The sequence below is a fragment of the Dasypus novemcinctus genome, chromosome 5 (assembly GCF_030445035.2).
Source record: "Dasypus novemcinctus isolate mDasNov1 chromosome 5, mDasNov1.1.hap2, whole genome shotgun sequence".
Classification (NCBI taxonomy): Eukaryota; Metazoa; Chordata; class Mammalia; order Cingulata; family Dasypodidae; genus Dasypus; species Dasypus novemcinctus.
Genome location: NC_080677.1, coordinates 123,583,356 through 123,648,474, shown reverse-complemented (window position 1 = coordinate 123,648,474; position 65,119 = coordinate 123,583,356). Strand labels below are relative to the sequence as shown.

Here is a 65,119-nt window from a genome sequence, read left to right as displayed (position 1 = left end):
TTTGATTTTTTGGAAGAGTTTCAGCAGGATTGGTGTTAGTTCTTTCCGGAATGTTTTGTAGAATTCACGTGTGAAGCCGTCTGACCCTGGGTTCTTCTTCGTTGGGAGGTTTTAATGACTGATTCTATCTCTTTACTTGTGATTGGTGTGTTGAGATCATCAATTTCTTCTTTCATCAATATAGCCTGCTTATGTGTTTCTAGGAATTTGTCCATTTCTTCTGAATTGTCATTTTTGTTGGAATATAGTTTTTCAAAGTATCCTCTTATGATAGTCTTTATTTCTGTGGTGGTATCTCCTTTCTCATTTCTTATTTTGTGTATTTTCATCTTCTCTCTCTTTTTCTTTGTTAATCTAGCTAAGGGTTTGTCAATTTTATTGATCTTCTCAAAGAACTAGCTCTTAGTTTTGTTTATCTTTTCAAGTGCTTTCTTATTTTCTATTTCATTTAGTTCTGCCTTTATCTTTGTTATTTCTTTCTTTCTTCTTCCTCTGGAGTTATTTTGTTGGTTTTTTTTTACTAATTCCTCCAAATGTGCAGTTAGTTCTTCAATTTTTGCTCTTTCTTCTTTTTTGATGTATGAATTTATGGCTATAAATTTCCCTCTCAGTACTGCTTTTGCTGCATCCCATAAGTTTTGGTATGTTGTGTTATCATTTTCATTAGTTTCAAGGTAGTTATTAATTTCTTTTGAGATTTCCTCTTTGACCCACTGTTTTTCTAAGAGTGTGCTGTTTAATTTCCATATCTTGGTGTGAAATCTGGCCCTCTGGCCTTTGCAGATTTCCAGCTTCACTCCACTGTGGTCAGAGATATTATTTTGTATGATTTAGATGTTTCTGAATTCATTGAGCCTTTCTTTGTGGCCTAGCATATGGTTTATCTTGGAGAATGATCCATGTGCACTTGAGAAAAATGTATATCCTGCTGTATTCAGGTGTAATGATCTGTATATGTCTATTAGATCCAGCTCCTCTAATATACTCTTTGAAGTTTTTTTTTCTCTTTAGTGATTCTCTTTTGAGATGTTCTGTCCAAAGTTGATGGTGGTGTATTAAAATCTCCCACTACCTTTGTAGAGGCATCTATTCTTTCAGTTAGTTTTTCCAGTGTTTGCCTCACGTATTTGGAGGCGCCCTTGTTAGGAGTATAAATATTTATGATTGTTCATTCTTCTTGAGAGATTGTCCCTTTCACTAATATGTAGTATCCTTCTTTCTCTCTCACAATTGTTTTGCATTTAAAGTCTATTTTGTCTGATATTAATATAGCTATTCCTGCCTTTTTTTGGTTATTGTTTGTTTGTAAGATTGTTTTCCAACCATTCACTTTCAACTCCATGAATCCCTGGGTTTAAGATACATTTCTTGTAGACAGTATATAGATTGGTCATATTTCCTTATCCAATGTCCCAGTCTGAATCCTTTGATAGGTGAGTTTAATCCATTGACATTCGGTGTTATTGCTTTCAAGGAATTATTTATGTTAGCCATATTTTGATTGGACTTGTGTTTGTCATATTTTGTTTGGTTTTTTTCCTTCTCTTTTTGTCTTTTTGGTTGCTCTTACACTCTCCTCCAACTCTGCCTCTCCTGTTTTTTCCTTTCTTCCTGCAGAACTCCCTTTAGTAATTCTTGAAGAGGAGGTTTCTTGTTGGCATACTCTTTCAATTTCTGTTTATCTGTGAATATTTTGAACTCTCCATCATTTTTGAATGCTAGTTTAGCTGGGTAGAGTATTCTTGGTTGGAATTTTTTTTCTTTTAGTACCTTGACTATATCATACCACTGCCTTCTTGCCTCCATGGTTTCAGATGAGAAATCAGCACTTAATCTTATGGAACCTCCTTTGTATGTGATGATTTTCTTTTCTCTTGCTGCTTTTAGAATTTTCTCTTTGTCTTGAGCATTGGATAATTTGATAAGTATATGTCTCGAGGTGGGCCTGTTGGGATTTATGATGTTTGGGGTGTGTTGTGCTTCCTGGACATGTACATCCATCTCTCTCAGTAGATTTGGGAAGTTTTCAGCCATTATTTCCTCCAAAACCCCTTCTGTCCCCTTTCCCTTCTCTTCTCCTTCTGGGATGTCTATAATACATATGTTTGTGCATTTTGCATTGTCATTCAGGTCCCTAAGTCCTAGCTGGATTTTTTCAATCTTTTTATCGATCAATTCTACTATCTGTTTGATATCAGATGTACTGTCTTCCACATCACTAATTCTCTCCTCTGCCTCTTCTAATCTGCTGCTATTTGCTGAGAGTGTATTTTTGATTTCTTGAACTGTGGTGTTCATCCCCATCATATCTGTTATCTTTTTGCATATGTCTGCAATTTCCTCTCCAAGTGTTTTCTTCATATTGTTAATCTCTTCCTTTGCTTCATTAAATTGGTCTCTAATATATGTTTTGAGATCTTTAATTATTTGTCTGATGTTCTGCTCCCCTTCCTCGTTTTTAATTTGTTCACTGGATTCAGTCATGTTTTCCTGATTATTGGTTTGGTTTGTAGTTTTTTGTTGCTGTCTGGTCATCATTTTATCTTGATGGGTTTAATCAGTTCCTTAGCTTCTTTGTCTAGTCTTGGGGATTATTTAGTTGTTGTTCTTGCATAAGTGTTATGTCTTCTCTTTGTCACTTTGTTCTTCCTACTCTATTTTCTTGTTGCTGGCTAAGTTCATTTTGAAGGAAAATATTAGGGCCAGGGAAAGCAAAATGAGTAAGAAAAGAAAATGTGTAAAGTAGTATTGGTAATAAATGTTAACAGAGCAACAATGTGAGATCTGGGAGAATGGATATTAGACTCATGTAAGTTATGTAGAGTTATAGCAGTAAGTAGAGTACCTATAATAAGACAGTCAACTGAATATAGGGAGGAATATAGTAGGAATTAAAAAGCCTGTGTTTTCATGAGAGAGGGAAAGAGAAAAGAAAGACAATAATATCAAGAGTGGATAAAAGACAGAAAACAGAACAAAGGTATTAGAAATTAAAAGTCAGACAATTTATGGGCCAAAGAAAGGGAGGTGGAATGCAAGAGAGACAGTGGATGATGGTGGATAACAAGATGTGCGGGAAAAAGGATAGTACAGGTGGCCAAAGTCAATTCACACAGAAAAGAGGAAATGGAGGATGAGGAAACACAGTAAATGTGAAGCACTCCCTGCAGCACCTATTATATAAATAAAATAAAATAAAATAAGAAGTAAAAGAGAGAAAAGAAAAAAAAGCGGGTGGTCAAAGTAAAGGGAGGGAAACAAGCAAGAAAAAGAAAAGGAGAAAAAAAACTAAATAAACAAAAAAGAACCTTGGGGGATACAATGGGAGAGAGGACCAGGAGATAATGCAACATTAGCAACCAAGACAAAAGATAAAAAACACAAATGCCAAGAGCTAGTATAATCAAGGACCTCAGATGGACCTCAGTGCATGGTGGATTCAGGGATGGGAAGTCTGTGATGTTGCAGTCTCAAGGTGTGTGAGTCTCTGGAGCGTGGGCCACCAGGGTTTAGGGGACACAGACTTGGGAACCACAATCCGGTTAACAAGGGGCCTGGGAGCACTGTAGCGCAACACAGCCTTCAGGGATCCCTGCAGCTAGGTGCCAGCCCTAGGGAGAGGGGTCCCACCCACAAACTCTGACCTCCATGTCAGAAACCCAAAATTCCACCTCTCACAAGAATTTCTTCTGTCACTGTCTCACCAATCGACATCCAGACACCTCCTGCCCTGCAAGTTCCCAAAACAGCCTGCTGGGGGAGCCGCTGCACTACAAAGAGTTCAGGGACCACCGCAGATGTGCTGCCAGCCCTAGGCGGAAGGGTTCCTCCTAGAACTTCTGACCTCTGTGTCAGAAACCGAAAGTTCCACCTCTTGCAAGAATATCTTTTGTCACTGTCTCACCAAATTGACATCCAGACATCCCCTGTCCTGCAAGCCCCCAAAACAGCCCACTCAGGGTTTGGGAACACCCCACACAACCTATTAATTATATTTTATGGCCCTTCACTTCTCTTCACTTCTCTCCTATAAGTTTAGTCCATTCATGCCAGTGTTCGATGCTCAATAGCTTATATTGATTATAATGATGGTTCTAAGAAGTTTGCCTTTCCATCTTTATCAGACTTTTAAATGTCAGAGTCCTTTTTACCCAAAATAAAAATTTCAGCTTTAAAGAACAAGCTAAGAAAGTAATACCCTGACTTATTTAAGGTTTGATCCTTACTGAGGCATCTTAAAGCCATGAGACTTAAAGGAAACAGAAAGCACCAGTATCAAAGTCCTTAATACGTCCATTTGCAGCCTCCCCTGGGCTTTTAGGCTACTGCTCCTTTTTAAGACTCACATGATACTCAAGTGCCACAACTGAAGAGCTACATGAATAATGTTTACAAAAGCAGAAAATGAACCAATATATACTGATGCCTAGATACAAAGCAAGTGAATGTACTAAATTACTTGTAGGTGAAATGGCATGATGTTTTGAATTTCTTTTGAAACACTGCATAAAAAACAAAATAAGGGGGTGGGGTAAAGACAGATTGAAAAAGAATGGCAAAATAGTGGGAATTGCTGAATATAAGTAATAGATACATGAGGGTTCATTATACTACTCTATTTTTATGTATGTTTGAAAATTTATATAATAAACATCTGTTTGTGTAATAAATACTAAAATATGTGGATAACTGTTGTTATTATAGAGGAAGAGTAAAGACAAGTCCAAGTGTATTGTTCACCAGATATGTACCTCTATCAGGAATGACTCATTCCACAGTCGACAATAAAACCAACCCAAACCCTCAACTTACTCCCATAGTCACCCACCCTGCTATTTCATACATTATTATACTTACCCTCAGCCTCTGAGCAAGACCAGCCCAGGATTAACTTTCTTTTTTTTTTTAAAGATTTATTTTTTTATTTATTTCTCTCCCCTTCCCTGCACTCCCCCACCCCAGTTGTCTGCTCTCTGTGTCCATTCGCTGTGTGTTCTTCTGTGTCCACTTATATTCTTGTCAGCAGCACTGGGAATCTGTGTCTTTTTTTGTTGCATCATCTCCATGTGTGCACTCCTAGGCAAGATGCACTTTTCTGCACTGGGCGGCTCTCCTTATGGGGTGCACTCCTTGTGCGTGGGGCTCCCCTACATGGGGGACACCCCTGCATGGCACAGCACTCCTTGTGTGCATCAGCACTGCACGTGGGCCAGCTCATCACACAGATCAGGAGGCCCTGGGTTTGAATCCTGGACCTCCCATGTGGTAGGTGGACCCTCTATCCATTGAGCCAAATCAGCTTCCCTAGGATTAACTTTTATTAGCAGAAAATAAGTAAATTGAATCAAGTCTAAAACAAGCAGTACCTTCTCTTTATACATGTTTTCCTATTGCCCATCTCTTCTTCTATCCACTTACCTACCAACTTCTCACCCAGTTCACTCAATTGCTCACTTGTACACCTGCTCTCCTTCCTTGATCCAGCTATATTACTTTTTGTGAACCCTTTGACCAGCTCTCTACAAACCTTCCTAAGCAGCTTTCCAACAGCTCAAACAGTATAAGAAACATTAAGTCAAAGCAATTGGGCGCAAAGGATTACCTGTTTTAAGTCATAAAATAGAGCACTAAGGAGGGTTAGAAAGTCTATTTCATAGGGAGTAGGCAGGGCATTAGAATTCCTGTAAATGGCACGCATAGGACCAGGATAAGATGCAGGCTCAGAAAAGTGGAGATAATCCTTCACTTTACATTTGCCCTGGGCTGATCTTTATAGGAGAGCTAAACTCTGAAGGAGAGCACCAGCCAACACAGAGCCAATTTACAAAGACTGTGAAAGTTGTTTTTCTGCAGTGGTTTTTTGTTTTTGTTTTTTGTCAGCACCTGGCAATCAAGGAAATCTCTGTCATATCACTATCTGGATATAAACTTAAGGAACAGACAGCTGAAAGTCTAAACCCCAGAGGTAAAACTTTAAAATATTAAGATGTACAATGTGCAACAAATATTGACAAAACAAAGAAATAGGAAATGATGTCTGATCCAAAGGAATAAGATAAATATCTAGTGGCCATCAATGAAAAAGGTCAGATTTTGGATATACCAGACAAAGATGTTTAAAAATGATTCTCAATATGCTTTAGGATGTAAAAAAAAGCACAAAGAGAGGACTAATAGATACCAGGAAATAATAAATGACCAATATGAAAATCTCAATAATGATAGAAATAAAAAAGGTATAAAAAAATAAAAAATTTTTTAGAAAGAACTCAACAGAAATACTGGTATTGACAACCACATTAACTGAAGTGAAAATTTCACTTTTAAGACCAGACTGAAAGTGGCAGAAGAAAGAACCAGTGATCTCAAAGACAGCACAATTCAAATGATCCAGGCTGATGAGAAGAAAGAAACAAGTACAGAAAAAAATCAAGCAGGACTTAAAAGACCTTTGGGATACCAATAAGTATGCCACTATATGCACTCTGGGAGTCCAAGAAGAGGAAAGAAGGAAAGGGGCATAAGGAATATTCTCAGAAATAATGGCAGAAAATTTCCCAAATTTAATGGAAGACATATATATGCACTGGCCAAAAATGTGGGAGAAGGGATATAGGAACAGTGTATGCATATGCTGTTGAAGTTAAGTTAGCATCAGATCAAACATGGTCGTTACAGATTTAGGTTGTTAAATTGAAGCCCATGGTGACCACAGAGAAAATATATGAAAAATATATTCATAAATAAATGAGAAGAAACTCAAAATGGTACAATACAAAAGTCAACTGAATGTGAGAGTAGGATTTAACAAAAGAACTGAGGGATAAAAAAGTATAAAACTTCTGAAGATCATGTACCAAAATGGTAGAAGAAAATCCTGTATTATCAGTACTTACTTCAAACATAAATGGATTAAACTCTCTAATCAAAAGGTAGATTGGCAGAATGTATTTTTTTTAAAAGCATAACACAGCTATAGGCTGTTTACAAGAGACTTGCATTAAATTCAAAGGCACAAATAGGTTGAAAGTAAAATGATAGAAAAATACATATATACCATGCAAGTAGTAACCAAAAGAGAGCTAGGGTAGGTATACAAATATCAGATAAAAATAGTCTTTAAGTAAAAAATGTTATGAAGAACAAAGAAGGTCACTATGTCCTGATAAAGGAATTAATTCAATGGTAAGATACAACAACTATAAATATTATATCTAATGGTAGAGCCCCAAAATACAGGAAGCAAATATTGACAGATTTGAAGGGAGAAGTAGATGGTTCTATATTAACAGGAGACTTAAATACTTCACTTTCAATAATGGATAGAGCATCTAGACATAAGTTTAGTAAGGAAATAGGATACTTGAGTGATATGATAAACCAAATAGATGATATTATAAACCAAATAGATCTAATGGACATTTAGAACACTTTACCAAATTAGGTTTTCAATACAATTTAGGCACAAGTAGGCATATTTGAAGGTGAGAAAAGAGCCAGTAGAAGAAGCTAGTAGGTCACAAACCCAGGAAACTTGTTCTTGGAAGTGATAGAAAGGAATGAGAATGAAACTACATATCGAGGAGTTGGTCTTGGAAAGGGCAAGCGTACCTCTTTTCAGAGGTTGGAAGAATGAATGGAGGGCTCAAATTTTAAGGAGATCAATTTGGATAAAGATAAAGATTTTGTGTGAATGACCTCAATCTTCTGGTAAAAATTATTGAATTAAATCAGATAACAGGAAAAATACTTGACACAAGGCTTGATGCCTAATAATTGCTCAATGTAAAGCGGTCAGATGAGACACAATGGTGGTGGTAGTAATGGTAATAATAAGAGCAGCAGCAAACATTTATTGAGGACCTACTATGTTCTAGGAAATTTTCTAAGCAATTGTCATGTTAGTGATAGAAGTAGAAGAAATAGTAGGAGTAGGTTGAAAGTTTCAGTAGATGACATCTCAGAAGTAGATTGGCGAGACAATCTTGGGATTAAGCGACTCCTTGTTACTAGTTAAGCAAGAGGGGTGAAGTTGATCAAGGATGGGAAGTATGGTTAACATGTGTCATTATGTCACATTCTTCTTCTTTCTGATTTTACTTATTATTATATTTTCAGATTCACTGTTGTACATATACTCAAATCTAGTTCATTCTAACTCCTACATGGCATTCCATCATTTGCATACACCACATTTTATTCATCCATTTCTATACTAAGGGACATTCAACTTATTTCCAACCCTTTGCCAGTTCAAATGATGCTGCAATAAACTTCTGAAAAATTATCTTTTATTGATCTATGGAAGATTATCTGTGGGATATATAATCAGTAAGTGCAACTGCAAAGTCATAGAATATGAACACAATGCAATTCCACTGATAGTGTTAAATTGTTCTGTAGAATGACTGTCTTAATTTTTACCCCCACTCACAGTACAGGAGAGGTCCTATTTCTCCACAACCTCACCAATAATTTATAGTACACATTATTTTGATTTTTGTGAACTGATGGCAAATAAATTTCTCATTTGTTTTTGTTGGTTTGTTGCATGCTTGTTTCATTTAATATTTGCTTAGCATCTCTTAAGTGTCAGGAATGATGCTGTATATGTGGAGCCTCAAAGTCACTGTTGGTAAATATGCTGCTGTACAAACCAGGGTACAACAGTAGTTCAAAAGGTATCACATATATTTATTACTGAACTACAGAAAACAAGAAGAAAAAAAAACTTTAGTGGGTTACATTTTCCAAACAAACTCCAGCCATTTAATGCAAAAGGGCCTTCTGCTCTGAGTGGCATGGCAAAGAACATGAACCCAGTGCAAGATAAACATGTGAGCCAGCACATGTGCTATCTCATGCAAGGCCAGTTTGGTTATCTTCTAATGGCTTTTTTTGGAGTTGTCTCTGCTTTTAAGACTGATTTTTATTTAAATCCCTTGAGAAATGAATAATTTTGCTTTTGTTTCTTGGCAAGAGATAGCTTGATCCTGAAAGTCTTATGGGAAGATATGGTTAGTAGGAAGGCCAGGTATGCACATCACTGTGATGAAGCTGGAGAAAGGAAAAGAGAGATTACATAGTTGCTTAAATTTTGTTATCTCTGAATAATAATGATGCTGAGGATCTCTTTAATGACTTATTATTCATTCAGATCACATTCTTTGCCTATTTTTCTTTCCTTATTAATTAGTGATATTGCCTTATATAAAACTATAGATAGATTTTGTTATGCATGCTGCATGTATCAATCACTGGACTATTATTTCTACTTAATTGTTCTTTGTTAAACAAAATGTTTGTTTTTAATGTAGTTAAATCCATCAACTTTTCTCTTAGAGGATTATGTACTTCATGTATCTTTAATGTGTCTATAGCATCTAATTAACTTTTCTCCATATAATAAGCCTACTTTCCACAAACCATATTTAATTGTTTTCCACTGATTTATGAAGCCATTGCCATCAATTATCAAGTTCATTTAGAGACACAGTTTTGTTTCTTGACTATCTATTCTGTGCTATATTCCTATTTGATCATACACAAGTACCAATTTATTTTACAAATTATTGCTTGGCAGTGTCTTAACATCTAGGAGGGCTAGTCATTCTCTCTCTGCCTTAGTTCAAATTTTTAAGCATTTTATTAGCTATATGAGGACATCTATTTTTCACATCTACTTTTTTTTTTAAGATTTATTTTATTTATTTCTCTCCCCTTCCCCTCCCCCCACTCCACCCCCCCCCCCCCCCAGCTGTCTGCTCTCGGTGTCCATCCGCTGCACACTCTTCCTTTTTTGTCCGCTTCTGTTTTTGTCAGCAGCACGAGAATCTGTGTTTCTCTTTGTCACGTGATCCCGCTGTGTCAACTCTCCGTGTGTGCGGCACCATTCCTGGGCAGGCCGCATTATCTTTCGCAGTAGACGACTCCCATGAACGGGGGGGCTCCCCCACGCAGGGGGAAACCCCTGCATGGCACAGCACTCCCTGCGTGCATCAGCACCGCACATGCGCCAGCTCCGCACGGGTCAAGGAGGCCCGGGGTTTGAACTGGGGACCTCCCACCTGGTAGATGGATGCCCCAACCACTGGGCCAAGTCCGCTTCCCCACATCTACTTTTAAATCCATGTCTATTTTCCCCATAATTCATGCTGAAATTTTTATTGAAACATATTAAATTGTAGCTTACACTTGAGAAAACAGGCATTTTCACAAAGCAAATGTTCTCCAGGCATGAACACATATATCTACATTGATTTGAATATTTTCTTTTCCTCTCAGGAAACATAAAATTAAGCATTTTAAAACGCACAATTCAGTGGTATTTATGTGTTCACCATGATGGGAAACCACCAGCTCTTTCTAGTTTCAAAACTTTTTCATCATCCCATAAAAATACCCTGTATCCATTAAGTAATCACTATCTGTTTCCCTGTTCCTATATCTTCTGGTAAATTCTGATCTGCTTTCTTTTTCAATAGATTTGTCAATTGTGGATATATCATATAAAAGTAATAATACAATATGTGATCTTTCATGTCTGACTTCTTTCACTTAGTTTACCCATTAATTTTCTTGATTTTTTTCCAGGTCCATGATCAAATCATCTGCAAATAATTTTATTATCTTTTATTTTATTTTAGGAGGTATCAGAGATTGAACCCAGAACCTTGTACATGGGAAGCAGGCACTCAACCATTTGTGCTACATCTGCTCCCCTATTATCCTTTGTTTTCCTTTCCTTATCACATTGGCTGCAATTCTTAGTACTATGCTAATAAGTATCATTTACACACAAAAAACTCTTATCTTGTTCTACTTTAGAAGAAATGCCTTTGAGACTTTTTTAGTAAATGTGAAGTTTGCTATAGATTCTTTGTATACAGGTTTTATTAGGTTAAAAAGTTCCGCCTATTTCTAGCTTTCTAAAATTTTCCTTATTTTCCATGTTTATTGAGATGTCTTTTTGTTTTCCTTTAGTCCATCAATGTGATAATAAATTGATAGAATTTTTGAAGTTAACCCCTTGTGTTCCTGATGAAATTGTAATTTAGTAAAAATATGTTATTTTAAATCCTTGAATTTACTTGGATAATATTAAAATGTTTTCATCTACAAAATTAGTGTTTACTTTTCTTATTGCATTCTTAGAGCTTCATAAATTTAATCTAGGTTATGTAAACCTCATAAAAGAGTTGGACAATTTTTATTTATTTACTTTTTCAATTTCTGGAAGAACTTGAAAAATATATGAGAATTATGTATCTTTTGAAACTTTGGTGAAATCTATCTACAAAATAACTTTCCATGGGGATAAGAGGAGGGCAGGGAGTTTATTTTTTTAATAGGAACATAATGTCATTAATAATTATTATGTCCAAGTTTTCTCTTTTAGGCCAATTGGGCCTTTATTTTCAGATGTGTGTCTATTGCATGCATGAATGCCTTTTAATAATATTCCTTTATTATTTTCATCTCCACTGCATCTATTTTACTCTCCACCTTTTATCATTTTGTTCATTTGTATCTTTTCTCATTATTCCTTTTTTTTTAATCCTCCCCCGTGTGACTTTTTTTTTTTTTGCATGCTGTCTGCTCTCTCTATGTCCATTTCACTGTACGTTCTTCTGTGTCTGTATTATTTTATTTCCACCTCCTCCATTGTGGCTTGCTTGCTGTCTGCTCTCTGTGTTCATTCACTGCTGGCTCTTCTGTTCTTACTTGTCTCCCTTCTTTTTGTTGCGTCACCTTTGCTAAGTCAGCTCTCCCGGGCGTCTGCGGGCTGGGCGTTGCTCTGCAGAATGCAGGTAAGCCTGCCTTCACAAGGAGGCTCCAGACACGAACAGAGGGCCTCCCACATGGTAGAAGGGAGCTCATCTGATTGAGCCACAGCTGCTTCCCTCTCATTATTCCTTTTTAAATTCTGGAAACTTACCTAAGAATTTTCGAAGAACCAACTCAAGGTTTTGGTAATCATTTTTGTTTGTTTGTTTGTCTCTTTTCTATGCCACTAAATTTCTTATGTATCAGTATAATTTCATTTTTGATATGTCAGGTTTCCTATATTCCTCTTTTTTTTATCTTCTACATTTTCACAACTTTTAAAACTTATGCAAAGCCCCCCAAAAAAGTAAACTTTCCCTCCCTAGGTGCATAGGTATGCATCAAAGTCAATAACTTGACCCACTTTTTCTCAGCTGGAGTTAGAGAAGAGCAGTATCTTTTCTCCCTGAAATCAGGTATCCCACCAGTCAATCTGCAATCTGGTGACAAATAGCTGAGAAATGTGGGTATGATGCAAGTATTCAAGTCTCTATTCAAACACACATCTCACATTACTCCAAGTCTGAGAAACTCACAGCAACCCTCTCAGAAGACTCAGGGGTATCACCAGTCTGAGGAATCTGTAGGCCCAAACAGGGAAATTTCATTGTTGACACAGCTCTTCAAATCAAGCCAGCATCCAGCTAAGGAAAACATGTATAAAACTCAAGCTCCTGCTTATATATCCTGAAAATTATGTCCAAGATGCACTTGGCACTGTTTCCATAACTCTGAATCATAAATACTTAACTGCTTGTGAGTGATATCATCATACCCGTGATTCCTAATCACTAGGTAGACCTGTACAGACTGAGTCCCATCCCAACTGCTTCTCATCTCTCTGAAACCAATGGGAAAACTATGTGCAGAAAAAAAAATAAGAATGAGAGAACGTTCTAAGTTTGGAAAGCTCAGGGCCAGGGAAAGGTGGGATAGAGTTTTATAATAGGCAATATTTTGATCATGGTTCTTCAATATAATAATTATAAGTGATGTTTAGGTAGCACCTTAAACTTACAAATATTTTCATAAACAAGATGTCATTTTAAAAATTTCAAAACAATCTGCAAACTAGACATAGTCTATATAGCAAAAGATTGGCAAATTTGGGATTAGAACTCAGAACTTTGAACCCAGAAACCTCCTTTCCAACTCTTCTCTTCTCCATGGGGTTTGAGTTCTGCTCTCACCCAGCCCTTGGTGTAGCTCTTTACACTTTACAAAGAAGAGAAGATGGGAGGAGTAAGACCCACCTCTTCCTACATAACTATCATTCAGTCCTTCACATTATCTTTAATATAACAATTGTGTAGAGAATGAAAGAACTGCTTATTATCAGTAAGGGAACTCATTCTACTATATTGCGGAATTCTTTTCCATATAAATATTCTATGATTATAGAAAATGTGCAATAAGATAGGAAAATTGGGAAATAGGCAGAGGTACAAATTGGGAGATGAGAATATAGTTTACTTAATCATAGACTCGTCCGCAGCATTCTTTTCTGATCTCCTCTCATCTCCCTAAACTCTTAACATTGGAGTACCCCAGGGCTCAGTTTCTGGACCCCTTCTTTTCTCTAGTTATACTCATTCCCACAATGATCTTCGCAGTTTCCTGACTTTAAATGCCATCTATAACTGACAAGAAGCAAGGAACACTCTAGGGAGGGAGAGCAGTACCAGTGGGACAGGCAGCACTGTGGGCAGGTGGGCAGCTGCAGAGAGGAGCCGTTGATTCTCACAGTGCTATATACGCCAAGCCCCTCCTGGGTCTCCAACCCTGAGGAGGGATTTTGATGAGAGTGAATTAATCACAGTGTACTTTTGCTCTTGACCTCCCTCTGGAAGGGACTAGTATTCTCCTCTCCTCCCCAACCCCCTCGGGATATAAAGCAAACTAAGGTTATAGTCCAGACCAGGCACAGATGATCAGAAACTACTGGGAAATCCCCCTCCAGTTTCCCTCCCTGCTTTCAGCCTCCCTGCTTTCTCTCATTTTTCTCCCTTCTAGCCCTCCCTCTCCTCCATACCCTGCCCATTTCAACTACATTTGTCTGTGAGCTTGTTCTTCATTTTGTCTGCGATCTGTCCAACCACCATCTCCAGCCACCATGATTTGATACTCCTCTTTATCCATCTCCAAGTCGTTCATCTCCGTGAGCCCAGGTAAGGAAAAGCCTGGGGACTGGGGGAAAGTGGGCAAAGGAAGAGAAGGAAACACTGAGAGTAAGAATGGAAATAAGGAAATCAAAGCACTTCCTAACTACAGAAGATTTAATTATTTTTGAGAAAAGTATTTATTCCCATACCATCACCTTCCTTAGATCAAATCCTGTATCAAACACCAGTAAATCACCAAGCACAGTGTTCACCATGCTCTAACCTATGGAACCCTTTAGTTTTGGGCAGGTGCGGTGAGGTGGGGTGGGGTAAGGGGAGGACAGATTCTGCTTCTACTTTTACTGAATGACTTTGCCCAAATGAATTAGTCTGCCTCATCTTTCCATTTACAAATGGAAGTCTTGTTTCCTTCTCAAGTGACAAAGGCTTTCATGGAGAGAGGCTACAATGTTATTTTGGTAAAATGTATGAATAGAACTGAGGAAAATACTATTTCTTCAACTCTTAGAGGCAGAATAGAGAGTATTCAATAAGATATTATCCAGCTCCACAGGACACAAAAACTTGCCCACTGCCAGTACCATGAAAGAAAAGTCTCCATTTATTCCTCCAGTCTTGGCTAAAAAGATAAATTCTCTGACGCAGATGACCACACCAACCACAGGGATGCCTTTGAAGAGAGCATGAGTCCCTATTCAGAGACTGGTCTTCTGGCTGGTTGAATCCTGTATACTACATATCATTTCATCTTGTCATTTGTTGCTCTTTCTCAGAAACCACAGGAGTCTATGGTTGAAGCACTGAGGTCATAGAATGGTGGGGAGAGATCCCATTGGAAAAGGTTCTCAAAACCAAAACCATTCATACAACGCTTTCTGAGGAGCATGTGGCTTTCTGAGCCAGTATTCCAAAGGCATCAGTAGGGCACTCTTCTGGAAGGTGGCTCGCCCAGGAGATCAGCACTTATCTTACCAGCGATTTTTGCATTTTAGTGAATCATGAAAATGCTCTGGCAATATTGAAATAGCCTTGGTTTCCTAGCTTAGCAGTTGCCTTGCCCCCATTGCTTATTTCCACCTCCTAGTCTGTGGCCAATATTAAACAGAAAAGCATATTTAAGAAGGCAGGTTGACTGGATTCTGAAGGGAGCCCTTTTGGATGTTTTATAGCACAAGATGCAGTTTCAAACTCAAAAGTATTTTCAAATCTACTATAACAGACTTCATGGAAAATGATAGTTGATTATAAAAATAAATGTCAAAAACAGACTTCTTATAGAGCAAAGATGCTCATATTTTTCAGTGAGATAAAATAACTGACATTCAGGCCTAGAATACTTTTCAAAATATAACAGTACAACAATCATGCATTTATGCCTGTGATAAAGTTGACCTTCACAGTTCCAGAACTAGGACACTCTCTTTGCCAGACAATGTTGATGTTCAGCATTAAAATGTTCATCTTTTAAGCTTATCCTTCTTCTTCCTGTGGAAGCCCAGTTTAGAGGCATTAGTTCAAAGGGATGCTATTTCATTTAAGCAGAGAGATTACTTAAAAGCATCAAAAGCAGAGAGCCAGCTCTAAGATCAGTAGGACTCCTGGATTTTCATAGTTCAAAGCTCCTCTCCAGATGAAAATAAAGAGAGCAGGAAGTCTGACTGTTATTTTACTCAAAGCCCTAATCCCACAATTGACTTTTGAAAAAAACAGAACTAACAGCAGCAACTATTCAGGGAGCTCGAGACACATTGCTCTTACTGTTGGGATTGATAATTCTGAATTATCAGGAAACATCAGGGAAAAACGGTGGCCCAGATGCAAAACCCAAGATAACATATTGACCCAGAGATAGAGAACTAAAAGTTTAGCCAAGTAATCACCATTTTAAAGAAGGTTCCAGAAGAGACACTGGGACTATCATGGGCATCTCATTTTATAAGATGTAAGATCACTGAATACTTCAGAAAATACTACGAAGGAGAAAAGCACATATGTTTGAGTAAGGAAAACAGTCTACTTAAATATTTTTAATGGATAAAGATACCAAAAAGAAACTAACAAGGGATTTCTTTTATGTAGATACTGAAAAACCATTGACATGATATTCCAAATCTAGTCATCATGGACTCAGGAGGCTGCTTTAGCATGAAAAAGGAACTGGATCACAACTTGAAATACCAAGTAGAAATAAATAAGCATGTCTCGTAGGGATTAAGGCTGTAGATCATAAATGGTTGGAAGAGGGAGCACACAATGAATTCTTTAAATCCAGAGATGACATTAGCTCCTCTGAGTAAAAAAAAATCACCAAGCCAATTAGAACAGAGCACTAAAAGATGTAAGTTTGTGTGACAGAGAAAAAATGCTAAATGAATTTTAATTTGCTAGACTTTATTTCAGAAAACAAATCTAAATTTGAAATAGATAATGCCAATATAGGTATAAATTAATGAGTTTCATGTTATCTGTCATGAATCAAGGAAAAGGACTGTATGACACAAAAAACAGTCACTACAGTAATTACAGGTGTCAGCTGCTGTCCAGATGGAGCCCAAAGGCTGACATGATATTATAGAAGTTGTGGTTTTAACATGTTACTAATAACTCCCTTGCATTGTCTATTTTGTGTCTGGCACTGCAGTACAGGTTTTCTGTATGTTACACCTAATTCTTGACTCCTTCCATAGCCTGAACAGTCTCAGAAACACATTGGAAACCTAAGCGAGAAAAAAAGTAGATAGATAGACATAAACAGACAGCAATAAAGATAAATGATATAGATGATAGATAAATAGATATCCCTCTGATTCTTGGGCATCAGAAAGACAAGTAAAGCACAATCAAGGAGTGAGGAAATTCCATGATGAAAAGATGAATACTCAGGAAAATACGATCTAAACTTGTCAAGTCATGAAGGACAAAGATAAGATCGAATGCTTTCAGTCTTTTGGTGAACATACTGTGTCAGGTTCTGTACCTGAAGCTTTTACATGTTTTCTCATTGAATCTTCATAAAGTCCTTCTTCTGTTATCCCCACTCAAAAGTGAGAACTCTAACAGCTTGGAAGAGTTCATTATCATGTCCCTCCAACCCAAGTCAAGCACCCAACAAATAACAAAGCAAAGTCTTAAAATGTGATGACTCTTTCTACTTCACCAAGGATTAAGGCTAGAAAAAGATAAAAACCATCTTTTGAGTGTATAGCTTGTTAGTTCTAAAAATAATCACTGGATGAAAATAGATTCAAGAGCAATTTGTATAAATTCACCAGAGGCCCATGACAAGTTTATATGTGAAATTAGGGAAATCCAAGCATATTCGCAACCTTCTAAATTCAACTTCTCACAGTACAATGGTAAATTTTTTCTGTGACCTCTCCTTTGGTGCTTTCGTAAACTATAATACTAGATCAATAGGCTTGGGTCTTCTCTGGAAGATAATTCTTGGGGAAATGGAACATTTAACACCAGGAGACATGAAATGGATGGTGACAAGACCACAGGCTACTAATGTGACTTCTCTGGGCCTCCCCTGCTAGCGCGTGAGGCACCAAGAGAGGAAGGCCTTTAACCTCCGTTCAAGTTCATCATTCTATGGGATCCGTGAGACTCAGAAAGGCCTGACCTGTCTGTTTATCACCTCTCCCATTCTACATTCTCTCTTTAGAAGGGCTTCAATTGACTATTGAAATGACCAATTATAAAGCATCCTTATTACTGGTACTTTTAATTATTATGCACAGCAAAACCCAAATCCCAGATCTGCTTCCCCAGCCCAGCAAGACTCCAGCCAAACCCAGATGTCCTGGGCCACCAGCCAGCTTTTACTCTCTGGATGCTCCACGGAGCCTTACTCAATTAGGAAAGTGGATCTGCCAGAACAATAACAATAGCAGCAATGAAGGTCAAAGCTAAGGAGAAATTAATTTTAGATTTGCTATCTTACGCTATCTGCATTTCTGCCCACATCCACATGTCCTCAAGACAAAGGTCAATGAAGGTAAATCTGAGGACAGCAAAGTCTATGAGAGTGTGGATATTTCTGGATAGGAAGAGGTAGGAGATGTGGGAAGAGGGTTTGGGTGCCTTGCAAGGGAAGGATGTGGGGGAAGATGTGTAAATAAGATAGACTATATCATAGATAAGACCATGGATTTGGAAGCTAGACTGCATGGGTACAAAACCTGGCTTTACCACTAACTAGCTGCATGATACTTACTTTCTTTGGGTCTCTATTTCCTCGTCTATAAGATGGATATAATGAGAATCCTCCTCCCTCATCTGATTGTCACCAGGATTAAATGAGTTAAAAGTATAAAGTTCTTAGAACCATCTGCCTGACATGCTCTTAAATGTTAGCTGTTATTATTGATATTAGCCATATGGAAAAATAAGGATATCTGCCTTTTTGCCCCTGGGAAGTTCCCCTTGAAGCATTTTCTTTTCTCTAGGCAGCTTCTCTTGCTAGGATGGAGTCAGGTTTTGAACGGACTGAATCATGGCAGTGTTGAAAATGTCTGTTCTCCCTTCCACTCCCAGAGAAAGGACATGCCTAACAGACAATCCTAGAGTTTGGGACAAATCCTCCAAAAACTAAAAGCAGAAACACTCCTTAGTTTCCTTTTGATTTCATTGACCTATTTGGCTTGCTTTACACAGTCTTGTTTCTCAAACATGATGCAGCCTTCAGATATATCTTTAGCTTATAGTTATTAGCCTTTCTTGTCATCTACATTGCTGTGCAATATGAACATGAAGGAAAATGAACTAGATCATTTGTCTCCCCTTCCGCTGCTTCCTGCTATCTAAGGAGAGGGAAAGGAAGAAGAGGGAGCTAGCAGAGGAGAGTGAAGAGAGCTGTGGCCGGTGCTTTAGCAGCTTCAGCCTGCTAGAAACCTCCAAGAGAGCCTGGCATTTATCTCTCTTGTTCACTGTAAAGCTACATTTCCTTGCAAAGAAGTGGTCCTCATCACAGGATTGTTAAATTTGCTCCACAGACTGCATATTAGCCAAAAAGAAAAGGTAAGAGTTCTAAAACTGGCAGGAAATTATTTCACTTCTTCAGACCCACCTAAAACCCGACCCTTCTCCTCCTCCATAAGACTGAAAACATCTATTTAAAGATGCTCTCTTCAGATGACAAGAATGAGTCCAGGTGGGTTATAAATATAAACCCTCAGAGACCTCCTCTCAAAAAGGAGCTTTAGAGAGAAAAAGCCATGTTCTTTTTATTCCTTCCAGTTCTTTCCTCAGACTTACTTGTTGCCCTTTGACCAGTTTTATTACTACTTACTCTATGGTTTAACAAGTAGTAGACAAATTCCATTTCCCGTATTAGTTATAAACAGTGGTTCAAAGTCACAAAGTTTATCTTACTATTAAAAATAATAGAGATAAGGAAATAAAATGAGATATTATTAATATCTATTTGGAAAAATAAACATTCTCCTCCAGTTTGCATGGCCTCAAATTTCTTTCCTTTAATATTTCCTACTCCAGACATTAGTGACAAATGCAGCAAACCTAGGTGTTATCAATGTTTTCCAAATGTTGCCTGCAAATGAGTCACTGGTTAATGTTTAGAAAGAAACTGTTCTAATGGCAGAATCAGAATGTACTGCTAACTCTGAAAGGTGAGTTAGAACAGGTACACACCACCTTTCCATGTTGACAGAGTATTTAAAATGTCAGACACGTACTGTTCCCGCTATGGCCAGTGAGGTCCTCCCACACAGCATCATCCCCTGTTGCCTCTGTGTCTGCCCCACTGCCTGGCACAGATCTCGGTTTCTATTTAAGGCTAAATAAATATGAATTGACCGATTGATCTAGACTGACCTTTTCACAACTTCATATAGGGTCATGGAAAGTGCTGAACCCCAGATTCTGTCCCTAGCTTTCTGTGAACACCTGAAGCTTTAAAATTACGAGGCTGCCTGGGGTGATATAAAGGTCTTTGCCTGCATTAGGTTTTCGTGACAACCACAGGAAACAGCTTAGAAGTGAAAGAAGCAGCGGGGGTGGGTGGGGGGTAGTGGTGAATGAAAGCAGAGACCACAGACACATTTTCTGCCTTGGGGAGCTCAGGCAGACATAACACTTGTGGACATACAGAATCCACAAGTTAACTAGAGTATGAAGGCACCTTGAATTCTTTGCAGGTGGAAGTCAGGAGACAGTGCACTGCAAGGAAAGAGAGCTATGATAAAAGGCTTCCTTGAAAGAGGATGTTGTGAAAGCAGCTATAGGAATTCCAAGTTTCTTCAGAGTCAGTAAGACTTCCCTCATAGGGAAGAAAGGTGGGCATGGGCCCAAGAGCACACCCCCCATACCGCCCCCGCAGCCACCACCCCTCCCTCACAATCTAACTTCCCCTTGACCCTCTCTCTGCCAGCAGGACCAGAGAGGCCACACCCCCCACGCTCGTCCTCAGCACGGTTCTCCCCCTCAGGTGCCTCGGGGCAGGCCGGTCCATGGACAACACCAGCAATGGCACCAGGCCCTGTGGCTTTCTCCTTCAGGGCTTTTCCGAGTTCCCGCACCTGCGGCCAGCGCTCTTCTTGCTGCTGCTCGCCGTGCACCTGGCCACCGTGAGCGGGAACCTGCTCATTCTGGTGGCGGTGACCTCGGTACCCAGCCGGCCGCCCATGCTGCTCTTCCTGTGCCAGCTGTCGGCCATCGAGCTCTGCTACACGCTGGTGGTGGTGCCCCGCACCCTGGCCGACCTGGCCGCGCCGGGCCATGGCAGGGGCAGCCCCATCTCCTTCCTGGGCTGCGCGGTGCAGATGCAGCTGTTCGTGGCGCTGGGCGGGGCCGAGTGCTTCCTGCTGGCCGCCATGGCCTATGACCGCTACGTGGCCATCTGCCACCCGCTGCGCTACGCGGCCGTGGTGACCCCCGGACTTTGCGCGCGCCTGGCCCTGGCCTGCTGTCTCGGGGGCCTGGCAGTGTCCCTGGGGATCACGGTGGCCGTTTTCCGCCTGCCCTTCTGCGGCTCCCGCCTGCTGGTGCACTTCTTCTGCGACATCACGGCGCTGCTGCACTTGGCTTGCACTCGGGGCTACGTCGACGAGCTGCCTTTGCTGGGCACATGCCTGGTGCTGCTGCTGCTGCCCTCGCTGCTCATCCTGGCCTCCTACGGCGCCATCGCCGCCGCCCTGCGCCGCCTGCACTCACCCGGGGGCCGGTGCAAGGCCGCCTCTACCTGCGCCTCGCACCTGGCAGTCAGCTTTCTGCACTATGGCTGTGCCACCTTCACGTACGTGCGGCCCAAGGCCAGCTATGTCCCGCGGCGGGACCGCACGCTGGCGCTCGTCTACACCAACGTCACGCCGCTGCTCTACCCGCTCATCTACAGCCTGCGCAACCGCGAGATCACTGCAGCCATCCTCAGGGTCCTCGAGCGGCAGCGGCGGGGCCAAGTCTGGCGTCATGGTCTGTGTGAGCCCTGAGAGCAGGAACCCGGCCAGAGCGCGCGGCTGAGCTACCTCAAGTTTTCGAAATCATAGGGTCTTTGCATCGAGAGTGCCACCAGGCGGGGCGCAGGGGTGAATTCAGGAAAGGGAACTTGGAAATTTGTCCACACAAAGAGAACCTCCCAGCAGTTACCTCATCCACCACCCTTCCCTTGAGAAATAGCCAAAGACATAGAACTCCGTACCAGGATGTAATGATTCAATAAATAGCTGTTGAGTTCTTACCATGTGCTAGGACCCCTGGTAAGGTCCTGTGGGTTGCAATGATGAAGGAGGCACAATTCCTGGCCTGGAGAAGCTCACAGACTAGTCGATGAGAAGGACATTTGTAAGGAGATAACAGTTACAGCACTCCACATGATGCGCAGAGAGTCTCATATCCGCACTACCCACCCTAAACTCTTTGAGGGACGAGGAGAGTCAGGGCAAGTGTCCAGGGGGAAACATCGCTAAATGCAGAATTGAAGGGTGAGTAGGGCTTAGCCAAGGTGAAGAATGCTCCAAACCGAAATTGTTCAACAGAGACCATATTGACAAGACCTTGTAAACAACAGAAGGATTTTAATTTGCGGAGTGATATGATCTTATTTGTCCTTGTATGATCACTCCACTGGAATGTGGAGAATGGACTGGAGTGCAGACTGGAGGCAAGGAGGCCCACTGAGAAAGCTGTTGCCACATTCCAGGAGAGCAGTGATAGAGGCTGGACCAGAGTATTGACAAAGAGCCAGGGAAAGAGTCAAGGGAAATGCAGGATGTGGAAGCTGCAGGGCCTTGATTGGATATGGGGGTGAGAAGGAGAGGAGATAAGGATGACACCCAGATTTCTAACCCAGCTCATTGGTTGGATGATGGTGTCATTCACTTGAGAGAACATGGAAATAGAAGCAAGTGGGGAGACGAGGAAGCAAGGGGTTCCATTTTGAAGCTGTCACATGAAGGGCTGCTGGGAGAAAGCAATGAAGATACTGCCTGAGGAAGCAAATGTACCAATCCAATGCTCAGGGGAGAGGTTCACCAGAGGGCTACACTTGGAAGTATACATGACTATTGAAACCATGGAAGTCGATGATATCACCCAGGGGATAGACATAGAGGGAGAAGAGAGGCCTCAGGCAGAACCCTGAGGAAGGCTAGCATTTAAGGGACAGGCAAAGGAAAGAAAGGAGCAGTTAGGAGGCTCCAGGGCTGCTGGGGAGCTCTGTGTCCTTGGGTCATCCCTTTGCATCCAGCCTCAGTTACCTCAACTGTGAAATGAAGAGCCTAGATGCAATGATCTCTAAGGTTCCTTCCTGCTCTCTGATCCATTCAGATGGGACATGCAAATATACACATAAATCATTTAAAAAGGAACATAAAAGAAATAAGTATTAATAATTTAGTGCCAGCAAAATGCACAGGAATGACAAATGGAGAATTAATGTAGTGATCAGACACAGATGGATTAATTGGGAAGATTTCCTGGAGCGGGCTAGATTGCCTGAAATGACTTGTGGAGGAAGCAATGGATTTGCTTTCATTCAAATTATCTGGAAGTCAACTGAAAACTCTGAGAATCCCTTTGAAAGCTGAGAGTCAGGTGATAAAGAATCTAATCCACATGGTTTTCTAGACCTTTTCTCTCATGAAGAGCCATTTTTCTCAGGAAGTTAAAGGTGATTTCTAGAGGTAATGAGAATATTTACTTGCTATCAGAATGATTGAGTTATCTCTCAGCTATCTGACAGTTATTTCAAGATAACTGGGATGATAATCCTAGTAGAATGTAAATTTGGAAATCTAAACAGGACCTTTGAATGCTACACTTTGGCTTTTTCCTCTGGGTTTTTTGGGGATAAGAACATGGCGTTCACATAGTTCATTAGGAAGATGAATTGGCAATAATAGGGCAAAACAGAGATGAGATGAGTGAGGGCTGCTAAATACAGATAAGGAGATGAGACTCTAAGCTAGAGTTGTGTCTGGAATATGGAATAGGAGAGATGGATGAAGTAGTACGTGATAAAGGTTTTAGCATGAACCAATGTGGGAAGGAAAAGAATAGCTATTTAAAATAAATAAACTTAGATCTTTATCTTAAAACATACACCAAAGTAATTGACAGAAGGATTAAAGATTTAAATGTCAAATATAAAATTGTTTTTTAAAATATTATAAAAGAATATAGGTTAAAAGCATAGCTTATCTCACAATGGGGAGAGATGTTCTAAGCATAAATGATAGATTTTATTACAGAAAATTTAGTTCTCTAAAGATACATATATTGATATAGATACATGTATTAGTTAGCCAAAGGTGTCCTGATGCAAAATACCAGAAATTGGTTGGCTTTTATAAAAGGTATTTATTTGGGGTAGGAGCTTACAGATACCAGGCTATAAAGCAAAAGTTACTTCCCTCACCAAAGTCTATTTCCACATGTTGGAGCAAGATGGCTGCCAATGTCTGTGAGAGTTCAGGCTTCCTGGGTTCCTCTGGGCTCAGCTCCTCTGTTCTCTCCACAAAGTCAACTGTAGACTTTGAGGCTCTCTAGACTTTGCCTCTCTCCACAAGGTCAGCTTCAGACTATAAGGATGCCGGCTCCGTCTCTCTCCATGGGGCTTCAGCATCAAATGCCAACATCAAAACTCCAACATTAAAAGTTCCCAGCTCTGTCCTTTGCCATGCCATGTCCTTTGATGGGTGGGGACTCAATGCTCTAATGACGTGGCCCAATCAAAGCCCTAATCATAACTTATTCATGCCCAGGTACAGACCAGATTACAAACATAATCTGATATCTATTTTTGGAATTCATATCAAACTGCTACAATATAGAAAGAATTTTAAAGCAAAAGACAAACCAGAAATATGTAATTGTAACTGATATTATATCATTAATTCTCTCTATACATAGATAGATAGATATACAAACAGTAAAATATTTGTCTCCTTTTAAACATGAAAAGAATTTCTCAAACAATTCTCAGTATGAGCAAAGTTGTAATGAGAAGAGCACTCTCCACCGCTGCTGTGGGACAATCTATAATGAGGCCATTGCTCCCTATATAGTGTATATATGTGGGTTCATTCTCTTTAATCCACTAATTTTGCTTCTAGAAATCTCTCCTAAGGAAATAATCAGAGATATGGATAAAGATTTTTGTAAGGGCTATTAACTGTAGTGTATGCAGAACATACAAAGCAATGTACAGGTCTAATATTAGTATAATGATTAAATAAATACAATGGAACATTTGCAATCAATGTAAAAAGAGATTTTTGAGAATTTATTTTTGACTTGAGAAAATACTCATGATAAAATACTGAATGAAATTTTCAGGAGGTAGAATCAATTATCTTTTAAAAGTACATATAGAATGAATAAATAAAATGTGGTGAGGGAACTCCTGGGGAAGATGGTATGGTAGGGAGCCATAGTACACACTCCCCCTACAAAAACAGCTAGTGGACAATCCGAATCTGAATCAGTGGTTCTGGGTGTCTGGAGAACTGTAGAGCACTAGGAAAGAGTGGGACAGAGAGACTGAGAAGCTGCAGCAAAACTGTGAGTGAATTTCTCCTGTGGCAGTGGCTGGTACCCATCACCCATCCTCAAGGCTTACATCAGGTACAGTCGATGACTGGCTGCTGCAGAGAGAAAGGGACATGAAAGTCTTACTCCCCAGGAAAGGGGGTGGGGCAGGGTGGGAAAAAGGGGACACAGTCAAGTGCTGAGAATGTCTTCTGATATCGAGTTTGGACTGCTGGGTTCTGGCTGTGAAACATGGTTCTAGCTTGCCTGAAACAAGGATTCCATTGTTTGAACACCACCTGATGAAGGTTGAAAAAAACACTCCCTTCTAAGGCTGCAGGGAAAGGTTTGCCAGGAAGCGCCATCTACTGGCCAGGCTAGGAAAGTGCAACTTTGGAGAGCCCGTGGGAGAGGCGGAGGCTTTTGGCATCTTTCTTGATCCTCTTCCCAGGACCCTTTAGAAATGGCATGCGCTCTGTTCATGGGTCCCTATCCAAGTTTTGAACAGTTAAACACAAGCAATTCTAAAGATCTTGAATACATTGAAACAAGCGTCAAAGAAGAGCCTTAACACAAAGTCAATCAATAATGCCCTAGTAAGAGAGACAAACTGACTGAGTAAAGTCATCAAGATAATCAGATGCCTGGATATCAGCAAAACTTACAAGCCATACTAAGAAACAAGAAGATATGACCAAGAAGGACCAATTAAAGAGTCAGAGAAGACACAGATTTTCAAACAAATCTCCTAAATCAATTCAAAGAGATGAAGAAAAATATGACTAAAGAGTTAAAGGATATTAAGAAGGCAGTGTTTGAGCATAAAGAAAATTTTGAAAGCATGCAAAGAAAAATAACAGAACTTATGGGAATGGAAGTCACAATAGACGAAATTTAAAATACATAAGAAGTATACAACAGCAGATTTGAAAGAGAGAAGAAGGGATCAGCAAACTAGAAACAGGATATCTGAAATATTATAAACAGAAAAACAGATGGAAAAAAGAATGGAAAAAATCAAGGAGAGTCTCAGGGACTGAATGACAGCATGAAGCACACAAATAGAACATAACATGTTATGGGTGTTGCAGGAGGAGAAGAGAGAGGAAAGGGGGCAGAAAGAATACTTGAGGAAATAATGGCTGAAATTATCCCAACTCATATGAAAGACATAAATATACACATCCAGGAAGTGCAACATACTTCAAACAGAATAAATCCATATGGGCCTACACCAAGACACATACTCAGCAGAATGTCAAATACCAAAGATAAAGAGAGAATTCTGAAAGCAGCAAGAGAAAAGTGATACATCACATACAAGGGACCCAATAAGACTAAGTGCTGATTTTTTATCAGAAACCATGGGGAACATAGGTTAACTAATAATTTAGAAAACTGTATATCCTAAAGTATGCACCACAATGTAAGCACAGATGTCACCTGGTTTGAAAGCTATTGTCTCAGACTCTGTATATCACTTTAAGTAAATATGATGTGAATAGGTTGTAAGAGTATCGCTGTGGAAGGGAAAAGGTTTTGTGGTGGATGTGTGGGAGTGCTGTATATTGTATATATGAATTGCTGTGGTCTAGGGCTCTTGTGAAGAGAAGTTCAATAATTAGGGGGAAAAAAAAAAGAAAAAGATAAGATGTAGAATTTTTCCAAGTCAACACGTATTCTATATCTAACCTTTAAACCCATCGCTATATGCCATTTTGCTAGTAAGGGATCCTGACATTATATTGGGCTTCAATTTTCAGGAAGTTCTGGATCACAGAGTGGTTCAACAATGGCAGCGGAGGAATACTGGTATAGGATACTATTGACAGGTGATATATGGCTGACAGGGAGCTATACAGGGCATATGTCCAGGGTGCATGGTAATGTTTGGATATACTCATAGTGGCAACAATTAAAAACTACAGCTGGGGGGGGTACTGGGTTCCTGGCCGGGGGTGCTCTGTCATGGTTCCTAGGGGAGCAGCGGCAGTCCCCCAGGTGCAGCAACAAGGACTGGGAAGGAATGAGGGTCCAACAGTGAGCCCCTGATACTAATGACTATTCTTGTGAGCCTATATGCCTGAAATAAGAACAAGGCCTAGAGCAGCACTGTGCCTGGGAATTTCCTCCTGACAGCCTTCATGTTACTCAAATGTGGCCAGTCTCGAAGCCAAACTCAGCATGTAAATGTAGTGCATTCCTCCCAGCGTGGGACATGACACCGGGGATGAGCCTCCCTGGCACCGAGGGATCACTATCAACTACCAACTGATGATGCAACTGGAAAATGACCTTGAATTGAAGGTTCGATGCAGATCAGCAGAATATCCCTGTCTACATAGAATAACATGACTTTATTTTTTTTAATTATTTATTTATTTTTAAAAATTACATTAAAAAAATATGAGGTCCCAATCAACCCCACCGCCCCTACCCCCCACTCCCCCCACAGCAACACTCTCTCCCATCATTGTGACACATCCATTGCACCTGGTAAGTACATCTCTGAGCATCACTGCACCCCTAGTCAATGGCCCACATCATAGCCCACACTCTCCCATGTTCCATCCAGTGGGCCCTGGGGGGATCTACCATGTCCCGTAATTGACCGTGAAGCACCACCCAGGACATCTCCTCATCGCGAAAATGCCTCCACATCTCATCTCTTAATAACATAACTTTAAAATGCTGTTTGACCTAATGTAAGGGGGAAAAGGAAAGGAGAAATGAGTTTATATGGCTACGAGTCTCTAAAAAAGAGTCTGGAGGCTGTCAGAAGGATTGCCCTTATGCACAACTGAGCAGAGTCTAAGAGACAGAAAAAGTAGATACAATCCCAGGTATTGGTTCCTTGGAGGGCTAAAGAGACCCACAGGTTCTATGGTCATGGCAGAAGGGGTTCACTGCCATGTCAGATGGCCCTTCCTTGGAGCTGGTGTTTCTGCGTGATGAAACTGGATTCAGATGCGATCTCTTTTCATAAGACTTTCATGCTACTTTACTGGAATTGTAGTTGGTGTTGGGGTTTAAGATATAATTAGGGGATTTGAATCTCTGGACTGACAATATGATAGCCAGGCCCTGAGCTTCAACAGACCCCAGCTCCTACAATCGGATTTATTGGACTCACCTCACTCAGCTAAGATGGAGTTGAAGAAGGACAACCACCACACCATGGAACCTAGAAAGCCTACAACTGAAAGCAGGAGGATTGCATCCACTATCCATGTGGAATCTGAGCCTCCTCTTGACATAGAGGTGCAACGGACACAACCAATCCAAGGTCCACAGAGAAAAGGTGGCATTGGAGTGGGAAAAGTGGACATGGTGGCTGATGGGTATGGGGAATGGCAGGAAGAGATGAGATGTGGAGGTGCCTTTGGGACTTGGAGTTGCCCTGGACGGTGCTTCAGGGGCAATCACCAGACATTGTAAATCCACCCAGGGCCCACTGGATGGAATGGGGGAGAGTATGGGCCATGATGTGGACCATTGGCCATGAGGTGCAGAGATTCCCAGAGATGTACTTACCAAATGCAATGGATGTGTCATGATGATGGGAGTGAATGTGGCTGCGGGGGGAGTGGTGGGGTGGGGGTGGTGGGGTTGAATGGGACCTCATATTTTTTTTTAATGTAATATTTTTACAAGATCAATAAAAAAAAATAAAAGGAAACCATGGGGGTGTGCGGTCACCCCTCGGGCTGAAGTGTGGATTGCTGGCCTGGCGGGGGAGCAGCCGCGGTAGGCCTAATTCCGCTTCCCCCATAATAGGGTGGTTGGTCGGGCCCACCGCCACCCCTGAAGGAAGCTCGGCATGGGCGCAGAGTGCCCTCGGGTCTCCCCTTCTAGGCAGCCATGCTTCCGCGGCCGCCCCTCCTCCCGGATGGCGCCACACGATGCCTGTGGGGCGGCACCCTTCTTCTTCCTTCTCCCTGCGCAGGCGCAGGGCGGAAAATTCCAGTCTGCCCTTTTCCCCTCCCCCGACAGCAGCAACAGCCAGGCGTGGGCGGAAAAATCCAGTCTGCCCTTTTCCCCTCCCCCGACAGCAGCAACAGCCAGGCGTGGGCAGAAAAATCCAGTCTGCCCTTTTCCCTCCCCCCGACAGCAGCAACAGCCAGGCGTGGGCGGGAAACTCAAGTCTGCCCTCCACCCCAGCAACAGCAGCCACCAATCCCTAAACCCTGCCCCTTCCCCCAGCAACAGCGACAGCCAATCCCTAACCACCACCCCTCCCCCGTCCGGTACCGCCCACTGACCTTTCGCCGGCAACCAATCAGAACAGGGCGTGGCTTCGACCAATCAGCCTTCCCCAGCCCCTATAAAACTGTTGCCTCTCCCTCAGTAAAGTGGACTTGCGTGTTTACCTTGTCTCCGTGGTAGTTCTTCTGCTGTGCGCCCTCCAGTCCTGAGAGCCCCCGACAAGGGCCTGGCCTCCCTTGTCCCCAGTTCGTCGCCTGCTTCTCCGGGCGACCCCTTCGTCGCCTGCTTCTCCGGGCGACCCCTTCGTCGCCGGCTTCGCCGGGCGACCCCGTCAGCTGAACCGCTCAACCCCTTGTGAGACCGATCCCTCGTCTGCTGCCGGACCGACCCCTTGTCCCAAGTGGGACCGACCCCTCGTCCCAAGCGGGACCGGCCCCTCGTCCAGAGCTGGACCGACCCCTCGTCTGCAGCCAGACCCCACCTCTACCGACCAAGCAAGCCGCCGCAGGGGTGAGAAGGCAGTGGTATCATATATTAAAGATACTGAAAGATAAAAACTGCCAGCCGAGAATTTTTTATCTGGTAAAACTATCCTTCAAAAATGAGAGAGAGTTTCAAATATTCACAGATAATCAGAAACAAAGAGTTTGTTAACAAGAGACCTGCCCTACCAGAAATACTAAAGGGAATTCTGCAGGTTGAAAGGAAAAGACAGGAGAGAGAGGTATAGAGGAAAGTGCAGAAATGAAGATTATCAGTAAGGTTAACTAAAATGGTAAAAAGAGAGAGAAAAATAAGATATGACATATAAAAGCCAAAGGATAAAATGACAGAAGAACTGCCTTAACAATAATGACATTGAATGTTAATGGTTTAAACTGCCCAATCAAAAGACACAAATTGACAGAATGGATTTTAAAAATATGATCCATCTGTATGTTATCTACAAGAGATGCACATTAAACCCAGGAATACAAATAGATTGAAAGTAGAAGGTTGGAAAAAGGCAGTGCATGCAGGCAGTAACCAAAAAAGAGCTGGGGTAGCTATACTAATATTGGACAAAATTGACTTTAAGTCAAAATGAGGTGTTACAAGAAAGGAGGGAAACAGATGTGGCTCAAGCAGTTGGGCTCCCATCTACCATATAGGAGGTCCAGGGTTCAATGCCCAGGGCCTCCTGGTGAGGGCAAGATGACCTGCATGTTGAGCTGGCCCACATGGAGTGCCAGCTTATATGGAAGTACTGCCCCACGCAGGAATGCTGCCCTGTGCAGGAGTGCTGGCTGACACAGAGAGCTGGTGCTGCAAGATGATGTAACAAGAGATACAGAGGAGAGACAATAAGAAGACATAGCAGAACAGGGAGCTGAGATGGTGCAAGAGAGTAATTGCCTCTCTCCCATTATGGAAGGCCCAAGGATCGGTTCCCAGAGCTGCTGAGAATACAAGCAGACACCGAAGAACACACAGTGAATGGACACAGAAAGCAGACAACCAGGGGAGGGCAGCGAGAAGAAAATAAATCTTAAAAAAAAAAAAAAAGGATGCTATATATTAATAAAATGAACAATCCACCAAGAGAAAATTTCATAAATATTTGTGCACCTAACCATGGTGCCCCAAAATACATGAGACAAACACTGATAAAACCAAAGGGAGAAATAGACACCTCTACAAAAATGGTTGGAGATTTTAATACACCACTCTCATCAGTAGATAGAACAACTAGACAGAATATCAATAAGAAAAAAGAAACAACCCAAATGAAAAATGGGCAAAAGACTTGAACAAACTTCTCTCCAAAAAGATGTACAAATGAACAGGAAGCACATGAAAAGATGGTCAATATCATTACATGTCAGGGAAATGCAAATCAAAACCACAATGAGACACCATTTGACATTTATTAGAATGGCTGATATTTTTTTAAAATGGAAAATAAGTGTTGGGAGGATGCAGAGAAATAGGAACATCCATTCATTACTGGTGGCAAGATAAAATGGTGCAGTCACTATGGAAGACAGTTTGGTGGTTCCTCAGAAAGATAAATATACAACTACCATATGATCCAGCAATCCCACTACTAGGTATATACTGAGAGTAATTGAAAGTGGGGGCTTGAACAGATATTTGCACCCTGATGTTCATGGCAGCATTATTCACAATTGCCAAAATATGGAAGCAACTCAAGGGTCCACCTACCAATGAATGAATGAATAAAATGTGATATATACATATAGTGGAATATTATTAAGCTGTAAAAAGGAATGAAGTCCTGATACGTGTGATACCATGAATGAACCTTGAAGACATCATGTTTAATGAAATAAGCCAGACACAAAAGGACAAATATTGCATGATCTCACTGTTTTGAAATAATTAGAATCAACAAACTCAAAGAGTTAGAATCTAGAACATAGGATACCAGGTAATGCGGTGGAGATAGGAAATGAGAAGTTAAAGTTTAAAATGTACAGGTTCTGAACCAGCAAGATGGCAGTGGAGTAAGGAGCTGCTAGAGTCAGCGCCTTCTACAGGGCAGTTAGGAAACACCTAGAGCTCTCTGGAGCTAGCTGAAGCACCTATTTGGGGGCTCCAGGAGACCAGAAGAGCATCCTGCAACATCCTTGAAGGAATAGAAGGAGGAGACTGCCCATCTGCAGAGAAGATTCCTAAATAGAGTGCTCCATACCATGGAGGCTGGTGCCCATCCTCCACTGGAGGCACAAGCTGCCTCGGAAGCTGTTCTGTGACTGGAATTGAAAGCTCCATTTCCCAAAAACAGGGGAGAACGAGATGGTTGGGCACAAACTATACCTACTGATGAGTAAATTTAGCAGGCTAAAGTATAATCCTGAGAACAGCTAAAGTTTGAGTCTGTCCAAGTCAGAAAGAGGCTGGGAGCTGCCATCTTAACTCCTCACCTGGCACGAGGAGAGGCAGGATGGATTGAAAATCACAGTGCTGGTGGGGAGCAGATTCTTTCAATCCAGATCAGATTACAGTTCTAGCCTAGGACACAGCCCCACCCTGTCAGGGAGGAGGCTGCAGGGACCTGCACCAGCCTCTCTGAGAAATTGCTGGCCAAGCTGTGGAGGCCAGTGATTGTCCTACTCTGGCAGCACAAACTGCCCCAGGAGCTATTCTGTGGCTGGAATTGGAAGCTCCATTTCCCAAAAACAGGGGAGAAGAAGACAGTTAGCTGCCAATTGTGGCTACTGATTGGTAGACTTGGATGCCTAAGGAATAACCCTAGGAACAGCTGGGGTATGAATCTACCCAAGTCAGAAAGAGGCCCATAGTCACCATTTTTACTCCACCCCCAGCATGAGGGGAAGCCAGGATGGAAAATCACAGTGATGGTAGGAACCAATTTCTTTCACCCAGATCAACCTGCAGCCCTAGACTAGGCTTCAGCCCCACCTCTGGCAGGGAGGAGGCTGGTGAGCCTAGCACCAGCCTATCCAGGTAACTGTGAGTACCTTTGCGTGGAACAAACTGAATAATTGGAAGTCTACTGGGGCAACTGCAGTCATCTTAGACCCACAATGCATAGATTACTGCCCACAACTGCAGCTCCATCCCTGCCCCAGGCAGGGGAGAAAGGGATGTGAAGCTTCATCAGTCTCTCTGGGCAACTACAGTCTAGGCCTGCACAACTTGGATTATTCCATACAGTTGTGACTCTGTCCCAACCTCTGGCAAAGGATAAAGTAGGGAGAAGCTTCATCGTTCCCTAGGACAATGAGGGCAGCTTGAGCCTCCACAGCTTCTAGCACCAATTACATCCTTGGCCTCTACTCCAAAACTAGCAAGGGAGAAAGGGCAAGAAGCCCTAAACTAAACAGAAAAAACTGCACCCAGAATCAATACTCTAGTAACTCAGATGCCAAGACCCAACAAAAATTACAATCCACACCAAGGAACAGGAAGCTAAGGCCCAGTTAAAGGAAAAGACAAGCATCCAGATGACATAAAGGAGTTGAGACAACTAACATCATAGATGTTCAAACAAATCTCCTTAATAAATTCAATGAGATGGCTAAAGAGATTAAGGATATTAAGAAAACACTGGATGAGCACAAAGAAGAATTTGAAAGCATACATAGAAAAACAGCAGATCATATGGGAATGAAAGGTGCAACAAAGGAAATTTAAAAAACTTTGGAATCCTATAATAGCAGATTTGAGGAGGCAGAAGAAAGGATTGGTGAGCTTGAAGAAATGGCCTCTGAGAGTGAACATACAAAAGAACAGATGAAGAAAAGAATGCAAAAAATTGAACAAGGTCTCAGGGAACTAAATGACAGCAAAAGGCATGCAAACATATGTGTCATGGATGTCCCAGAAGGAGAAGAGAAGGGAAAAGGGGCAGAAGGAATATCTGAAGAAATAGTGGTAGAAAATTTCCCAACCCTATTGAAGGACATAGATATCCATGTCCAAGAAGCACAATGTACTCCCACCCAAAAAAATCTAAATAGACCAGTTCTGAGACACACACTCATCAGAATGTCAAATGCCAAAGACAAAGAGAGAATTCTGAGAGCAGCAAGAGAAAAGGAATGCATAACATATTAGGGATACCCAATAAGATTGAGTGCTGATTTCTCACCAGAAACCAGGGAGGCAAGAAGACAGTGGTCTGACATATTTAAGATACTACAAGAGAAAAACTTCTAGCCAAGAATTTTATATTCAGCAAGACTGTCTTTCAAAAATGAGGGTGAAATTAGAATATTTACAGATAAACAAAAACAGAGAATTTCTAAGCAAGAGACCAGATTTTCAGGAAATACTAAAGGGTGTGCTAGAGCATGAAAAGAAAAGACAGGAGAGAGGGGCCTGGAAGAGAGTCTAGAAATGAAGATTATATCAATAAAAGTAACTGAAAGTGTCAAAAAAAGTGGTGAAAATAAAATATGACAGATAAAACTCAAATAGTCAGGAATAAACTTAACCAACAATGTAAAGCACTTGTATTCAGAAAACTTCAACCCAATATTAAAAGAAATTAAGAGAGGCCTGAATAACTGGAAGAACATTCTATGCTCATGGTTTGGAAGACTAAATATCATTAAGATGTTGTCAATTCTACTCCAATTTGTATACACCAGCATTTTAAAAAAACTGAAAACATGATTATCAAATTTATTTGGAGGGGTATGGGGTTCTGAATAGCCAGAAACATCATAAAAAGGAAAGGTGAACCCTCATCTCTGAACTTTAAATCATATTACCTAGCTATAGTTGTAAAAAGAGCATGGTACTGGCCTAAAGACATACATATAGACTAATGGAACCAAATTTATGGTTCAGAAACAGACCCTCACATGTATGGTCAAATGATATTTGACTAGCCTGTCAAACCCACACAGCTCAGGAAGAACAGTCCATTCATCAAAATGGTGCTGAAAGAAGTGGATATCCATAGCTGAAAGAATGAAAGAGGACTCCTATCTCACACCTTATCCAAAAATTAACTCAAAATGGATCAAAAACGTAAAAAAAAAATAGCAAGAACCATAAAACTTCTAGAAGAAATTATTGGAAAATATCTTCAAGACCTGGGGTAGGTTGTGGATTCTTAAAGGAGATAAGAGAAGAACTGAAATGGACTATTGATGCTTAATGTATGTAGAAGTTTTAATTGATTTTGCTGTAAAAGTGTGGAAATGTGTAGAATGGATGGTAACAAATAGTGAGTAATAGCTAGTTTATAAATGGGGATTGGCTGAAAAGGGTAGTCTAGGGATGTACATGCCAATTGACAATGCTAGAGAACAATCTAGGAACTGAATAGCATAGTAAACCAAGAGGTGGATGAGAATTGTGATTGATGGTACAGGTGCAAGAGTGTTGGGGATGCATGGGAAAAATACAACTGGTGTGACCTATGGACTGTGGTTAGCAGTAATAATATAATATTTCTGCATCTATGCCAAAGATGTACCACGTTGATAATGGGGCAGTGTGGAAAATGTGAGCTAAATGTATTCTATGGACATGATAACCATCATATGATATTATCTTATCTGTAACAAATGTTCCATCACTGTGTGGTGTGTCGGTAGAGGGGTGTTGTTTGGGAATTCTGCACATGTACATGATTGTTTTATAAGTTTACAACTTCTGTCTTAAAATATATATTTAAGATATAATAATAGGATGTATTGGGGGGGAAACACACCAAATGTAAGATAAGGACTATAATTAGTAGTAAGATTTTGACATTATTCTTTTGTAATTTGTAACAAATATCTTATGGCAATGCAAGGTGTTGGTGGTAGGTGAGTTATGAGAGTCTTGTATGATGTTTATATATGTTTGTTTTGTAAGTTTACAACTATTATTATACACTTAGTGTTTATGTATGTTTGTGTGTGGGTGATACATTTCAATAAATTAATTTTTTAAAAATGCGACACAGAGAAAGTAAACCCATATTGTTAGAAAAATGGTGCTGGGTTGCCACAAGCCTCCAGTTTGTAAAAAATCCAATATCTGTGAAGTGCAATAAAACGAGGCACAACAAAATGAGGTATGCCTGTACATGATTTGTTGGTGGAAATAATCCCTCATTTCTTTTTTTTTTTTTTTTTTTTAAGATTTATTTATTTATTTAATTTCCCCCCCTCCCCTGGTTATCTGTTCTTGGTGTCTATTTGCTGCGTCTTGTTTCTTTGTCCGCTTCTGCTGTCGTCAGCAGCCCGGGAAGTGTGGGCAGCGCCATTCCTGGGCAGGCTGCTCTTTCTTTACATGCTGGGCGGCTTTCCTCACGGGTGCACTCCTTGCGCGTGGGGCTCCCCCACGCGGGGGACACCCCTGCGTGGCACGGCACTCCTTGCGCGCATCAGCACTGCGCATGGCCAGCTCCACACGGGTCAAGGAGGGCCGGGGCTTGAACCGCGGACCTCCCATATGGTAGACGGATGCCCTAACCACTGGGCCAAAGTCCGTTTCCCAATCCCTCATTTCTGATGAGCATATATCCCAAAATGGAATTGTTGGGTCACAGGATACATGTGTGTTTAGCTGTAGTAGGTACTGCTAAATATTTTTTCAAAGTGGTTATTCCCTGTGTCTTCTCTTGTCAGTTTGAGATAGCATCTGCTTTGAACTCATGATTTTGAAATTATGTATATGTATGTGCATAGGAATGCTTATAGTACATGTATATGTATATTACACATATGTGCATATTCTTATGTATGCATATGTGTATGTACATATACTTGTCTGTACTTCCTAGTTCTCCTGCTGAGAGGACTAAGAAGCAAAGATACTCTATTAGCAATAAGCATACAAGCACTCTATTCTCCTCATCGTATCCCTACTAAAAGGCACCATTTTATGGAGAAATAATGCTTCCAGGACTTGTACAACATAAGCCTAGAATAGCTTAATATACCTTAAAGTAAGGAAGTGTTCACAAAAACAATGGGGATGGCACATAGCTGAAGAATTAGGGGAAAAAGGAAAAGGACTCAGATCCTTGTACACCAATGTTCATAGCAGTAATATTCACAATAATCAAAAGGTAGAGACAACCCAAATGTCCATCAATGGGTGAATGGTTAAACTATATACATATAATATGATATATACATACAATGGAATATTACTCACCTGTAAAAAGAATGATGTTTTCTAATGCTTAATTGGTACAGAGTCTGTTTGGGGGTGATGGAAGTACAATACTGTGAATATGACTAACAGTACTGAATTGTATTGATATGATCTATGTGTGGGGGCTGTGCATCTCTTCGTAAATAACCTGGACTGTGTGTGTCAGACAATGAAAAAACTACAGCTTCACCTTTCATAACCATGCCAACCACTGCTATCCCAGGAAGTCAATTAACAATGTAAGCTTTGAATATTCAGGGAGATGCAAACTGAATATGTTAATTCAAGCCTTCCTGGAATGTGGGAAGCGTTAACTCAAGCATATTGAGAACTCAAATAAAGGAGCATTTGGCTCTTCATCTGTATAAAAAGAACCCGAAAATTTTTTTTGGAATTCGGGTTTTTGGAGAGAGAAGCTCCCGAGCTGGGCCGGTCATAAATAAATTCCTTTTTTCCTTCCCAAAATTATTACTGAGACCTGACCTTCCATATGCCATTATTGAACCTCTTGATTTCACAACAGTATATTTGAATATAGTTACAAGGGGGAAATTTAGGTTGTATATATTTTTACAGAATTTTTTTTTAAATGTACCATAGAACTATACAAACACAAACAGTGACCCCTAAGGTAAACTACGGACTATAGTTAATAGTATAATTATAATAATGTTTCATAAGTTATAACAAAGGTACCACACTAATGAAAAGTGTGTGTGAAGGGGAATATGTGGAAAAATGCATTTTTTTTCCTATAAACCTACAACATCTCTAATAAAAAAAATCAGTTGGTAAAAATATATATATATATATGTGTATTCAGGGTTCCTGTTTGGAATGATGGAAATGTTTTTGTAATAGATGGTGGTGATGGTAGCACACCATTGTGAATGTAATTAACAGCACTGAAATATATGTTATATTGGATATTATTAAAAGGGGAAATGTTAGATTGTGTATATGGTAACAGAATAAATTTTTTTTTAAATCCATGGAACTATATTATATAAAGAGTGAAGCCTAAGTTAAATCACAGACTTCAGTTAATAGTACAATTATTAAAATGTGCTATCATCTATTGTAACACATGTTCCACATCAATGCAAGATGTTGGTGGTGGGGTAGTATATGGGAATCCTGTGTTCTATGCATGATGGTTCTGTAAACCTACAACACCTCCAATAAAGGGAAAAAACACCTAGTATATAATGTTGATGTGTGTATATACCTGTATATGTTCTGTGTATTTTATACACACACACACATACATACACACTGTAACCAAATTAAAGTCTGGAACTAGGGACAGAGGTTGGACAGACTTTTACTTTCCACTAAATACCTTCCTTACATACATGCAGGTATTATTTATTCGATAAATGATTTCAAAATAAAAATAAAGGATAGGTAGAGTAAGAAGAATGTACAGAGGATTTTTTTTTTTTTAGAAAATATCAATCAGAAAAGTAGGAGAAAATCCAAGATATTGTAGTGCCATGGAAATGAAGGAAAGGGAATGTCAAGGATGAGGTGATAAATATTGCCAAATAAACCTACTGTTGCCAGAATAATATACCAGAGTCAGGAATGGCCTTAAAGATTATCCAGCCTAGCCTAGAGACCACCAAATTCACCTGCACAAACCTCAGCTAAGCCAAGTCCTGGCAACAAAACCACATGGCCCATATCCAGGAGCCCTGACTGGCAGAAATCATGAAACGACTGCCAGGTCCCAGTAAGTACTGAAACAATGTAGAGAATCACCTCAAATAGTGTTTAATCAACTGCTGGAGTTAGAATTAATATCAGCTTAATTTTACAGACTGAAATATTTAACACAGAATGTAAAAATGTAAGACAGTGTATGTGGAGTAAAATATTTCTTTGGCACTTCAACAGAGACCGTCACTAATACTAGCTGTCTTCAATTTAAACTCCATCATGGAAGGTGTCCCAGCAGCTCAGTTTGACAGAGTCTTCTATGTGTGATTGAAGTCAGTCCATCACTGTTACGGATTGAATTGTGTCTCCTCAAAAGACGTGTTCAAGTTCTAATTCCTAGTCCTGTGAACGTGACCTTAGTTAGAAGGTGTTATTAGTTAAGATGAGGCCAAACAGGATTAGGGTGGCCCCTCATCCAACATGACTGGCATCCTTACCTGAGAGAGAAAATGGAAAACAGACAGACAGTGAAAATTCCATTTGATCACTGAGGAGAGAACACCTAGATGGCCAGCAAGCCACCACCAGAACCAGGAGAGAGACATGAGACAGAGTCTTCCCTACAGACTTCAGAGGAAGCATGGTCTTCCCTACAGATTTCAGAGGATGCACGGCCCTGCTCACAACTTGACCAAGACAATAAATTCCTGTTATTTGGAGCCACCTAATTTGTGTTACTTTGTTACAGCAACCACAGTAACCTCAGGTACTCACCAAAACCTCCTCTTCTCTCACCTCTTTTCTCCCAGCTCTTTTACTTCCTTGCTCTGAGACGCTTGTCATCTGCATCACCCACTCCAGTCCTTTGACCCTCCGTGTCCTGCTCATCTGCCTTTTACTCCTGAGCAACCTCATTTCCCTTCATAACCAAAGGTTTTTAGGTCCAAACCAACACCCCCAATTCCATTGTCCCTGTGTCCTACACACCCAGTTCACAAACCTCAATTCTGTTCTCTGACTTCTCAAATCCCATTATGTGAGTGCTTAGAATACTGAAAAAATCTCACAATGATTTGTATCAGTGCCATTGTGCTTTAATCAAATCCAACCTCTGCTGGACCTTACCCTCTGCCTAGCAATCTGCTACATTAATGGTTCTCTCCCTTGGCTGCAAATGGAATCAACCAAAGGTCTTTAAAAATAGTGATGTTGAACCCCCAAGATTCTTATTAATTGGTGTAGTTTGGGCAATGGGAATTTCAAAAGCTTCCTTTAGGTGATTCCAACATGCAACCAAGGTTGAGAACCACTCTCCTCTATATCATTACTTAATCCTTTCGCAAAGGAAGAGGTTTTCCTCTTCCGACTTAAATGTAATCCACTCGGGGTCCAGGTTCCATCTTCACCAACTTCATCCACCTCCTTAGAGAGATATCCCCCATACCTTGAATATGAACATACAGAATTCTTTAAGATAGGAAACTTCCAATTACTCTGACTTCCATGGTCTTTTTCTTGGAAACTGGCAAGCTTTATTCGAGGTGAGCAGGCTACATTACAAGAGTTAGCAGTTCCCAGTCAATGCACGCTTCATCAAGCTAGGTGGGTAATGGGAAAAGCAGGAGGTTAGAAAAAGGAAGAAGTGGGTAGGCAACTAGAAATCCATCATGTGGAAGGAAAAAGAAAAGACATAAATAAGGAAGTTCTTATTAAAAATTTAATGAAAATTTTCTATATACGAGACAATTTCCCACATCCAAATCTGCGCAGCAAGTTGCTACACAGTGTGTCACAGGAACACAGACTCAGGCACAAAAGAAACTTTCAGCAAGTGGCTGCTATATAACTTAAACAGCACAAAGGGTCCAAAAAAGCAGGGGAAGAGATTCCAGTATGGCCGGTCTCCCAGGAAGGCAGCTCACACACCCCTCTTCTCTTCTGACATTGGAGCAGAGAGACGAGTTCATACTACTTGAGGAGGGTATTTACCCATCCTGCCACTGAGTTATCTGCCTAATAAGCATGTGCAGTTGCTTGTTTCCAGTTTCTGGATTTAAGGACTGCTCAGGCCCTTTCATCAGACCTAACATCTTCAGGGGTTGTGAAATGAAAACAGCCTGAAACATTATCACACAATAGAAGGTGTGGGAGATAAGTGAGGTCTGAGAGATGACCACTGAGCATTTGCCTATGACTTCCCTAGCACAAGCTAAGTTCCACTCTACAGAAGTAATATTTGTGCAGCCCTTTTGGAGGAAGGAGGCACATTTCTACAATAAATTTTATAGTAGGTTATAGTTCAACATTTCTGACTCAAGTCTTAGACAAGAGCTTCTAAAATTCTAGCCCACATGTGGAGAATTAATATTTCTATTATCCTCTTGACAATAAGTAAATGTACCTTTTTCTTCATATTATAACAGGAAGGGGAGGCCTCCCAACCATATTATAATCCTCTCAGATGATTAGTCTTGTACGTCAACTTGGTTAGGCTAGAGTACACAGTTATTTAATCCAACACTAACCTAAGTGTTGATGTGAAGGTATTTTATAGATGTGATTAACATCTACCATCACTTAACTCAAATAAAGCAGATTACCCTTGTCAATATGGGTGGGCCTCGTCCAATCATTGGAAGGTCTCAAGAGCAAAAAAAAATCTGAGGTTTCCTAGAGAGGAAGAAATTCTGCCTCAAGATAGCAGTGTAAAATCCTGGCTGAGTTTCCAGCCTGCGGCCTGCCCTGCAGATTTCAGACTTGCCAGCCCCCATGACTGGGTGAGCCAATTCCTTTAAACAAACAAATAATTACATATCCTATTGATTTTGTTTCCTTGGAGAACCTTGACCACACTTTCCTTAATTCATCAGCTTGCTCACCTGATGGCACCTGTGTCTACACGCCCATGCAGCTCTGCCTCCTCTGGCTGCTCCTGGTGTGTCGGTCTTAGGGTCTCATCTGCTCCCTAACAAAGTTGCAATCTTTGAGAAAAAAATCAATGGAGTGAATTTAACCCATTCTGTGTCAGTAAAATCAAAATGCACACCCACAAAGAGGAAAGTCAAGTCCTTCATGGAGACCTCACTGGACCTTGGCCTCTGTGGTGGTAAGGCTGGCCCTCTGGAGAAGTGTTGGAGGGCCATGGGCAGCACTAGACAGGCTACCACAGTCTGAATCCTGACTGTGCCCTTGGACAAGTTACTTTAACCTCTCTGGGCCTCTGGCTCTTCATTGTGTCAACTGGAGTTTTTAGGACCTGCCTCACAGTGCTGTGATAGATAAATTTAATATAAAGGAATGTGTTTTAAACAGTGCCTGGCACTGTTAGCTATTAAGCTAGCTTTAAGCTATGATGCTGTCATCCATGGGGGATATTTCCTGGTGGTCAGGATCAGGCACTGAAGCCTCAAAGCTATTCTAGGCAAAGAAATTCTTGAGCCTTACATCTGGAGCTCCATTCCTTAACAGGACACACTTTGGAAGACAGCATATGCGGTAGAGCATGGGTAGGGGGACTGTTGGCTTGAAGAGCAGGAAAAAGAGAAGCAGGTTTCCATTCCACCTTTTTCACCTCTCCTCCCATGGATCTGTCTCCAAGCTAGTTTAGCCCTTGTATCTTTGCTGTTGTTTTTATTGTTGTTCCTTGGGAAGTGAGTCTCCCAAGGTGGCTGCAGTTTTTGTTTTGCTAAACTGCTTTCTGTCTCTTTTCTTCCGTTAGGTAAGGGATTTCCAAGATGGGAAGGTTAGTGGAGTGGAGTACCTGGGGTTGGGGAAAGCTCGGGGGTGTTGGGGTTCAGATTAGCAGGGTATTATCTGTCCAAGTTTCTAGTAATTGAAGTAGAAAAATAATCTGTAAGGGATAGCAAAAGACCTGCAGAACCCTCCAGGAGGGCTACAGAGTTGGGCAGAGAGGCTACAAAGCCAGGAACCCAGCCATACCACACAGTGGGACTGCTCTGCTGAAGACCCCACAGCTCTGCTTCTGGGGCCAGACCACAAATACTAGGGATCAGATACTGGACCCTCAGCCCTGAGAAGCTGGAAACTTCTACATGGGATGCCTGCTTCTTCTCAATGTTCTTTTCCAAAACAAAATCACACTTGGGCATCTAAAGGAACCTAGGCTGTGGGAAAAGAGGGAGCTGTAATGGGGAAAGGGATTTCAGGGGAACATTCAAAGCCATGTATGTGATTTTTCAGAAGGTTTGTTGTGTGATATATGAGGTAGCCCTTCCTCCCTCAACCCCATCAAACTCCATGGTGAAATCAGTATTATCCATCCAGTGTATTTGGATTTATGGTTCATGTGGAGGATGCACTTACATCCTGCCCACAGGCAAGAAAAGAAGTATAAGGCAGATCGATTATGTTGTAATTATATTTGCAAAATATGGACCTATTTTAGCTTTCTCCAATATCACTACTAAATTCAAGTTTATCACTGAACAAATGTTTTGCTGCATGAGTAATTGAAATTAAAACCATCAGCAAAAGAAATTCACTCCCAAATATTTTTAAAACCATTTTTCCCAAATATTCTTAGAAAACTATGTTATCAGAATATACCATGCTACAACTCACTGCATTTTCCTATAAGAATAATATTATAAATAGAGGCCTAATATTCTGACCAAAAATTGGCATTAAATTTATTCTCTACAGGACTAAAGTTGGATCTTAAAATAAAAGATCTTTCCCTATAAGATCAGGAACAAGACAAGGAAGCCCACCATCACCTCTTCTATTTAACATTGACTTAGAAGTACTTTCTCGAGCACTGAGGCAAGAACCAGATATAAAAGGCATTAAAATTGGAAAGGAAGAAGTCAAAATTTCATTATTTGCAGACGGCATGATCCTATACATAGAAAACCCTGAGAGGTCTACAACAGCGCTTCTAGAACTCCTAAATTAGTTTAGTAAAGTTGCAGTTTATAAGATCAATGTACAAAAGTCAGTAGCATTTCTGTACACCAATAATGAGCAAGCTCAGAAGGAAATCAAGAAATAAATACCATTTACAATAGTCAAAAAAAAAATCAAATACCTAGGAATAAATTTTACTAAAGATGTAAAAAACTTATACATAGAGAACTACACAACACTATACAAGGAAATCAGAGAAGACCTAAATAAATGGAAGAATATTCCCTGTTCGTGGATAGGAAGACTAAATATTATTAAGATGTCTATCCTACCAAAACTGATCTACACATTCAAAGCAATCCCAATAAAAATCAACACAGCATTCTTTAAGGAACTAGAAAAACTAACTATGAAATTTATTTGGAGGGAAGCAGACTTGGCCCAGTGGTTAGGGCGTCTGTCTACCACATGGGAGGTCCGCGGTTCAAACCCCGGGCCTCCTTGACCTGTGTGGAGCTGGCCCATACACAGTGCTGATGCATGCAAGGAGTGCCCTGCTACACAGGGGTGTCCCCCACATAGGGGAGCCCCACGTGCAAGGAGTGCGCCCCGTTAAGGAGAGCCACCCAGCACAAAAGAAAGTGCAGCCTGCCCAGGAATGGCGCCACACACACGGAGAGCTGACACAATTCCCGTGCCGCTGACAAAAGAAGCAGACAACATGCAGCAAAAATAGACACAGAGAACAGACAACTGGGGTGGGGTGGGGTGGGGTAAGGGGAAATAAATAAGATAAATAAATAAATCTTTAAAAAAAAAAAAAAGAAATTTATTTGGAAAGGAAAGAGGCCCCAAATAACCAAAGACATATTGAAAAAGAAAAACGAAATTGGAGGAATCACACTACCTGACTTCAAAACATACTACAAAGCTACAGTAGTGAAAACAGCGTGGTATTGGCACAAAGAAAGACACACAGACCAAGAGAACCAAATTGAGAGTTCCGATATAGATCCTCGTATATATAGTCATATAATATTCAGTAAAGCCACCAGACCCTCTCAACTAGGAGAGAATGGCCTATTCAACAAATGGTGCCTGGAGAACTGGATATCCATATGTAAAAGAATGAAAGAGGATTACTATCTCACACCTTATACAAAAATCAACTCAAGATGGATCAAAGACCTAAATATAAGAGCCAAGACCATAAAGACTTTGGAAAGCAGGGTAGGGAAGCATATGCAAGGCCTCGTAATAGGAAATGGCTTCATGAACTTCACACCAAAAGCACGAACAGCAAAAGAACAAATAGATAAATGGGACTTCCTCAAAATTAAAGCCTTCTGCACCTCAAAGGAGTTTGTCAAGAAAGTTAAAAGAGAGCCTACACAATGGGAGAAAATATTTGGTAACCATATATCTGATAGGAGACTTATAACCTGCATATATAAAGAACTCCTGTATCTTGAAAATAAAAAGACAAACAACCCACTTTAAAAATGGGAAAAAGATTTAAACAGACACTTCTCCAAAGAAGAAATACAAATGGCTAAAAAGCACATAAAAAAATGCTCCAAATCTCTAGCTATTAGTGAAATGCAAATCAAAACTACAATGAGCTACCACCTTACTCCCATAAGATTGGCAGCTATGAAAAAAACAGAAGACTACAAATGCTGGAGAGGATGTGGAGGAATGGGAACACTCATCCACTACTGGTGGGGATGCAGAAGGATCCAGCCATTCTGGAGGACAGTTTGGCAATTTCTCAAAAAACTAGCTATAGATTTGCCATATGACCCAGCAATTCCATGCTGGGTATATACCCAGTAGAACTGAAAATAAGGACACAAACCGATATATGCACACCAATGTTCATAGCAGCATTGTTCACTATTGCCAAAAGTTGGAATCAACCCAAATGCCCATCAACGGATGAATGGATAAATAAAATGTGGTATATACATACAATGGAAAACTACTCAGCTTTAAGAACGAATACACTACAAACACACATGGTAACATGGATGAATTTTGAGAACCATATGTTGAGTGAAGCAACCCAGACATTGAAGGACAAATACTACATGACCTCAATGATATAAAATAAGGAAACCAAGCTGCCTCAGAGAGCTAGAGACTGGATGATAGGCTTAAAGGAAAATGGGGGATAGAGGAAGGATGTAAGCTGATACCTACATGGATGAAATCTATGATAAGTTGGAGGTAAGTATTTGTACAAGGAAGGGATAAAATGGGGGAATAGGGTTACCTTTGGGTGGGGCTTTGCAGGCTTGAGGGGGACTACAGATGGGAGGATGGGTAATATTGCCCAAGAAATTGGGGGGAGGGTGGGGCAACATATGAACATAGGAGATTGTCAGGTATTTGGTTGAGAGTAAAATGCTGAGAAAACTTTTTCAAAAATTTAATAAGGGAGGTTTCCTATTTAAGATGCTTAAAGGGGATAATCTGACACAGGACAGGCTCCTAGGGAGTATGTGAATGCTCATTTTGCCATAGTGGGTTATATCATTCGATAGAGACCCATATAATGAGAGTGAAGGTATACCCACATCCTGGGAAGGACTGATGTTCTCAAATAGAGGGAATTGTTATCTCTCAAGAGAAATGGTGGCTCCCAGTGCATTAGGGCAGTTGACCATGTCAAGCCCTCAACACTGTTGCAAGTATCTCTGAACATGGCCCTTCAAGCAATGAAGATTGACTGTCTCTGTGGGCCCTAAGGGGAGGGGGAAAGAAGTATTGAATAGATGGAACCAATGTAAGTGTGTGGGCAATAGAATTGTTCTACAAGATTACGCAAGGATGGATATAAGACATGTTAAATTACACCAAAAATATATAGGGGCTGACAGGCTAAAAGGTAAATCATAATGTAAATGATAAGATAACAAAAAATTTAGAAAATTGTATAGTCTAAAATATAAACCACAAAGTAAGCCCAAATGTTACCTTGTTTGAAAGATATTGTCTCAATATCTGTACATCAGTTTCAGTAAATATATGAATATGTAAAAAAATTATTGCTGTGGAAGGGAAAAGGGTTTTATGTTGGATATGTGGAGTACTCTATATTGTATATATGAATTACTGTGATCTAAAACTTGTGAAGATAAGCTTAATAATAAGGGGGAAAAAAGGAAAAGATAGGACATAGACACGGAGGAAAAGATGGAAGTAGTTGCCTTGCCAATTTGCATACAGGGCAACACTTATTGCAGTGATGGAAGGCAAAATATCAAAATCAAAGCTTTTGCATTTTTAAATTTTTTGATACCCCAATTTATTTTTACCTTAATTTTTCTAAATCAATATGTATTCTATATCTAACCTTTAAACTCATCACTATATTCCATTTTACTATTAATGGAACCTAGCAATATATTGGGCTTCACTTTTGAAGAAGTTTTGGATCACAGAGTGGTTCAACAATGGCAGGGGAGGAATACTGGTGTGGGATGTTATTGACAGGGTTGACACATGGTTGACAGGGAGTTCTCCAGGGCATATATCCAAGGTACATAAGAACGTTTGAATATTTTCATAGAGGTTTCAATTAAAAACAACAACTGAAGGAGTGCTGAGTTCCTAGCCAGGGGAGCTCTATCACAGTCCCTGAAGGAACAGCAACAATCCCCCAAGTGCAATGGCAAAGACCAAAAAAGAAGGAAGGTCCAACAATGAGCCCTTGATACTAATGATACTATGCTTGTGAGCCTGTGCACCTGAAATAAGAACAAGGCCTAGAGCTGCAGGGTGCCTAAGACTTACCTCCTGAGAGCCTCCATGTTGCTCAAGTGTGGCCAGTCTCAAAGCCAAACTCAGCATGTAAATGTATTGCCTTCCCCCCCAGCATTGGACATGACTCCTGGGGATGAGCCTCCCTGGTGCCGAGGGATTACTACCAAGTACCAGCTGATGATGTAACTAGAAAATGACCTTGAATAAAAGGGTCAATTCGGACCAGCAGACTATCTCAGTCTACATATAATACCAGGAGTTAAAAATGCTTTTTGACCTGAATCAAAGGGGGAAATGGAAAGGACAAATGAGTTTATATGGCTATGAGTCTCCAAAAAGAGCTGGGAGGTTAATAGAGGGGTTGCCCTTATGCACAGCTGAGCAGAGTCCCAGAGACAGATAAAGTAGATACAACCCCAGGTATTGGTTCTGCTGAGGGCTACAGAGACCCACAGGTTCTAAGGTCATGGCAGATGGAGTTCAGTGCCATGTCACTTGGCTCTACTTTGGAGTTTGTGTTTCTGTGTGATGGAGCTAGACTCAGATGTGATCTTTGTCCACAAGCCTCTCCTGTTGGTACTGGGGTTTAATGTATACCCAGGGGACCTGAATCTCTGGACTGACCATGTGATAGCCAGGCCTGAGCCTCAACAGACTTGTAACTCCTGCACTCTGGTTTATTAGACTTACCCCACTCAGCTAACATGGAGGTGAAGAAGGTCAACCACCACACCAGGGAGCCAAGACTGCCTGCAACTGAAAAGTTCCACAGGATGGAGGAATAGAGTATGGATTGCAGTGGACTTACTGATATTCTATTCATGAACTAATGTAATTAGTAATCAAAGAAAATGTGGCATTGGTGTGGAGAAAGTGGTCATGGTGGCTGCTGGGGGTAGGGAGTGGGAGGAAGAGATATGAAGTAGGGGCATTTTCAGGACTTGGAGTTGTCCTGGGTGGTGCTGCAGGGACAGTTACCAGACATTGTATGCCCTCCCATGGCCCACTGGGTGGACTGTGGAGAGCGTGGGCTATGATGTGGACCATTGACCTTGAGGTGCAGCGGTGCTCAGAGATGTATTCACCAAATGCAATGAATGTCTCATGATGATGGAGGAGGTTGTTGTTATGGGGGGAGGAGTGGGGTGAAGGGGGTTGGGGGTATATGGGAACCTCATTTTTTTTAATGTAACATTAAAAAAATAAAGACAAAAAATAAAAAATAAAAATAAAATAAAAGATATTTCAATTTTTAAAAATAATTCAAAATTGTAAAACAAAAACAATACTCTACATCCATATAAAATGTGTATAATCTGTATACCTTTTTAATTCAAGGGATCTGATAATATTATTCATTTGATTTTTAAAATAATATGTGAGCTTTAGTAATATTTAATAAATTATTTTCTTGTTTTACTTAGCATTTAGAAATAATTTTGGAATAACTATTTGAACAACCTAAGCATCTTAAAATTGTTTTTCGAGGATATTTGAAATGTCTTATTTTTCTTTAAATAAATGTTGCTTTCATAAGCAAAAGCCTTCAAAATCATTCCATTGAACTTAATGCTACTTCAAACTGATAAAGGAGGATTTTAAATATATATTTGATGGTGGTGATATTAATAATGATTGCAGTTCTTCTGTCACTATAACATTCTTAAGAATAAAAAGGCCCATTTAGTAGAAGGTTTGGAGACAAGCCCCTGATTCCACTTACAAGATACATTCCTTTGGGCAAGTCTTGTGTAGCCTAGCTCAGACTCAAATTTCTCCTTTCTTGAATGAGATGAAGTCTATAAAATTCCTTGAAAATAATTAAGCTCTCTATATATCTAAGGCATTTTACTTTTCATGGGATAAAGGAAAAGTGGAACTCTGCCTGCTAAGATCAAAGTCTTTCATAAGGTTGCTGGGGGAATATCTTTGGATTTCATTTTTATTCCACTTGGAGATAACTAGAAAGTGGGAAAAAGTCTGTAAGGCACTTTTTCCAGGGCAATAACCCTCACCCTGTCCACCCTTTCTTAATTATCAGGAACGGATGCACGATGTGAAAGTGTTCTTGATGCCTCCATTAATAGCTTCTGGATCCAAAAACAGACACCCAGCTCTTGAATTATTTCCCAGCCCCTATACTCACCATGCTTTTCTGGGTTCCTGTTGGAGCTTTGGTTTCCCTGCACCTACCTCCCTTGGCCAGGAGAAGGCTTCCTGGGTTGGAATCTATCCTCACCTTCTGGATGACCCCCAGCTGCCCACTGGGGGCTTGGTTTGCTTCTGGCACAAGCGCTATGGAAATTTTCTGCATTTAATGTAAAGCGTGAGGAACAAGCCCTACCAATGGAGCTTCTAAAATGGTGCTTTCAAACATTTCACAAAATTCCATGGGAGACATAAAAGACTTGAGGTTTTATGCAGAGAACTGTTGGAACAGCTTGTATTTTGCAAAAGAGAAAAATAAAATTTTGAGCTTACAAGACTCAACAGGAAAGAAGTAAATGTGTGAGGGGAAAAAAAACACTTAGTTTCTATTTGTAACATTGGTTTGACTAGCAACTTTCTTCTAAAGTGTTCAAAGTATCTCAAATATAAATATGCCCAACATTTGTTGAGTATTTACCATGGACCCAACACTATGCTAAGTGTTTACATGGATTATCTCATTTCAACCCCACAGAATCCCATGAGACAGATATTATCATTCACCCCATTTTACATTTGAAGAAATTGAAACATTAACTTGCCCATAACCACAAATGCACAAAGTGGGGAGCCACTAGGCTATGCTGCCTCCAACTGGGTCATTATCTGCAAGGTAGATAATTACCTCTGCAACACAGGGTGTGCCTGAGACTGGAAAAGGCTTGAAAATCTTAGGAAAATGTCACAGCCAGAATGGGAATCCTAGGCTCCAGACCACCAGATCTCAAATCTATTGTGTTCATTGAACAAGCTGAATTCACAGAGTATAATCAGAAAATAACTTTATTCTTTCTCACCCCAATACTTTCAAACCTGCACAAAATCCATAATATGTAGCATAAATTTCCTGGCCCTTCTTGGAAAATAAAAGAGTTTAGAGTCACTTTCAGTCCCAAGAACATTCTCATTTCACCATTAAAAATAGTCAGTGTAGCACAAAATCAAAACTGAACCTCAGACACAAATGATCACATATTGTATAATTTATGTGAAACATCCAGAACAGGTAAATACTGTCCTGACAAAGACAGAAAACAAACTTGTGGTTGCCAGGGGAATAAGAAGCAACTTCTTAAATGGGTATGGGTTGGCTTTCGGAGTGATGAAAAATGTCTTGAACTAGATGGAGGTGATGGTTGCACAACACTGTGAGTGCACAAAAATGCTACAGAATTGCACACTTTAAAATGGTTACTGGTTAATTTTACATCAGAATTTTGCCTAATGTTTTAAGTTAAAAGCAAAATAAAAATCTCTGAACCTCATTTTTAATTAAAACTTCTCCTCATCCCCAGCCTAATAAGGCTGAAATTGGGCAAAAAGATAGAGTCATTGTAATCACTCTTCTCCAGTATTTCTCTTTCTGAACTCCCATGTTTCTCTCCACCTCACCCCTTCATTGAACTGTTTCTTACTCTTCCTGGGTTGGAGCAGGGAAAAGGGACAGATATGGGGCTGAAAGGTCTCTGTTGACTGGCACAGACATAGAAAATTCAGGGGCAATTTTCCAAGGCTGGCTGTACTGAGAGATACTGTCACAATTTCCTAGGAGGTTCTCCAACTGGGACTTCCACTGCTATTCCCTTGATATAGGCAAAGCTTCTCCCCCACCCCCTGCTGATTCCATACAACTCCTCCCTCAACCCCTAGATGTCTAAGGGCCCACCCCTCTGGTGGGGTCACACTTCCCACACAGTAATCTTTTGGAAGGTAGTCAAAGTGATTCCTAGCCAGCTCACTCACATGGAGTCTGTTCTCCTTCTACCTTGAGTATCTCCACAGTACTGTCAGAAGTGGCATTCACTACCTGCGCAGCTCTCTTCCATCTGCTGGGCCATCTCAGGCCTCTCTAGCCACCGCTCCTCTTAACAGCCCTTAGGCTCCCCAGACTTGAGGATGTACATTAACTGAATCAAGAGATGGTATGGCTTAAGGTAAAGGGGAAGCCCTCCTCCTTCTTGAATGGGGTGAAGGAGGAGAAACAACAAAGAATATCAGCTCTCTCCAATAAAAATTATTCTGCCCATCTCTTCTCTCTCCTCTTCAATTTTAACCCTTTTATACTGAGGTGGGTGATGGTCCAGGAGCCACCAATCCAATTTTGGAAACCTTATGAAGGTAAGCAAGCACTTTTTGGAAGGCATGCATGTATGGCATCAATTTGATTGTTCTCAGAGATAAAACTGAGAGTACATTTTAATATCCTTTTTGTACCTTTGGAGAAAATGGGAGGGAGAAAATAGAAGTGAAGATCTCCTGGTATCCAGTGACAGATATTTAATAATTTGTCATGGCATAGCATGCACTCTGGGATCTGGGAGGTTAATATGTCCTAGACACAATTATTATGAATTGTGCCCATAAGATAGCCTCAATTCCAGGCCAAGAGATTTGAGACACTGTGCAGAAAGTCCTGCACTCACCACCTGGGAGACCCCTGTAAACCAAGCTGGCAAGAGATGTCATTTCATCATGGAACTTAAAGCTGGCCAGCTAATTATTCTACTCTGAGGAAATGAGAATTTCTCATTTGCATTTTCTCCTGGGAGGCTGGTTATCAGTCATGTATTAGTCAGCCAAAGGGGTGCTGATGCAAAATACCAGAAGTTGGTTGTTTTTTATAAAGGGTATTTATTTGGGGTAAGAGCTTAAAGATACCAGGCCATAAAGCATAAGTTATTTCCCTCACCAAAGTCTATTTAGAGCAAGATGGCTGCCAACGTCTGTGAGGGTTCAGGCGTCCTACATTCCTGGGGCTTGCTTTACTCTGGCTTCAAGTTTCCTTCCTTCCTGAGGCTGGCTTCTCTTTCCTCTGCATGCTCACTTCCCAGGGCTCCAGTTTAAGCCTTCACCATCATACTCCAAAATCAAAACTTCCAACATTGAAAGCCCCAACTCTGTTCTTTGTCATGCCTTTTATCTGTGAGTCCCCACCCATCAAGGGGTGGGGAGTCAACACCCTAATCATAACTCAGTCATGCTCAGGTACAGATCAGATTACAAACATAATCCAATATTTCTTTTTGGAATTCATCAATTATATCAAACTGCTACAGGGCAATTCCAAAAAGAGTCTGTATTAGTCAGCCAAAGGGGTGCTGGGGCATAATACCAGAAACTGGTTGATTTTTATAAAGAGTATTTATTTGGAGTAGGAGCTTACAGATACCAGGCCGTTAAGCATAAATTAGTTCCCTCACCAAAGTCTATTTTCACGTGTTAGAGCAAGATGGCTGCCAACATCTGTCATGGTTCAGGCTTCCTGGGTTCCTCCCTTCCAGGGTCTTGCTTATTTCTGGGTTCAGGGTTCCTCGCTTCCCAGGGCTCCAGCTTCAACATCAAACTCCAATATCAAAACTCCAACATTAAGAACCCTTAACTCTGTCCTTTGCTTTGCCTTTTATCTGTGTGTTCCCACCCACCAAAGGGTGCTCAACACCCTACTGGCACAAGAGGTTTCCATAATTACTTAATCAAGTAATCCAGTATAATAGAATCCAATATAATCTAATATGCCCAGAGGAAAGATCAGTTTACAAACATAACCCAATATTTCTTTTTGGAATTCATCAATAATATCAAACTGCTGCAGAGTCCATAGGCTGAGGAATAGTTATAAAGAGAGAAAAGGAGATCATATTCCAGAAGACAAGAAAAGGTATGGAGAACAAAACAGGAGCAGCATTATTTGAAATTCCCTAGATAGACAGAGAATGAAAGAAGAGATGAGAATCTGTATCAATTTTCTCTTTCTCTGTAACAAATTACCACACATTTAGTGTGGCTTGAGACAAATGAATTGATTCTCTTATAGTCCTGGAGGCCAAAAGTCCAAAATCAATTTTATTGTGCTAAAGTTAAGGTGTCAATTGGGCTAGTTCCTTCTGGAGGCTTCAGGGAGTGTCCACTTCCTTTCCTTTTTCAGCTTTTAGTGACCACTTGTGTTATTTAGGTCATGACCTCTTCCTCTCATTACTCCAAACTTTGTTTCCATTGTCACATCTCCTTGAATCTGACTTCACTCTGGCCCTTCTTCATCCCTTTTAGAGGGATCCTTGTGATTGCAATGGGTTTACCTGGATAATTCAGGATAATCTCCCCATCTCAAAATCCTTAACTAAATCACAACTGCAAAGTGCCTTTTGCCATATAAGGTAATAGTCACAGTTTCTGGAGATTAGGGTAAAGACATATTTGGAGGTCACTCTTCATCTTGTCACAAGATCCAAAATGTTGGGGAAAAAGTGAACAAATGTTTAGGCTGAAAGGTGAACCAGAGGCTCTAGACACAAAAGCAAGTCAGCTTCCTTATCTAAAGGCCAGGAAGCAAATTGCATTTGGTAAGTGTAGCAGGAAACATCTGGTCAAATTTCCTCTTTCTGCTTCTTCTGGGTATTAAGAAGTCCATCAGTTGGCTTAATTGGGTCATGGAAAATATCCTGATAGCAGAAAAGATACTGCTCCCCCTTCTGCTAACCTCTGTGTATGGAATTTCAAAATGTCAGAGCATGAAGAAACCTCAGTTTTCATCCATTGCAACTATTTTATTTTAGAAAGAATGGAGGGGCAGCAGAGTTCAGAGAAAAGAGCATGAGTTTGACACTAGACACATCTGATTTTCATCTCAGCCTGGCTCTTTACCAATTAACTAAGTCTGTGCCTACTTCAGAGATTTGTTCTGAATTTGACAGATACTTTTTAACTCCCTTTTACTCCCTGGAACATGGAGCACATCCAGTCCTCCCTTTAGGGTCGAACCATGGGAACCAAGAAGGATCTTTCAAAAAGAATGAAAACAGGCTGCTTTGGCAAAATATTACACAAGCCTTATGCTTAGTAATCAAATCTGATTGTCATGTACCTGCCCTATCCTGAGGTGAGACCCATGGTAGCTGTATTCCTTTATTCCCTCCTCTGCCCACATGGATCCACACTCCCAGTTGTGCCATGAGAAGCAAATGGAATTGAATGACTGCCAACTAAGGCCAAAGACCAAGAAGAAACAACTGAATTCAAGATGAGAGTTGGGATGCATATGGGGCAGAGAGATTAAAGAAAATTAGGAGCCAATGGAGAGAGCAATTCCACAGAAAGCTTTTCCATGATAAACCAGGAGAAGGGTGGCTACAGAGAGCTGAAAATGAAGGTCCATTCTGTCCATTTGGGGGCAAGTAGGATGAGCTAAATAGAAGAAAGAAGGATGCCTGCCTCCCCATGCAAGATGGACACTCTATGGAAAATAATAGGTATAACTGGGATAACACTTTGGCAATATTAGATTAAACATATTATTGTCTTTGTTAATTCCGAATTTCTGGCTGTACTGAGGCAATTATGTGAGAGAAAAAAAAAGCACAGCCTTCAGACTTGAACACTGAGATTGTGATATACTAGGAGTACAGGGATATAGGGCAAGTCCCTGCATTCCATAAAAGGGGGAATATCTTCCCTATCTGGCACAGGAATGGTGAGATGATCAAAGAAGACAAAGTAAAGAGAAACAGACAATCCATTATATGTGTCCTGACCTCCCCTCTAAGGGAATAAGTCTCTGAGGATTGAGCACTGATAGGATGAGGAGACGGCCAAAGGAAAAAAATGCTGTCCTGGTCCCCATTTGAAGCCATGGGAGGAGACTATTGTTAGTGATGGCTTAGCAACTCCAAGGAAGTTAGGGAAAATAGAGCAGCATCAATGGAGGAAGGTGCTAGATAGGTAAATCTGAGACATGCGCCTGGCTTTCTACAGTATTGAAGTACTCTGCAGTTCCTGCATGCCTCAAATGGAAGGTGCTCAAGGCAACTGATTATTCAACTAGAGAACCTGCTAAGGAAGATCAGCATGATAGAGAAAAATTTGTCCTATAGCTGAGGGCTACAAGGTGAACCTCCCAAACCGGAGGCCCCAAAGGAATCACAATAAGTCCTAAGAGGTAATGTATGTGCATTTATGCATGGGAGGAGGGGGAAGCAGCCACACACAGTCTTCAGCAATGGATGCCACAGGCTGGGCCCACATTGACCACACCTCAACAGAAACCAACCTAGTGTTCACCTGAAGATGAGAACAGTTGCCCAGTGGCAGAGACTAGTACCAGGATTATTTTGAAACTAGAATGATTCTACACCCCTACTCCAAATTCCATTAATCAATACAGGAAGATAAGATCATTATAGAAAACAAAGAATCCACAGTTTCACTCAATATCCCAGAGGAGTATGTTTAAATTTGTTACACTACCACATGGGCAATTTGATGGTGAAGTAAAGATTGTTTCAGGGAAGCGGACTTGGCCCAATGGATAGGGCATCCGCCTACCACATGGGAGGTCTGCGGTTCAAACCCCAGGCCTTCTTGACCCATGTGGAGTTGGGCCATGCGCAGCTCTGATGTGCTCAAGGAGTGCGTTGCCACACAGGGGTGTCCCCCGTGTAGGGGAGCCCCATGCTCAAGGAGTACACCCCGTAAGGAGAGACACCCAGTGCAAAAGAAAGTGCAGCCTGCCCAAGAAATAAGGAAACTGAGGCCTGGGGATATTAAGTGATTTGCCCAAAGCCATAGAGCTATTTGTGATAAAGCTAGAGCGAGAACAAATAATTCTGACTCTAGTTTAGAATGGTCGCCACATTTGAGTACTTACAAACTTAACTTCATAGCATAAATAATCCAAAATTTGCAGTCATATCTACTTTGTTGGGACAAAATTTTAATTGTACTTTCTCTCCATCCCTTAGCATTCACCTATGTTGTCCAAAAGCTATTCAGTAGTGCTGGACTTTAAGCCATCAAGTAGATTGCTCAACATTCCTATCTCAATGAGATATCTATCACGATAAGAATTTTAAAAATTATCTATGGATTTATATTATACTATATATTTATTGTAGATATTTAAAAAATACATAAGCAAAAGAAGAAAATGGAAATACTTATAAGCCTATTACTCAGAAATAACCCATTGACATTTTATGATCATCCTTCCAATTCTTTTTCTATATCTCTATGCTTAAATACATCCAAACGTACATCTGTTGTTTTTTGCAATTTTGGATCGTATAGAATCTATTGTCTAATCCACTTTTTTCATCTAGTTACGTATCACCTGTAATCTTAGTTTTCAAAACAGTAGGAGAGATACTATTTTTTACCAATAAGGAACCATTTTTATTAGATAATCACATACTACATAATCTGGAAAATGGTAGCCAATAGGTTTTTTTTTTCCCCTTTACTCTTGAATCATCTATATCCATTCATATCAAGACTACTCTTAATGTGCATCAGGAGTCCCACCTTTTAGATATCACTCCCATACCCTCCTCTCACTAGTGGTACTCTCTGCCCTCTCCTTATCTTTTGCCTACAATTCTCAGTCAGAAGGTCCCATCTGTTTTTAACTTTCTATAAACTTGAGGTTGGGTGCTAGGAGAAACAGAGGTAGACCTGAGGTTCTATAGGCCCTGCAAAAAAGGGGAAGAGCAGGAAGCAGAACTGGTCCATTGTGACTAGAGACACACCTTCAAGTTAATTAAACCTCTATTTTACTAACATTGACCAATTATTAAAGAAATTCTAGTGGGTTTAGGCTGAAAAAGTCTCTGCTTTTACTCCCCAGCTTATCAAAGGCCCACATTCTCTTACTATTACTTGGTACCGGCCTCTGCTCCTGAAAAGGATAGGTAACCATTGGGAATAAAAGTTCACCCTGAGCCACTGTTTTCTCTGTTCCTTCTAGTAATTACAGTGAGGTGATTAAAACTTTGTGAAAGATTACCAGGGACTTGGACTCCTGGGAACTGTAAGATCAAGGTTATTGAGCTGGCAAAAAGTTGCTGGTGGTATGAAAATATGCAGAGAAAATATTTATTTCAACAGAAATGTGATATGAGAGACCACCAAGGAGTCTGTGGAAAAATTTTAATGACTACTCACCTGGGATTTCTCAGCAGTTCCCAGGCTCTGGAGGTGATGTTTCCTCTGTACAATGCTTACTCATCAATCCCTGGTTTCTAAAACTAGATGTCCGGGAGGGTGAGAGAGGAAGGGGGTCAGGTGCTGAGATTTTAGTTCTTCTTTCCCTTTCCAACTACTCTCAATCCCTTCCCACCAGGTCAGAAGAGTAAATATTCCTGTCTCTAAGCAACCAAAACTCTCCAGCAATTCCATAGGCTTGATGGGCAGCAAAAGATCCAAAAGAGCCAGGGAAGGGCTTGTTAGCCCAGGAGCGAGAACAATTAAAAAGTTCAGATAAAATGTTTTGAGAATGTTTATTCCACGAGGACCTTAGAATAGGGGGGAGTTGTGGTTGCAGAGAAGTAGCAGCGGTGGGGAGGGGAGGGGAATGCATAGAGAAAGAATAAAAGAGCACATCAGGAGCAAGTAATTGCCCTCTGGGGAGTCCTAAATTCTAAAAAGTTATCAACTAATGCTAACAAAGCAAAACTCCCATCACCAAGAAGAGATTGATCAACTGCTTTAAGGACTTCCTGAGAAATGTGCTGCCTCCTCATCTAATATGAGTCCTGTGCATGAGGCGAGCACTCAGTCCTGGTAGAACCCCAAAGGAAGGGTTAAGAGCAGGTGGTGAGAGGATGGAGCCCAAACCTCTGGAACAGCCAGGACTGTCCTTGGATCCTACTCTGTATTTTTCACACTGGTTGTAGTTGGAGACTCTTTGGATTCCTCCCACTACCGAGGTGATGCCATTCATTGTTTGTGAGCCACTAAATAGAGTCCTCAGTCTTGGTCAGTCAAACAATCAACAGTATAAACTGAAGTGCTTATGCAGATATTTGTTCAAGGAGGTAAGAGTGGAGGACAAAAAGGGAAAAGGCTCTTTTCTTGATTCCAAAGGATTTGCATTATGTTGGAGATCAGAAAAAGGAATAGAGAAGGGCTGGGCTTGCTACAAAAACTAAAGATAGACATAGACTCCATCTTTTCTTGAAAAAGAAGATGGTGAATATTCTCAACTATAAAGAAGCATAATTACTATGGAACTAAAGTAGGTTTGGTCCTTGATCTGATGGAAAACTTGCTGTTAGGGATCATCCCACTCTAGGAATTTTTTGGGATAGACTTTGGAAGGAGGATCATGTATCAGAAAACTACAGGTCTTTCAGCTTTGACCATGATTAGTAGCAATGCTTCAATATTTGGTCATCAATTGTAACAAATGTGCCACACTCAGGTAAGATATTATTAATAAGAGAAAATATGAGATGGGGAGAGTGTGGAATATATGGAAATCCCCTATGTTTTTATGTAACTTTTCTGCAATCTGAAACTTGTATAAAAATAGTTTTTAAAAAAGTAGTCTGGGTCTCTTTCCTATTACTTTAACCTCTGTTTTTCAAATCAGCTTTGCCTCATTCTTCAGCACTTACCCAGTTATATGTGGTATGACTTCATAGAGTCCAAAACCCAGTAATACGTAATATCTGCCTACAGTCTTACTAGCTATGTACACTTAGAGTGATCAAAGACCAAAGAATTTATTTTTCCTTTTTATGCCATTTTAAATCAGACTTATTATTCATTTATCCCAACAGTTAGCACTACAAATCAACAGTATATTCTGAAGGGCTCAGTATATGCAGTTGTACATTCAAGGAACCAAGAAAGGAGGACAAAAAGTGAAATAGTTCTTTTCTTGAACTTGAAAAATTTGCCAGAAAAAAATGTTGATACTTATCTAATCTAGCTTGCTCATTCTGCAGATGTGAAAACTTGGCTCTAAAAGGTAGTGATTTACCCAACAATACACATACAGTTTATTCACCTGAGCAAGTCAAAAACCAGGTCTCCTTACTCGCAATCTAAGTACACATTAAACCACATCTACTTTTTCAAGAAACAAATACACTGGTCATTTCTCTGGTCCTACCTTATTATTTGTACAATCTGCCTAGTTACTTACATAGTCCTACATTATGTCTCCAGTTACCAGACTTGATACTCCAGCTCCCTCTGAAAACTCCCTTGAAAAGGTCATGATGACTCACCTTCTTTACCGTCTCTGTCAGACTGAGTTCCTGGAGAGGGAGACCAGGCCATATTGATCCCTCTTATTCCAGCACCTGCCATTGGACCTGGCACTATTTGGCATTCAGTAAATGTTCACCAACTCAAGCAAAGTGGAATGAAATTATCTAATTCTCCCAATAAGCTGAAAATCGGGCTATTAATAAGAATAGTTTTCTTTATCATCTAAGAAAAGCACCAAAATCTCTTGGAAAAAAATGTATTGAACTAGTATGGTATATGGAGCATGGTACTGCCCACCTGCATAGTAGAATCTCTATCTTTATTCTTCACTAGATTTAAATAGGTCTTTGTAATTAAGTTATTTAAGCAATAGGATTTGTTGCAAAGGGAGCTGTATGACCCTCATTCTGTTAACCATTTGGCCTTTCCAGCACATAGTCACATTGATTCTTATCCCCATATCACTGAGGCAAATTCTGCCCAGTGATATGGACTTGTTGAGAAAAATAATAGCCGCTAATATATACTTAGTAATTTACAAAGCATTTTCACACTCTTTTCTTCATTGATCTTAGTACATTTTGAGGCCAGCACTGTTACTAATTACATATTTTAAATGAAAAATTTGAGGCTTGGGTCATCAAGTAGTTTGCCCAGGGCACAAAGCAGATGAATGGCAAAAGGGAACAAGAACTCGTACCCCTTGACTTCTGACCCAAAGCTTGTTCCATTCACTATACCACATTTCTCTACATAACAACCAGCTGTCCAGGGCCTCCAAGCTAAAATTCCTTAGTTGCCCATCTTCCTAGACCACGTCCTTCCAGAACTCCTTCCCTCCCCTCAATAACAAGCTCGTTGAGAGCTGGGAATTTACACTGCAGCCTTGTACCTTGTTCCAGCTAGTCCCCAAGTAGATCTTAGACCTGGGCAAATTAATTCCACTCCCTGTTCCTTTGTTTCCTCATCTGTGAAATGAATGCTACAGAAAGCATGGTCACTTTGGTTCCTTTTATTTTTAACATTTTTTTATTCTTTTTTATTTTAATAGGGTCCTCCTGGAGAGAATCCCAGTCCATGACAGAGATAATGAAGGTGAGGATTCTGGTTGTTGTGGCAACCAGTCTAAGGATTATAATAGATCAGAAATGAGTTGTTTACTCTGCTGATACAAGGAAAAAAGCCAAGACTAACAGGTGCAGGATGCAGAAGCCCAGCCACTGGTCACTATGCTTTGACCCCAGAACCTGATTTCCAACCCTGAGAAACCACCACCAGTATCTATTCTTACAAGTTTCTAGTTTCTACACTTTCTGACCACTGCAGGGTCAGGGCTGAATAGAAGACAAGAGATACCTACTCCACTCAGGCTATCTTCTCTCTCTGCACCATTAATAGCCATCCTCTGATCCCAGCCAGAAGAAATCCAGATTGAATTATGCTTATCAATTCTACTGTATCTGAGTCTGTGGCTCTTCTCAGGTTTTCTTAGCACTAATATATTGCCTTTCTCTTCCAGTTTGGTACTTAGGTTTTTCAAACATATGCTCTCATTTGATTCTCACAATTTTTTACCCAGATCCAATTTTCAAAATTTCTTATTTGATTCTGTGTCACTGCTGATTTTCTAAACACAAACTCCTAATATTTGAAGGCAGTATTTCCTAGAGGTGGGTTGAAAGGACAAGTTCTGTATTTAGGCTGCCTGGCTTCAAATTCAGCTCTTTCAATTACCATCCTGTGTAATTTTGAGCAACTTATTTATCCCTGCTAAATTTAGGCCTCTGTAAAATAGGGACAATAATAGCACCAACCCCATAGGGTTGTTTTGAGAAGTAAACTAAGTAGTGTATGTGAAGACTTTAAAAGAGCACCTGGCACACAGTAAGCCTTTGGCCCACATTAACTGCTAAGATATTTGTCATAAAGCTTTGTCACATATGAAATGTTTTAACGTACATAACTACCAATATGTCATCAGTACCTCAAAAGTACCTGACAGCAGGACTTCAGTGTACATTTTTTGAAGGAATGATCTGGCCTGAATCCAAATTTCTATAACAGCTTTTGACTGAATCCTAAGAAAACTACAACCTGGGAGAACACCAAAAGCAAAACAATTCAGGACAATGCAGCCATTAACTAATGGTGTGGCCCAAGGCAAGGCCCTTATCATTTCTGGGCCTCAATATATCTACTTTCAAATAAGGAGCATCTTCCAAATGATTTTCAGAAATCCTTCTACCAACAAAGATTCATTGGTTCCATAAAAATTGTGTGCCATTCCCAAAAATATTCTTCTTTCCAAGCAGCCACTTCTAAAATCTTCAGAAATAAGGAAAGGAGTGACTATTTCTCTAGAATCACCTTTATTAAGTAGCAAGGGAACTTTACAAACAAATCCCATTTCTGGAGTTTGTTGCCTTCTTGCTTCTCCTTCCAAGGGCTGCCAGACAGTTTCCTTCAGTGATTTTTTGCCCTTAGGTTTCTGCTAATATAAAGGCTTCTCTGATTTTTATTCCCATAATAGATTCCGGCTCTGCCATGTGCCATAAACTTTTGATTTTGCCACTGAATCCTGTTTCTCTGCCTGTCCTTACTCATAGTGAATAGCACTGCCACCCACACAGTTGTTCAAAGCAAAAACTAGGAATTTTCTTTCTCTTTGTTCACCTCCCACATTCAAATTTTGATGAAATTTTTAGGAGACTGCCTCCAAAATTCATCTCAAGTCTATCCTTCCTGTCTTCTGCCATCATCTTTGCTTACCTGGACTATTGCAACACCTTCCTAAATTATCCATTTTCCATAATCTATTTTCCACAGATCAGTGGACCATTGGCTTAATTCATAATTTATGTCATGTCTCTCTCCTGCTTAGAGATCTTCAAAATACTGGCAGGATATGTGATGATTAAGGGACTGTGGGTAACATTGTATTGAGAGTATATGTATAGTAATAATACTGTGGTGGGGGTGTGTGTTTTTATTTCAAGTCCTTGCCTATTAAGAGCGCTATACTGAATTAGTTATGTATTCTTTAAAAATCTTTCAATAGTTTCTCATCACACTTAAAAATCTGAACTCCTTATCTTTATGTGCAAAGACCTGCATCATCTGGTCCCAACCTGTCTTTCTAATCTTATTTCTGTCCACTCTCTCCTTTGTTCCTAAGCTGCAGCCCACTGGCCTCTGCACTCCTTGATCCCTGGGTCTTTGATTCCTCCTAAGATTCTTTGCACAGATGCCTCCTTCCCTTACTATCATCTTCATTTGGATGTTAACAGCTTGGGAAGATCTTTCTGATGGCCCCATCTAAAGTAGGAGCCTTCCTACTTTAACCTCTGTTATTGTGCATGTATTTGTTTTAATTAATAGACTTTATTTTCTAAAACAATTTTTTTTTTAAAGATTTATTTATTTATTTAATTCTCCCCCCTCCCCCGGTTGTCTGTTCTCTGTGTCTATTTGCTGCGTCTTGTTTCTTTGCCCGGTTGTCTGTTCTCTGTGTCTATTTGCTGCGTCTTGTTTCTTTGTCCGCTTCTGTTGTCGTCAGCGGCACGGGAAGTGTGGGCGGCGCCATCCCTGGGCAGGCTGCACTTTCTTTCACGCTGGGCAGCTCTCCTTACGGGGCGCACTCCTTGCGTGTGGGGTTCCCCTATGCCGGGGACACCCCTGCGTGGCACGGCACTCCTTGAGCGCATCAGCACTGCGCATGGGCCAGCTCCACACGGGTCAAGGAGGCCCGGGGTTTGAACCGCGGACCTCCCATGTGGTAAATGGATGCCCTAACCACTGGGCCAAAGTCCGTTTCCTTAAAACAATTTTAATCTACAGAAAAATTGAGCAGATATAACAGAGTCCTCATTTACCTCCCTCCCCCATTTAGGACTTTTCCTATTACAAATACCTTGCATTTGTGTGGTATATTTGTTATGATCAATACTGATAACATTATTATTATCTGAAGTCTGTAGTTTACATTAGGGTTCACTCTCTGTGTCATTCAGTTCTATGGGTTTTGACAACTACATAATGTCATGTATCCACCATTATAATGTTATGCAAAATACTCTCACCATCTTAAAATTTCCTGTGCTTCACCTAGTCATCCCTTCCCTTCCCCAACCCTTGGCAAACACTGAATTTTTCTACTGTCTCTATAGTTTTGCCTTTTCCAGAATGTCACAAAGTTGGAATTAGATAGAATGTAGCCTTCCCAGACTGGCTTCTTCCACTCAGCAATATACACTTAAGGTTCCTCTGTGTCTTTTCCTGGCTTGATAGCTCATTTCCTTTTATTACAGAATAACATTCCATTGTAGAATGTACCAGTTTGTCTATCCATTCACCTCTTAAAGGGCATCTTAGTTGCTTCTCTACTTTGGGGCAAATATGAATAAAACTGTTGTGAACACTCATGTGCAGGTTTTTGTTGGACATAAGTTTTCAACTAAATTGGGTAAATATCTGGAAGAGCGATTGCTGAATCATATGGTTAGACTATGACTAGCTTTGTAAGAAACTGCCAGGTGACCCCCTCACTCCACTCAATTAGTTGTTTTTTTTTAAAGATTTATTTTTTATTTATTTCTCTCCCCTTCCCCTCCCCACCCCGGGTTGTCTGCTCTTCTGTGTCCACTTGCTGTGTGTTCATCTGTGACCGCTTCTATCCTTATCAGCAGCACCGGGAATCTGTGTTTCTTTTTGTTGCGTCATCTTGTTGTGTCAGCTCTCCGTGTGTGTGGTGCCATTCTTGGGCAGGCTGCACTTTCTTTCATGCTGGGTGGCTTTCCTTATGGGGAGCACTTCTTGTGCGTGGGGCTCCCTTATGAGGGGGACACCCCTGCGTGGCACGGCTCTCCTTGCATGCATCAGCACTGTGCATGGGCCAGCTCCGCACAGGTCAAGGAGGCCCGGGGTTTGAACCGCGGACCTCCCATGTGGTAGATGGAAGCCCTATCCACTGGGCCAAGTCTGCTTCCTCAATTAGTTTTTAATCTTGGCATCCACTTGGTTCACTTCATAGAACATCTCACAACATGTAGTTACTTTACTTTTTAGTTTAATTTTTCCTGTTTTCTCCTACAGTCTGAGAGCACCTCAAGGCAGAGACCAGGTCATCTTGATGAGGGTTGAAAATCAGCTCCCAGCACAGTGCCTGGCACGTCCTAGGCACTCACTAGTTTTGTTGACAAATAACTAAATTATGGGCAGAAATGAGACTGTGAGCATTAGATGGATTCAGGGGCAAACCAATAACTAAAAACCACCAGAAAATTAAAGGTCACCAGACAGTGAGAATGATAAGGGTAGCAGTTTTGCCTGGGTTGTTCACCCCTATATTCTCTCCCTGAGGCATGGTGCCTCATATACTCAATGAAACTTCTTAATAAAGGAGTTAATAAATAAATTCTTAGAGTTGGAAGTATAGTTATACCTAGTAATTCCATTTCTATTAAGAAAAACTGATGGCATTCTAATTCTATTTTTATAGAGACCTGGTTGGCATGTTGAAGGGAGATGATCCAGTGCAACCTTAGCTGGGAAAGGAGAATTCACTCCCTCTGAAAAGGTTCAGTAGATTTTGGTCCCTCCACACTCAGTAGTAATACATGAGTATCATTACTTTCCAAATGCTCTCATTACATTATTTAATCATTTATCTGAACATCTAATAAATGTCTGCAACTCACTTTATTAATTGCACATTATTGAGAAGCAAGGGATAGCTGTAGCAGTAATTTAATTACAAAGCACCAAATTTAATTAGCCCATTACTAACCTTGTTCTTCTTTCTCATAGCACTTTTAGCACAATTGTGCTTAATGTTTTTATAATTATTAATTTAA

The 65,119-nt window shown here is 40.6% G+C and overlaps 1 protein-coding gene across 1 annotated transcript; it reads left to right on the top strand.

The window, feature by feature from the left end:
• Nucleotides 1-20,422: 20,422 nt before the first annotated feature.
• LOC101410869 (olfactory receptor 10AC1-like) lies at nt 20,423-21,400 on the top strand. The gene has a single exon (XM_004474155.2). It carries the CDS (start codon nt 20,423-20,425, stop codon nt 21,398-21,400), a length of 978 nt encoding a protein of 325 aa, XP_004474212.2.
• Nucleotides 21,401-65,119: the final 43,719 nt, after the last annotated feature.

What these genes read in the sequence shown, in the direction of transcription:
- LOC101410869 (XM_004474155.2), top strand. Translation starts at nt 20,423, where the DNA reads ATGGACAACACCAGCAATGGCACCAGGCCCTGTGGCTTTCTCCTTCAG.